Source organism: Gossypium hirsutum, chromosome A02, assembly GCF_007990345.1.
Source record: "Gossypium hirsutum isolate 1008001.06 chromosome A02, Gossypium_hirsutum_v2.1, whole genome shotgun sequence".
In the NCBI taxonomy this organism is placed as follows: domain Eukaryota; kingdom Viridiplantae; phylum Streptophyta; class Magnoliopsida; order Malvales; family Malvaceae; genus Gossypium; species Gossypium hirsutum.
The window spans coordinates 88245861-88317949 of record NC_053425.1 but is presented as its reverse complement, the minus strand read 5'-3'; the positions used below and the strand labels follow the sequence as shown (position 1 = coordinate 88317949).

Genomic DNA, 72089 nt, shown 5'->3' with positions numbered 1-72089 from the left:
TAAAATTTCCAGAATTTTTGGTTTAGCCAATTAGTACATTTTATTCATTAAAATTTCCCCTATTTTGCTGTCCAATAGTTCTGACCTCTCTTCACTAAAGATTCTATTTCTCATAGTACAGAATTCGGATAATGCTTTTGTCTATCTTTATAGAGAATAGATTCACTAAGGATTTTAATAATATAAATTACAAGAAATAATTATTTTTATACAATTTTTAATGATTTTCTCAAATCGGAACAGGGGATCACGAAGTCATTCAGACTCTATCTCACAACAATTTAAATATCTCATAATATAAGTTTGATTGCATATACCGTTTCTTCTATGTGAAACTAAACTCATTGGGCTTTAACCTCTTATTTTATTCAGCCCCTAATTCAATTTCTATAATTTATGGTGAATTTCCAAATTTACACCACTGCAGTAACCCAAAACTGCCAAGGCTAAATTTACTCATTCATTACTCTTATTCCCCAAATCCATACAATATCATTTTATTCATAATGGTAAGAACACATAATTATGCTTCATAAGCATAAATCCATAATCTCAATGTCATCAAGAATCAAGGACTTATTCCAAATCATGTCATTTTCATAATATTCACCAAATACTATATACATCATAGATCATCACATGTCAAGGCATCACACATAAGTTTAGTGTACATACCTGTACAACTTGTAACATAACTCAAAGACATACTCACCAATGGTTTTTCTCATTGGGATCATCAACGAATACTTCGCCAAATTACCCGTTGAACACTCGGAATATAACCAGATACACGGAATGCATGCACATAATTGTCATGCCCACAGCTAGACAAACTCAATAGCCTGCGGAATATATGTGTAGTCAAGCTACCATGTAACCCACCCATAAGTGAACTCGGACTCAACTCAATGAGTTCGGATGCCTAGTTACATCTCACGAACTCAGACTCAACTCAACGAGTTCGAAACTCAAATATCCTAGTGACATGTCACTTGTATCCTAATCTATTCCCAAGGTTCAAACGGGATTTTTCCTCGATCACACATCTTTGTCGTCTTCCACGGAATGTTGGAACCGATACTTGGTAGCATTTCATATTTATCAAGTAGCTCACATAATTTGCATATTACTCAATAATAACCACAAAGCATAATATTTCATGATAATAATCATCATATCAAATAAATATCATTAAATTACTTAAAATGACAATTATGTTACCACATTTACACATGAACTTACATCTCATTTAATATCAAGGCAATAACATTAAATTACACATTGCATTATTAAAAATCATATGAACTTACCTCGTATGCGAAAATGGTCATTTTTACCATTTTGTCCACAACCTGATATTTTTCGATTTTAGCCCGAATTTCGATTTTTTCTTGATCTATCATTTCAAATATAGCCTAATTAGGACTCACATTATTCAAATTAACCCAAAATCATATTTTTTAAAATTTATAATTTTGCCCCTAAACTTTGTCAAAATTACATTTTTGCCCATAGGCTCATAAATTAAAATTCATCCTATTTCCTTATGTTTTATGACCTGCTGATCATTTTTCCCTTCTATAGCAACATCAAATTCACACTCTAACATGTACTTATGAACATTATGTATTTTTACCGATTATGTCGTTTTACTCGTTTTCACGTAAAATCGCTTAGTAAAAGTTGTTTAACACAATTTCAAGCTTCATATTCTACCATAAAACATCAAAATTAACACATTTCACCTATGGTTATTTTTCCAAATATAAACCCTAGGTTAAATTATTGCTAGAATAAGCTTAACCAAGTTACTGGGATTTCAAAAATGTAAAGAACTTTAAAAACAGGGCTAGGGAGCACTTACAATCGAGCTTGGGAGTTTGAACAAACCTTAACCATGGCTGCTACTGGTAGAAATGGTTGAATGAAGAAGATGATAGCTAATTTGGCTTATTTCCCTTTTTAATTCTTTTAATTATTAGTTTACCAAAATACCCCTAACTTAAAAATATTTTATTACACCCATTTCATGTCTATTTTGGTCCAAAAATTAACCAAAAGTCGAATTACCATTTAAGGATCCTCAATTTAAAATTTCATAACAATTGGACACCTCTAGTATGTATAACTCAACTTTTTCACTTTTTACGATTTAGTCCTTTTGACTAAATTAAGTGCCAGAACGTCAAAACTTTCGAACGAAATTTTCACAAAATTATTTCGTGAAATCATAGACCATAAAAATATAATAAAAATAAAATTTTCATCGTCGGATTTGTGGTCTCGAAACCACTATTCCGACTAGGCCCAAAATCAGGGTGTTACAATGACAGTTACACTTCAATTGGCAAACAAATCATTAGCACATCTAGAAGGGAAGATCGAAAATGGACTGGTACGTGTTGATAAATTTATATTTCCAACTAACTTTATTAATTTAGATTTTGATGTAGATAAAGAAGTACCAATCATCCTGGGAATGACTTTCTTGGAAAATGGTAGAACATTAATCGATGTGTAGAAAGGCAAACTCACCATGCGAGTTCAAGACAATCATGCAACCTTTAATGAATTTAAAGCCATGAGATTTCCTGATACTGTTAAAAAAATGTTCCGCAATGTCCATCATGGAATCATTGGTCTCTACAGAATGAATAATTAATGTTTGATCCACCAAGTGTTAATAAAGATGAAGAATATCTAGCTTTGCTGGAAGCCAATTCGAAAGGAATCATTTCCCAATCTTGACTCAAATCATTGGAATTGGCATCCTGTAAGCATATACAATCAAAAGCATCAATTGAGGAGCTACCAAAATCAAAGTTAAAGGTACTTCCATCCTATTTGAAATATGTTTATTTGGGTAATTCTGTAACACCCCTAACACGTATCCGTCGCTGGACTAGGGTTAAAGGCATTACCGGACAAATCGAAACATTACAAAATCATAAATCATACATCATCATATCATAGCAATTCATCACAAATAGTCCCTTTAGAAGGTTTATGAAACCTTAAACATGCTTTTGAGAAGGTTCGGGACCAAACTGAACACATTTAAAATTTTTCAAGACTTAAATAAATTTTCTAAGTTACAGAGGTCACACGCCCGTGTGAACCAGCCGTGTGCCTCACACGGCATTAGACACGCTCATGTGTCTAGACAGTGTCAAATCAGGGCATACATACTAACTTAATCACACGGCCACAAGACATGCCCGTATGCCTTGACCGTGGTCGAAACTGACTAGGGTCACACGGCTAGCCACACGCCCGTGTCCCTTGGCTATGCTCGAGACTGACTTAAAATCATAGGGTACACCAGGGGACACACGGCCGTGCAACATGACCATGTGTCGCACATAGCTGAGACACGCGCCCGTGTCTCTGCTCATGTGGACAATAATAGGCCATTTGAAAAGCCAATTTGCCACCCAATTTAGGTCAAACCTACAAGCACCAAACCAAACACATTTGCACTATAATTTCAGCCAATTTCAATACCAAAACTTACATCATTCATGCTATATTATTATCAACCAAATTCAAGCTTATAATCTATACTCAATCATATCAAATCATAAGCCAAAGTCATATTAAATCATATGTTTCATAACTCCAATTCAACTCATCCATTCACATGCCAAAACCTTACCAAATTGACCATTTCACTAGGCCATTGAAGCACATCAAAACATACCATTTATGAACACAAGCATATACCAAATTCATTTATAATCTCATCCATAACCAAGCCATATCACATGGCTAAATATCCACATCACAAATCATAGCCAAAATCCTCTAGCCTATACATGCCATACTACAATATATACATTTTCAAAAGGTACCAAAATAGAGTTCGATTGTAACACCCCGAACTCATGGCCGTTACCGGAAATCGAACACGAGATGTTACCGGCTTACTTCATTTATTTCCCCTATTTTTTTTTTGTGTTTCCAGGCAAGCTGGCTACTGTATCGTGGTCACTTTAAAAATCATATTTTGAGTTATTAAACTAGAAATCCAATTCCGTAAATTTTCCCTAAAACTAGACTCATATATCTTTATGGGGGAATTTTTTTAGAATTTTTGGTTGGGCCAATTAGTACAGTTTATTTTTTAAAGTCTCCCCTATTTCAAGGTTCGACTACACTGACCTCTGTACCTTACGATTTAAATATCTCCCTGTACAGGGCTTCAATGCCTATTCCGTTTGTCTCTAATGAAACTAGACTCGATAATGAATTTGTACATATAAGGCATGACCTCTAATTATCTCGATAAAATTTACAGTGAATTTTCTAAGTCAAAATAGGGAATCCAGAAATCGCTCTGGCCCTGTTTCACAAGAATTTAATTAACTCCTAACATACAGCTCATATGGTCGTTTTGTTTCTTTCATATGAAAATAGACTCATCAAGCTTCAATTTCATAATTTATTCATTATTTAATTCCATTTCTACTATTTTTAGTGATTTTTCAATCTCACATCACTGCTGCTGTCAGCATCTGTTACTAAAACAAACTATGCCTAATTCATGATTTTTCCTTGATCTAACTAATAATTCATCAAACATGTCACAATTTATGACCATGACTAGCCATGCCAAAGGCTAATCATCACCGAGCATCTCCCTACTACACTATTACCAAATCATGAATTTAACACCGAAAATAATCAGCCATGACCTATGGCATAATAACCGAGTAGGCCTCAACCAATACTCAACCAAAACCGAATTACCAAGACTTGTGTCCAAACATCATAGAACCAAATCCAACCGAACATTTATGCCATTTTCGCATGGCTAAAAGTTTACATACCAAATTTCAACAAAACATAATAGCCTATACTTGCCGAAATGTTCTCCTAGACCAACTAAGAAGAAAATACCAAAAGTTGCTAGCCGGTGTGATGACTTCGATGAACGGTCCCGAGTACGCAAAAAAGTCGAGTCCAAGAAACCTAAAATAGGTGACAAGCAAACACCGAATGAGTATATAACTCAGTAAGTCATAAGCATTACACTACCATCCATTAATAAAATTTTCACAAGAGGAAACAACGAAATGAGGCTAAGTACTCCATCCATACCGAACTATGCCATAGTTTCTTAGACCTTACGATTCAATCTCATTCCAAGTCCTACATTGACATTTCATACGCTATTCAATAGAATAATTGAGGCATTTCCATACATCATTTTATTTTCGTTACAATCATATAACTAAACGAACTTTCACCTATTCCACGATGAACCTTATGTACGTGACTTCAATTATAATCATCACATAGGTTCAAAACTTACCACGCTCAACTCCAAATATAAACATAGCACCTATTAGCCATGAACTCAAGGTACTTACCCTTTCCGCTGTCCGAAATCGACTTGGTAAGGTCGCACCCTTAATATAAATAATTGATAGAAAATATATATAGTGGGTTCGCACACATAGTGCTTAATAATCAACCACGCACACTTAGTGCCATGTACTTTAAACTCGCACACTTAGTGCCATGCATTTCAAGCCCGCACACTTAGTGCCAATCTCACAACCGTGAACACTTATTGCCCGCACACTTAGTGCCGAAAACCAGCCACTCTATACGCTTCACTTCCTTTTTACATTCGACAATTTCATCTCTACATACATATACATTTGTATACATTTCATCTCATTAAACACAATTGCATAGGTATTACGATCATTTAAATCAATACCAACTATATGCTTAATGACTTACCTTGTGTTGGGTAAAATAATTCCAAGTCGGCTACTCGATGACCTTCGATTTCCCCTTGTTGGACGTCTCTCCTTTATGATCTTGAGCTTAAACAAATAAATTAACTCATTCAATCGCTTTGCTACATATATTAGTATTCACATTTTAATGATTTTATGACATACGAAACGGCATGGTAAAATTTTTATCTTGCTACCTTATGTTCTTAGCTATTCGGCTAATAACCTTATGCAATTACCATACTTTCAATAATCCAATCACACATGCATATGCATACTTGGACATTCGGCAATCACCTTTGCTAGTTTTTCCCATTTTTTTGTCGGTTATATATATATACATAGTCCTAAGGTAATATCACGAATGGGCTTACATATATATGTATATATATATAGCCGAATATGCAAAGCTTAAACTCAACATCACATAAGCTCCTAAGTGATGGCCGAATATGTATTTCTATATATATACATCAACTTTGCTATTACCTTTAATTTATCTAATCACAAAATTTCATCTCATGAACACTTGACCCATTTCTCACAAAAATGAAACAACAACTAAAATGAACATCCCATTTTTACCCCATATGGCCGATTGCTTCATTTGTTACCCAACTAACAATTCAACAATTTCAACCTCATTACAACCTCTACCTATCCAATATAACATGAACACAATCCTCCACCCCTAAATTAGATTCGGCAATCACTTAACCCATTTTAACCTCAACTTTCAAGTTAAAAGCAATTAACCACTCACCATATCCTACATTACTATCCATTTTAATGACATTAACACATCTACTAAGAGTTTCAAGCTTCTTGGCCGAATTTCAACCTCAAAATCCTAAGTCTAATCTATAGGATGAGTAGAATTTGAACTAACCATCTCAAACATGCATAGATTTTAAGAATCATTCAATACATACCTCATTCTAGCCATCTTCCAAGCCAAAATCAAATAACCAAATCTCCCTTCCTTCTCCTCACTCACGGCAATAGCCAAAGAAAAAAAAGATGAACACTCCCTCTTCCCTCCTTATTTTATTCATCTTTTCCTTTTTAATTCCTTTCTTTAATTTATTTTAATTTACTTACCAATATTAAATAATAAACAACATAAACTTGGAGGAATGGAACCATGCTTGGCCGGCCACTTAACATGAATTGGGCACTTTGACATGCAAACCCAAACTTTCCTATTTTAATACTATTTGGTCCTTACTTATTTACCTATCATAATTTTCTAAGTCTCTCAACTAGATCCTTTCAAGCAAAATTCACATTCCTAAGATAAAATTAAAACATCAAATTTTTATACAAGTACTATCACACATATAAGATATGCAAATAAAATTTTAACTAAATTTTATGGCTCGGTTTTGTGGTCCCGAAACCATATTCCGACTAGGGTCAAATTAGGGCTGTCACATCGATAGTGTGGTAATGATCCTTGACGATCCCCGAGCTCCTGATAGCTACAATATCTATAAAACAATGCAAGCACATAAGCTTTCAAAAGCTTAGTAAGCCATATACAAATAAACTTAACAAAAAACATCAATTCATTCATATAATTTAAGGCAAAATACATTCACTTAGCCATATATCTCTTATATTTCATTTGAACATAATTCACATATACATATCATAACTCATTCTCATAGCAAATCATACTTATATCATATATTCACCAAGGTGCATATACTTACCTTTCATTCTCAAACGTGGTATACAATTCAAACGTACCTGAGTCGGATACAAGTTCACATAGTCAGCTATTTTGTCAGAATACCCATTGAACCGTTCAAAATCATAAGGATACGTGGATATCTCGGAAAGCTCATACAATTCCAACGTCTCAGACGTGGTCTTACATGTAATCAAATATCGATGCCACTGTCCCAGACAGAGTCTTACACGAAATCAAATACGATGCCAACGTCCCAGACGTGGTCTTATACGTCAATCATAAGTTGATACCAACGTCTCAGACGTGGTCTTACACGTAAATCATAAGTCGATGCCAATGTCCTAGACATGGTCTTACACAATAACATATATCGGATCTTATGTCATGACATATGTATCCTAACTATTCCTAGGGTTCGTACGGGGCTTTTCGGACGTTAAAACTTTATCGATACTTCCTCGGATGTCTCATTTTTCTCAACACATATATTCGATAGTAAATCAATTCAAAACACATTTATTTGTATATAGACTTACCTCGTACGGGTTCGGATAAATGGAATCGGCTACTCGATGACTTTCGACTTTCTCCAATCTAATTTCATTTTCTTTAGTTCTTGATCTATATAAATTCAAATTTAACTTATTCAAACTCACATTCATTCAAAATCCAAAAACACATATTTAGGGTATTTTACAAATTAGCCCTCACATTCCACATTTTAACAATTTAGTCCCTAATTCATAAAATCACAAAATATACAAAATTTCTTTAGACATATGCTTGGCCGAATCTTCCTATAGCTCATAAAAGCCCACATATTTCAATTATTTCACATTTTAGTCCCTCAATCTATAAATTTCACAATTTAGTCAAAATTACTCAAATTTATCAAAAATTCAAATACAAAATATGTTAACCCAAAACATATCTTTCATTTACCAACAACTAACTTCACAAAGATTATAATTTCATCAAAGGATCAACTCAAAATCATCAACAAAATCAGAAATTGAGACATGGGTTTGATTGTATACAAAGCAACGATTCCAAAAACTTAGAAATTATGGAAAACTGATCAAAAACCATACCTTAATCAACAATTTACTTGGCTGAACCTTAAGAAACTTATTTTCTTTCTTTTTCTTGTGATTTTCGGAAATAAGGATGAATGAATCATCCATTAACATGTTTTGTTTTATTTATTTTATGATTAATATGCCAATTGCCAAAATACCCTTTAATAAACCATTATAAATTCACATATATTAAGGCCATTAATGTCCATTAACCATGTAAATGGCATATTAACCACATAATGACCTCTCGTTTACAAATACATAACAAATAAGCACTTAAGCAAATAGAAGGCCACTTTTACCTATTACGCGATTAAGTCCTTTTATCAAATTGAGCACACAAATGATTAAATTTTCATACTAAACTTTCACACATGTCAATTTACATATTATAAGCATAGAAAATAATACTAAAATATTTTTCTGACTTGAATTTGTGGTCTCAAAACCACTATTTTGACTAGGGTCTAAACCGGACTATTACAAATTCTTTGACTTTGGTTATGATCATTTCAGCTGAGTTAATCGAGAGTTAAGAGAAAAAGTTGATTGATGTTCTAAAAAATTTTAAGAAGGTAATCGAGTGGACTATAGCTGATATTCGAGGTATTAGTTCGTCTGTGCATGCATAAAATCTTACTAAAAGATGGTGAGAAGACATTGATTGATGGACACAAAAGACTAAACCGAATCATGAAGGAGGTAGTCAAGAAGAAAATCATCAAATGGTTAGATGCGAGAATTTTTTACCCCATCTATGACAGCTTGTGAATGAGTCTAGTTCAATGCATGCCAAAAAAAGAAGGAATCACGATTGTGGAGAATGAAAATAATGAGTTGATTCCAACAAGGACAATCATGGGTTGGTGAATTTGTGTAGATTGTAGAAAATTGAACAAAACGACTCAGAGAGACCATTTCTTGCTACCGTTCATGGACTAGATATTGGATAGACTTACGGTTCAGGATTATTATTATTTTTTGGACTGTTATTCGGGGTACAATCAGATAGCTGTAGGCTCAAACATCAGCATAAAACGACTTTCAATTGCCCAAACGATACGTTTTCTTTTCGGTGAATGCCTTTGGAGTTATCTAATGTGCCTACAACTTTCCAAAGGTGCATGATGGCAATATTTATTAATACAGTTGAATGATTTTTGTAAGTATTCATGGATGACTTTTCGGTGTTCAGAGATTCATATGATGACTATTTAAATAATTTTGCTAAGGTGCTAAAACGGTGTGAAGAGACGAACTTTATCCTTAACTGGAAGAAATGTCATTTTATGGTTAAGTAGGGTATCATTTTGGGGCACAAAATATCAAGACGACGAATTGAAGTTGGTAAAGCAAAAGTCGATGTAATAGAGAAGCTGCCACCACCTATGTCTATAAAAGGTACAGAGGACACACGGCCAAATCACACACCCATGTGCTAGGCCATATGTCACACATGGCTGAGACACACGCCCATATCTCTGCCCTTGTGGACAAAAATAGGTTATTTTTCAAACCATATTTCTCACCCAATTGGTCTTCCTCTTACACCAATACTCAAACATATTTACAAGCCATTTTTAAAACAATTAATTCAAGTCAAAATCAAGTCTCACGCATGGCATGTCATCACATACAACTAATGTGCTCTTAAACACCTCAAATGACACTTTACCATCATGTAATTAAATATACAAACTTACTTAACTTATCGAATTCACCTATATGCATATTTTATCAAATATGTTAGAATTAATTTTCAATATGCCAACATGATTTCTATCAATCAATCATTTAAGCATGCACCAAACATGTTTTAGCCTCATTTATACATATCAAAACATGTTCATCACAAGCCATTCCAATGGCCAGTTATAACCCAAAAATTTACATGCCAACATTGGCTAATTAACCTATACATGCCATTATAACCATAATTAATTTACCATCTATACCAAGATGGGCCGATGGATTGTGTGAATGATCTTTATCGATGCTTTCAATCCAACGAGCTTCCGAATTACTATAGAACAAGGGAAAATAAAACAGAGTAAGCATGAAATGCTTAGTAAGTTCATATAACATGGTAAATAACTTAGCATATACTTATGTTCAAAATAAACATGCAAGGCACTACCAACCAATTTTATTACAAGCCCTAAACACATATCCTCATCATGTTAGCCAAGTAATCACATATAATAGTCCTTAATAATGGATGAACAAAGTCATCAAGCATGATCCACATTAATGTAACAACCAATTCATGCATCATTATATCAGGTAATGTCATTTCCATGTACTTCATGTACATACGGGTAATAGTTCATTTCTAAGTCATACTATCTCATATAAACATCAAGAAACATGTATGGGTTCAATAACAACCAAATTCCCATATACATATATTTTCCACATCATGAATTCAAATAATATATATAATTCATACCCATGTATTTCAAGTACATTTTCAAAATATTTTATCTCAAGTTCAGATTATTTCATGTCAGGATTTTGCCTGTTGAATTTATTTGAAATATTGATGGATATAAATGTAGTACACTAGAAGTGTACAAATCAGAAACCTTCAATTCATATTCAGGGGTACCTATAAGGGCACATAATCAGGAAGCACACTCTCGAGCCATATATCAGTATGCTCATGTGAGCCATGTAACAGGAAGCTTATCCGGGCTATACCAAGAAACTCATAAGAGTCTATAACAAGAAGTTCACAAATAACTTTTAATCAGGAAACTCACGAAAAGCCTATCAGGAAGCTCACAAAGAGCCATGTAACAGGAGCTCCGGGTAGCATAATAGGAAGTTCAAGCGAGCCATGTCAAGAAGCTCATAAGAGTCTATATCAGGATGCTCACTAAGAGTTGTGTTTGTTTCTGCAATAAATACTGGATCACAACCGATCGAATCATGTAACAGGACGCTCACAAAGAGTTACAGCAGTGCGCAACACATGCAGAATCACTACCGATCAGGATGCTCGCAAGAACTATATAATAAGATGCTTGAGAGGGCTTATAACAGGATTGCTCGTCCGAGCTATATTCTGTCCACAACATATGCAGGACCACATTCAATACGGGAAATCATGTATCCATCGAATTTCATTATTCGAACGGAACTTATCATTTTCTGAACATTAGCTGGCATTTGATTATTTCATACATTTATAACATTTATACAATTCATAGAAACACATACCACAATCAATTCAAGCATAAAAATAAACACAATTTAGTTATACGAACTTACCTCAATAAATGTTTGTGTACGTAAAATCTACTAATTCCACACTTTCTTTTTTCCTCTCTCTAACTCCGAATTTGGTCTATCCGGATCCAATCAAGTCAAGAAAGCTTGTTTTCTCTTTCCTAGGGTTTCCATGTATTTTTGGGGAAGAAGATGATAAAATTGATGATATTTTTATTTTTTTTATCATTTATCATCTTTTATTATTTCACTTTTCAATTTCATCATTTTCTTTATTTTATTTTCTATAGATGAATCATCATCCTTAATAAATAAGCATTTTTAATGGTCTATTTATCATTTAAGGACCTCAAATTTTGAATTCCATAGCTATTTAATCCCTTTAGCTATTAGAACATAACTTTTACACTTTGTGTAATTTGTTCCTTTATCAAATTAAATTTTTATAAAATTTTCATACGACATTATTATCATGCTGTAGATTATAAAATAATATTAAAATAATTTTTTTTTCAAAATTAGATTTATGGTCTCGAAACTGCTATTTTTATTTTACTAAAAACGGACTATTACACCTACCCTACCCTACCCATAAAAAATCCAACCATTTCAAAAAAAAAAACCATATATCTTTGAACTACCTTTTAGTTGAAAATGAATATATATATATAAAGCCTTTTTAATTATCATGGCTTTCCTCTATCAATCCCTATGGACAACAATATTTTCCATTCATCACTACCCTACATTCTCGTTTCAACTACGGAGAACCATCAATAGTCTCAGCTCATACCATGCACTCTACCTTCCAATTTAAGTGGGACCTTCCATGGCTCACTATATATCATATCAAACCATAACTCTTCTCAACACATTTTTTTTTCTAGTTACACGATAGTTTAAAGATAAATAATTTCTTTTTTTGGGATGATTTAGTTTTTTATAGATTGAGTTTTTCTTTCGAAATAGGGCATAGTAATATTTTTTTAATAAATTTTTAGTTAGGATAAATAAAATTCGATTCGATTCAAAAAATTAGATAAATTTTTTAAATTTTGAATTAAATAATTCGAGTTATTTGAGTTAATCAAGTTATTTGGATCAACTCGAATAAAAAATTAAATTTTTTGATTTGACTCGAATATAAATTACACAATTCGAGTTATCCGAAAATCTAAATAAGAAAAGGTAAAACTACACCATTTTGATAAATGTTCACTTTTTAAAGTTAAAAGTCAAAACCATTAAGTTAAAAGGCAAAACTATGTTGTTTTGATAAATGTTTATTTATTAAATTAAAAGCCAAAACCATGATGTAGTTAAATAATTTTTTACTTCGTTTACTAGTTAAATAAACAGTTCATGTAAACGCAACATTGATTATAAATAATATGATTCGTTAACTCAACTTGACTTGACTCGAAATTTTTTGACTCGATTAGATCCGATTCAAAAAAAAATTCAAATAAGTATAATTACTAAAATAGAATTCGTTGATTTGATTAACTTAAAATTTTTTAACTCAATTCGATTCGACTCGATCGAATAGTGACCCGAGTAACATTAATGAAGGGAGCCCGTTACAACCGCCACCAATAAGCCTAAACGGTGCCATAAATAGTCTTTGAAAATTAAAACCATAAACAGAAGCAGCAGAAAAAGAAAAAGCAAACTGGCCTAAAAACTTAACCCCGAAGGAAAAACCTAACCAAAGCAAAAGAAAATGAAACGGCCTCCCCATTCTTCAAAACCCAAGTACCGCCATACCGGAGTAAAACACGAGCTCCGATCCCCATCCACAGGCGATGGCATTTTCCTTCATTGCGCTCAATTTGCTCCTGCATTCCTATTCTTACCAGATTCCAAAAATTATTGATTCCTCCGACACTAGAAATGTTGTCTCAATCCCGCTAATTCATGATCCGTTGGTCCCGATCTGCTTCCGTTTCCACCACCACCAGAGCTTCCTCAATCCAGACCCTATGCCCCTCAAATCTCCAACCCTCTACCGCCAGCGTGTGCGCTGCTCAGTTCCCCTGTCGAGGTATGAAATTATACTCCACTGAATCAAAGTTTTGGGCCCTAACTCTAATCTCCTTAATCAACACACTAATAGCCAATCTATCCTCTACATGGACCCGTAATTTCTTCATAATTGTCAAAGAATCACCCTCCACTACCACCTCCCGAAATCCTAACTCGTTCAACAAAATCACAGCACTGAGGTACGCCCTTGCCTCTGCGACCATTGTGTCAGCCAAATGCTCGAATGGGTAAGTACCAGCCGCCATCACTAGGGCTTCCTTATTTCTAATTAAAACATCCGCTGGAGCCTTAGTGGTTATCTAATTAAAAGCTACATCAAAGTTTGCCTTTGCTGTGAATCCTGCTGGTGGTTCCCATACAACATTCCGAACTTTATGAAAATGTGGTAAAACAAAATCTAAACATTCCAATTCTTGCATGTATGACTTTACAAATGCAACTATACCATTCGTATGTTGGTTGATACCTTCATGGTAAACATAGTTCCGATTAAACCATACCGCCTAGAATGTGACCACCCACAGTTTACATCTATCTAACGTGCAGTTAACAATTTCTTTTGACTAACCAATTTTTTCTCTTGTTTGCATTATTTGTGGAGGAAAATGGCACCATCAAGTCACTCGGTACCTGGACCGTAACCGGGCATTCACGAAATAAGCGCTCGACCGTCTTAGCTCCATGACAAACTCGACAGCAACTCTCCACTGCCACTCTTCTAGCTACTAGATTACTTAAAATAGGGATAAAATTGTTAGCAACTTTCTAGATAGAGGTACTCATGGGATGGACCAGTTCGGGTCAGTTCGGGTTGGGCTCAACTAAAATTTTAGGCCTCTATGCTAGGCCTAAGCTCGACCCAGCCCAAAAAATGGGCTTAAAATTTTGTCGAAATTTGACTGGATAAAAATGTTAAAATCCAGACTCGATTTGGTCGGCCCGTATTACTTATTTTTATATAATTTTTAAATATATATAATACATCAAAAATATTAAAATAAACATTTTCTAACAAACTAAAATAAATTTTTAACAATAAGAATATTTAAATAACACTAAGATAGATACAACTTAAGCCTCTAGAATAATAATAAAATTAATAATAAAACAAGTGTTATGCATTAAAACAATAACAATAAAATAGTAGTAATATATAATTTTTATTTTATTGGCCAATTTAAGATTTTATAATCTTTTGTAAAATGTTCTGAAATTTGTATTCTGCATTGTATGCACAACCATTGTAACACCCTTATTCCTAGAAAAAAGCCATTTGTATCTGCTCTTTACCTAATAGGTCCCTGTAATATCTCGTTGCCGTACAAATTCGTCCACCTGAGCAAATCTCGACATTGGAATGGATAAAACTCTCCTAATCTGGTCACTATCAAACAGCCAATCCACTACGTTAGCCTTCTAGGTATAAGAATTTACATCAATTAGGGCTGAGACATGTATAATTGATATTAATCGTCTGGCCCATCACTCCCCCTTGTCTAGACCCTGGTAACCATAAATCCCACCAAATATTAATTGAAGCACCACTTCTTACTTTCGACCCACCTCCCTCTTCAAGTACCCTACGGGCAGACCAGATACTACATTAGGTATACAAGGGGTAAACACCAAGCTTTGCACTCATAAAATTAGTCATTTGATAATATTTAGCTTTCATAACACGAGTCATCAAACAATTTGGTTTCATCAAAAGCCTTCAGGTTTGTTTTGCTAACAACACTACATTGAAAGAGCCTAAATCTCAAAATCACAAACCACCTATTGCTTTCAGCTTACACAATAACTTCCACTTGCACCAATGAATTCCTCTCTTTGTTTTATTATTACGCCACCAAAACTTACTAATAATGTTTTTTTAACTCATGACACAATGTAATCGGAAGCAAAAAAACAATTCATAGCATAAATTGGGATTGATTGTAAAATGGATTTGACGATAACCTCTTTACCTCCTGTGGCAAGATATCACAAACCCCAGCTATCAATACGGTTTAGGAACCTCTCCTTAAAGCCTAAAAAAGCCTATTTCTTTCTCCTATCCACTATCGTCAGCAACCTTAGATACTTTTTCGGGTTAGTCAAAATTCAGACTTCCAAAATATTCCCAATCCAATCCTTTGTCCTACTATCGACATTGCTACTAAAATAAACCATCGATTTGTCAAATTTTTTCACCTCTCCTGAAACCCCTTCATACTCCAATAGTAAATCTTTCATTGCCCTTGCCTTCTCTTCTTTTGCCTATCCAAATAAGATATTATCATCGGCAAAAAACAAATGTGTCACTGCCAAACCCCTCCTTCCCACTCTTTCTCCTCGAATTTTACCTTCTTGTCTAGCCAAGTGAAGCAAACTTGAAAGCCCTTCAATGCAAATCAAGAATAAGATATGGGCTTAATGGATCACCTGTCTCAATCCCCTAAAAGGCTAAAACTAATCTCCTTGCTTCTCATTTAAAATAACGAAATATGGAACTACTGTTGTAATAGCCTGTTTTCAGTAAAATCAGAACAGTGGTTTCGAGACCACAAATTCGAGGTCGAAAAAAATTTATTTTAATATTATTTTTTAGTTTACAATATGATAAAAATATCGTATGAAAATTTTGTTAAGAAATTTTACCGTTTACATGCCTAACTTGATAAAAAGGACTAAATTGCATAAAGAGTGAAAATTGAATTCTAGTAGTTAAAAGTATTAAATAGCTATGGAATTTAAAATTGAAGGTCATTATATAGCAAATAAACCATTTAGAGGAGTTAGTGGATAAGTATGATTATTCATTATTAGAAATTGAAGAAAATATTAAGGTTAATTTTGAAAATTAAAGATTTAAAGTGATATTAAATAAAAGAAAAAATTTATTTTCATCATCTTTCATCAAGAAAAACATGGAAACCCTAGCCATGGAAGCTTGAGTTTTAGCAAGCTTATTTTGCTAATTTGGGTAAATATTCTTATCCCGTTTTTAATGATTTTTATGTTTCCGAGATCGTAATAGCTTAATCTAGCTATCTCAATGATTAATTTGCAAAACCGGATTATTAGGTTTTTCCATAGATGAGTGTAATTGAATTTTGAAGTTTTATGATAGAAAATGAAAGGTTGTTGTTAGATAAACAACTTTTGTAAAAAGAATTTTTATAAAATTATCAATTAGGGACTAAATTGAAAAGATGAAAAATTTATGGAAAAATTTTGAATTTTATGAAATATATCAACTACTATTGATATGTATAAAAATCAGGTAGGCGTGAATAAGGATTAAATTGTATGAATTTCATTTTTCGAGCCTAGGGACTAAATTATAATTAATTAAAAGTATAAGAGTAAAATAGTAATTTTTCCAAATATGTGTGTTGGATTAAATTAAATATGAATTATATTAAATTGAGTTAAATTCATTCATATAGATCCGGATAGATCTAATACGGAGTTAGATCGAGGCAAAGAAAAATATCAGACTAGTAGCCTTCGTATTTACGAAAACTTATTGAGGTAAGTTTATGTAACTAAATTGTATATTTAAATGTTTTAAATTGAATATTGTTGAGTGTGAGTTGTATAAATTTTCGTGTGTAATTATGATCACATATCCGATAATTATTGAGTCCCATTTGAACTTTAGAAATTCGAAAGATACAAATGACATATCATTAGGGTTCCCGATATAGTTGTAATCCTGCATGTGTTGCGGATACACCACAACTCTCTTGAGCTTCCTGATACTTAGTTCTCATGAGCTTCTCGATAATTTGCACGCAAGAGCTTCCCGATATACAGCTCGCATGAGCTTCCCGTTTACATGCTTGTATAAGCATACAAGTACATGAATTGACGGATTATAAATTTGTACTCTTCGTGTGTACTACCCATGTATCCAACGATACTTTATATGGTTTAACGGGTAAAGTTCTTATATGAAACAATATGAATTCAAAATGAACAATTACGAGTATATACTTGAATTACATGGAAATGATATTACAAGAAATATGAGATGAATGATACATGTATGTGAAACTTACCTAGTGATTATGTACATCAATGTTTATTGGTTATGAAAAGTGTTACATGACCAACTTGTTGAGGACATGTGTTTAGGCTTTTGGCCAAATTGGTTTAGTTATATTAGCATGCTTGTAATACCCCTAACCCGTACCCGTCGCCGAATTAGGGTTATAAGGCATTATCGAACCATACACAGTTTAAAAGATATCATTCGTTGTTATTTCTGCCTAAGATAATACAACTCAATTAAACGAAATATATTTACATATCTGATATAGCATTCGACTAATCAAATCATAACATAGATATTTGCATGACAAATTCCACATATAAATATTAAGACATTCAAACACAAATATTGATTATATACCAATATATTAGTTATCATGACAAATCATTTGTGCAAATTACAAATCAAACAAACTAATACATTAATGCTTGTCTAAACTCATAATTAACTTTAATGTCATGACCATATAGCCGAATATTACTTACCAAACCAATTACACATGATCACATCATTTCGACTAACCCAATCATAAATGCATTATAAAAGTTCATATTACCTATTTGTTTTACCAATACAAATATCACTATTCATTTGGTCATTTATTCCATTGCTTTAACCGAATATGAACATTCTTGATAGATAACCATACCATGTTCTGAGTTACATTTTCCTCATTTTACCCTATCACCTCATATGCATATATCCTATCATGGAAATGAATTAATATACATATATATATACCAACCATAATTTACACCTCAAATCAAATACATTACAAATATATCTTATCATATATATATATATCATACCAATACGTTATATATGCATACACATACAAATGACGAATTCCAATAAGTTCATAACTATCACTTATATTTTATCACCTAACCAAAAACAAATATATTTACTCAACTCAAAACTTACATACCATGAAACAAATATATCAAGTTAATCTCTTACCATGTTTGAACATTACTTTGAACCAAATATATCATAAGCATATACTTTGACATAACGTGTAACACCCCTTACCCGTATCTGCCGCTGAAATAGGGTTTCGGAGCATTACTAAAATTTGCAGGTCACTTAAAAAAATTTCAATTAAATACTTACCGATTCAATGCATCATATAAATAAATATATTACCATTCAATCAATAGCTTTGCACTTGTCTAAGCATCAAACAACAACATTGTTAGTATACTAGTACGTATTTCATATAAATTCAACATTGATATACTTATTTTCTCGACATGTCACACTTGAGTTTAATAATTGTCTCAACTTACATAATTTCCTTGTATCAACATATCAAAGATAATCATATATGTATATGTCATGAAACATATCATTCTCTTATCGTTTCTTCATAAATATATATCATTCATTTCATTATATCAAAATTTTATGCTCCATCATTTCCATATATTTTATGTATATTTATTCTGGTACTAGTTTATATCAAACTTAACATAAATTATATTCCATGTACCTATACTTATATCGTTTATCTAACTTCGTAATTATTTCATACAATTATTTTGTACATATATTTCCATATGACCAGTTCTTGTAAACATTTCACACAACCATTTCATATAACCATTCGTCATCTGATACATATAACCCAAATATCAATTGTTCAACTGATGATTGTTTATCTTTGACATGATGCCATAGTGTTTTTCAACTGTGGTCTTACTCATTTCCTATCATGTTGCTATGGTATCTTTCAACCATGGTCTTATTCATTTCATGTCACGTTGCCATGGTATCTTTCAACCATGGTCTTACAAATTTCATATTATGTTGCCATGGTATCTTTCAACCATGGTCTTACACATTTCATTTCAGAAAGCACACTCCTGCGAACTTCATCCTTACAGCAGGATTACCGGTTCAGGCTAAATCCCCTGTAATATAAACTCATAGAATATTGTCGGGATTACCAGTCTAGGCTAAATCCCCTGCAATGACAATTACTCTAATGAGCTTGGATCTGAATTACCAGTCCAGGCTAAATTCAGACCCTAATTCGGATTACCCGTCCGGGCTAAATCCATTTTACTCGTATTATTCGGGAGGGCTATATCAGGATAGGATCACCTGTCCGGGCTAGATCCTTTTTACCGTCAATTCCTTTTTGCTCAACCGAGATTTCTTCCCCTTTTTATTAAATATATCAATGTTTCATCAATTTTCATACAAGGAATATTTAAATCATATTCACATCAATAACATACATTTCAAGTATTTAAGAATATAATTCAAGTTACACGAACTTACCTAGCGAAATTGCAAAAATATCAAGATTTAGGGGCATTTTGGTAAATTTTTCATTTTCCCTGATTTTCACCCAATCTTGATCCAAATTAATAATTTCATTCACTTTATTAATTTAATCTATAAAACAATTCATTTCCTTCATTTTGGTCATTTTTTACATTTTTGACATTTTTACAAAATTGCCCCTATAGTTCTTCTTTTATTCAATTTAGTCCCTGAGTTTAAAACATACAAATTATCAATTTTAAATGTAAACCTGTTAAAGATGGCAACAAACAGCTGTATGTATGTTACCCAGATGAAATACTTCTCTAAATTTCTCATCCCTTTTGCTTCTTTTCGTTTGGTTGCAACTTTCAAGTCCTTGAATCTCAAACTTACTTCATACTTTATCCGGAATTATTGCTTTGTTGCTCTAGCTTCAACAAGAGCTTCATATTTCATCCGGATAACTTGGTTCTGTTTTTCTTCCCGTGTGAAAAACCCAACAAAACCCTTGCTAGCTGAAAATTCATATATTCATTTTCCTCCTCCTCCTCTCCATTCCACAACCTTGATTTATATAACATGCTACCATTAACATTATCAATAATTTCACTATTTACTAATATGCATATTCAAAACTGTCCATTTGTGTCATAGTCACTAAATTATTTATATATTGATCTACAGAACTCGAAATTAAGATCTGCTAATTTTCCATGAAACTAGACTTACATATCTTCTTACCATAAAATTTTCAGAATTTTTGGTTTATCCAATAAGTACAGTTTATTCTTTAAAGTCACCCTTATTCTGCTATCTGATAGTTTTGACCCTTCTTTACTAAAAATTAATTATCTCATTTTACAGGATTCAGATGATGTTCTCGTTTGTTTCTATTGAAAATAGACTCGTTTAGGATTTTAAATAACTTTAAGAACCTAATTATTTTTCTCCCATTTTTTATGATTTTCCAAAGTCAGAACAGGGGAACCCGAAATCATTCTGACCTTGTCTAGCTAAATTTGTTATATCTCACAATTTTCAATTTAATTGGTTACACCGTTTCTTCTATAAAAAAACTAGACTCAATAAAATTTAATTTAATATTTTATTTAACTTCTAATTCGATTTCCAAAATTTTTGGTGATTTTTAAAATTTAGACCACTGCTACTGTCCAAAATCGTTTTAGTGCAAGATATTAATTACCATGTTTATAACATCCTTATTTTTTTTTTCTACACTATTTCTCATCACTTTCTCTTATTTTCTCTTCACTAACATATCAAGACCATAGGAACATTTGTAAGGAAACTCTACATTAACATCAATCCCATGCTTTTTCAATAATATCAAACTTAAAAATATATTGAAATCATGATGTTCTTACCTTGTTCTATTGATTTCAATCTTCATCTTGATTTTCTCTCTCCTTCAGCTTCCATTTCTTGAATCCAACTTGATATTCTAACTTCCCATAGTCTCCTTAACATTTTTCGCTCTTGGTAGCTATGGAAATTCTTTTGATTTTTGGGTGAAAATAGTGAATTTTTGGTATGACCAAATTATAAAGAAAGCAAAACTTTCTTTCTTTCTCTCTTCCTCTCACATTAGTGCATGGGAAAGATGATGAAAATTCTTCATCTTTTCTTCCCTTTTGTACTAAATAAATAATAATAAAATATCTCATTAAAATAATATTTATCTAATTAAATAATTATAAAATATCATTAACATCATCATTACTTTCTAGATTTCTCTCTCTTCCAATTGAACATTTTGCCCTTTATTATCTTTTAAAATTCCATCCTTGAGTCATTATTTAATTTGGTAAAATTGCAATTTAGTCCTTCATAGTTCTTCACCTATTCAATTTGGTCCTAATTCATCCATTTTCCTTAGTTTCTAGATCATTCCACCCTTAAAATATTTACACTATTGGTCCTTCAACTTTTCATATTTACACTTTAACTCCTCAATTTTTGAGTATTTACTCTTGTGCAACAAAACTTTTCACTTTTATAATTTAGTCCTTTCTTGAATTAATATATCATAATATACTTCCCAATAGTGACATAACTCAAAATTTCCCTTTTTGTCACTTTATTTCCTTATTTTACTATATCAAGGATAATATCTTACTGCAAAAATTTTCAGGGTATTACATAACCTCATCCATTATCATATATATACATACCCTAAGTGAACATCGAATATACCCCATGCAAATAGAATAATTATTACCTAACTAATACATGATATACTTTAGCTCATTTATCACCCATTATTTGTCTTATGACTGAAACACATAAACACTCTCCACAACATCATATACCTTAGGTACACTTTCAACATAAGTTCAAACCAAGTCCAAATGTACATACAACCATTAGCATTATAATCAACCATAATTCACATGAAGACATATAATGGCCGAAACACCCAAAATCACAACCAAGCATAACCATCATCAAAACGAAGCATTAAATCTAAACATAACAAAGTATTAAGCCATTTTCGCATGGCTCAAGATTACATTAACCAAAATCAAACATTTCAAAATATAATCCAGCCTATACATGCCATAGATTCGAAAATTCACTTATAAAAATACCGAAGACAGTTGATAGTTTAATAGACTTTGTTGACAATCCCCGAGCTCATAACTTGAATCCAAAATCTATAAAACAGAGGTAAGCAAGAACACACATAGTAAGCTATTGTAGCTTAGTAAGTCAAAAGAAAATAAATCATTAAATGAACATTAGTATTGAATCAACTAGACCGAATTAAGTAATCTATAATCAAATACACATTTTTTTCATGCTTAAAACTCATATACCATTACATGAACGATATGTAATTATATTAACTTGGCCGAATACACATAATTTCATAAACATATATAATTCTCACTTTCATAATGCATTTTTCACTTGTTCATATCAAATATATACTTGCCTTGTCTTTTAAATCATTTAACTTAACACATACCTGACATTTTAGCTCAATTTCACATTCGATTTTGTCTTGATATTGCCCGTTGAACCATTAGGGATCGAATAAGATACTCGGATAATCACATATATCGAACAATGCAAACATCCTGGATGTGGTCTTACATGCTATCTCATATCAATGTCACTGTCCCAGACAGGGTCTTACACAAATCAAATACAATACCGATGTCCCAGACATGGTCTTACTCGTAACCATATATATCGATACCAACGTCCCAGACGTGGTCTTAAACGAAAACACATATATCGACACCAACGTCCCAGACGTGGTCTTACACGAAAACACATAGCATAGTCCTATGATTCGTGCGGGGCTTCTGGACGTCGTAACTCGATCGAATCAAACTCGAAAACTTAGTTCTCATGCATATATATACATTCGGCTTTCACTTATATAAATTCACATATTTCAATTTCAGCATATAAACTCGTATATATAAATATTAGCAATATATATTCGCTTATGAACTTACCTCGGACGATGAAAAACGGAATGGGACGACTAGTCAACAACTTTGGTTATCCCTCGATCCAAATCCGATTTCCTTGGTTCTTGATCTAAACATATTCAAATTAAACTCATTCAACATATTTTTACTCATTTTAGTCCAAAAACACATAAATGGGCAAATTATCATTTTACCCCTGACATTTTACACTTTTTACAATTTAGTCCAAATTCCACAAAATACAAAAAATGCAAAATTTGCACACAACATGCTTAGGCCGAATATTCCTAGTGTTTATAAAATCCATAAATTTTATTTTTTTTCACATTTTAGTCCATTAGTTTATTATTTTTGCAATTTAGTTCTATTTACTCAAAATCATCAAAAATTCCAATACAAAACATATCAATCCAAAACATAACTTTCATATTTTATCAACTAACATCACAAAAATCAAATATTCATCAATGGCATAACTCAAAATATTCATCAAAATAAAAAATTCAAGCATGGGCTTTATAGATAACTTAGCAACGATCTCAAAAACGTAAAAATTATCAAAAACCGAGCTAGTTACTTACCTTGATTAAGCTATCAACAATGACCAAATCTATGGAAGCTTTCTTTCTTTTTCTTTTCTTTATATTTTTTTCAAAGAAATTATATGTGCTAATAGCTTTTTAATTATGTTATAATGTAACATATATTAACATTATTATTATTTTACTTAAATAACCTTTATCATAAAATATAAAACCATTATATATTAAGGTTATGACCGTCCATATCATTATATCATGGGAAAATTGCAACTTAAATGCCTCCACTTAAATAGGCAACAACAATTCAGCCCTTGCACATTAAACTACCAAGTTTTCATTTTACGCGATTAAGCCATTTTTATTAAATCGACACTCAAATGACAAAATTAAATCACAAAAATTTCAAAAATATAAATTCACACATAATAAACATATAAAAATTTAAAATATTTTTCTGACTAAGATTCATGGTCCCGAAACCACCGTTTCGATTAGGGTTTAAATTGGGCTATTACAATGCTTACCTTAAATGTGATTAAATGGTAAGTTAATTTTCTTGTTATACGAACTTACTAAGCTTAAATGCTTACTCTGTATTATTTTACATGTTTTATAGTAATTCGAAAACTCAATTTGGTTGGAAGCTAGTCGGAGTAACTTCACACTATCCATCAACCTTTTTGGTATTAATTAATAAATTAATTTTGATTATAATGGCATATATAGGTTAATTTGGCCAATAATCACTACAGCAAAATTGGTTTTTAGCAGCGTTTTTAGCGGCGTTTGAATGAAAAACGCCACTAAGGAACGAGCATTAGCGGCGCTTCCCAAAAACGCCGCTAAAGATTGAGTTTTAGCGACGCTTTGTAGAAAGCGCTGCAAAAAAATTAACACAACGTCGTGTTGAGCCTTTGGTGGCTTTAGCGGCGTTTTCTAAAAACACCGCTAAAGATCGAGTATTAGCGGCGCTTTTCTAAAAACGCCGCTATATGTACACCATTAGCGGCGCTTTTTAGAAAACGCCGTTAAAGATCAAGCATTAGCGGCGTTTTCTAAAAAGCGCCGCTAAAGAATTTTGTAATGGCTTTAGCGGCGCTTTTTTAAGAAACGCCGCTATAAGTACACCTTTAGCGGCGCTTTTTAAAAAACGCCGCTAGTGCTCGATCTTTAGCGGCGTTTTTTGAAAAACGCCGCAAAAATAGAAAAAATTAAAATAATATTATTTAATATAATTTTAAAGATTTTTGGTATATGACTAATTGTTTTTTAATTTATATGTTAATTATTTTCTTATATAATTGTAAATGAGATAGTATTAATTTTAAAATATTGAATTAATTATCATTATATTTTAGGGTTTACGGTATATGGTTAAGGGTTTAATGTTTATGAGATACTATTATAAGGTTTATGTATTATGGGTTTAGGGATTATGGTTTATGGTTTATGGGTTAAAGGTTAGGGTTTAAGTTTGAGGGTATTGGGGTTTAAGGTTTAGGGGTTAAGGGTTAAGGGTTTATGTTTTATTGTTTAAGGTTTAGGGGTTAGGAGCTAAGAATTTAGGGTTTAGATTAATTAGTGTTTTTTAATTTATATATTAAATAATTTCTTATATAATTGTAAAAAAGATAATATTAATTTTAATATATTAAAATTATGATTATAGTTTAAATTATTTAAGAGATAATAGATAAACTTTATATATATTAAATGGTTTAGGATTTAAAGTTTACTTAAGATTTGTTAAATGATGAAATTTTTTACAATCAATTAATACTTTTATATTTAAAAATATTTATCTAAACCATTTGATATATTTAAATATTAGATTTAAAAAAACATTGATAAATAAATAAAAAAAGTAACAGATCATTGATATGGATAGGTATGGATAGGACCAGATTATAACAAATAAAAATGAAATACAAAAACTAAAATCATTCCACATCGAATCCTAAGAAAATAGTTATATTTTAGTTAGGAAGAAATATCCCTGATGAAATGGAGATTAGATCGGAAAGAATAATATAAAATCATGATTAATGTCTCAATCTTTAATAGAAATTTGATATGTGAGAAATTGATTTCTTACATTGGATAATTTTAACTTAATAATTAATGACAGCCATTTATTATTTATTTTCTTATTAAAATACACGATATTTATTTTCAGAGTACTTAATTTTTTATTTATAAAAACTAATTTATAAAAAATAGTAATAATAAATATTTTATAAAATTATTTAACTAATAATTTTTAACATAGAAAATGAAAAACTTTTTTTTGAAGTAAAATAAAATTAAAAAAAATTAACAGAGCAAAAATGTAATAATTTTTTACCGGCGTTTTTATGAAAAACGCTACAAAAAATTAACAATAACGACGTTTTTATAAAAAACGCCATAAAAAATTAACAATAACGGCGTTTTTATAAAAAACGCCACAAATAAATCTCAAAAGGGCGCGATTTTATTCCTAAATTTTCACCCTCTGAAACCCCTAATTTTCCCCCTAAAATCATATTCTCAAAACACCCCCATCTCACCCCTCCGTTGTTGTTTTCAATTAAGAAACTCTCCAACAGCAGTCTTGATTTGGTTCTCCGTTGTGTCTATTGGCATTTCATGGAAGGATTAGTAGCCTTCAGCCACACTTCCAACACTTGCCCACCTTGCCTTTGCGATTGCTCTTCTCAGCCTCTTCTCACAATCCCTGAAGGTATTCCCAGATCTGGCTCGATCTCTTCTCCTCCTTTCTTGTTTCTGTTAATTGATTCTTTTTGGTGTTAAAAGTTAGGTCAAACATAAACAATATTCATATATAGGACCCATAAACTGCTTTTGGGACTTTGGTCGGTCGAATGGGATAACCACATCGAACAAACACTGTTGAATTTTTTGTTCTCAATACCTTTTGTGTTATTTACTCTTATAACAAATTTCAAAGCACACTGTTGATTTCTCAACATCATATATTTGGCTCAAGTCATTTGCAATTTTTTTTATTAGAGTTGTCAAAGAATGAAAATCTGTGTGTTAGCATATTTAAATGGCTTTACCTTTTGTTCTTTGGATCATATCTTTGAATCTTTCACCTGAATACTGTTACCAATTTTCGCTTCATTGGACCAGGCTTGATGTACCTGATAGTGGCTTGGCAGCACTAGTACGGCTTAGCAATGGTGACATGAGAAAGGCTTTGAACATTTTGCAGGTGTTTAAACTACTTATTCCTATACTATTTCTGCGTAAATTGTTGTACAATGATAGTTACTTATTTAAGAAGCGTAAGTCAGAGAAACAATAGGTTGGCTTCGATCTGTTATTTGCTTTGTGGCAGAAGTGGTGTTACATTACCATATTATCTCATTGCTCTTCAGAGGGGTGGTGTAGCCTTGTCTAATTTATGTGTTTAGGTGATGTGAACGCTAGTTTTAATTGGATAGGATGGATTTCTTTTTTCCACTTGGGGAAGGGGGATTTAAAGCAGGCTCCTATGAGGATGTCTCTGAACCAAGTGCTCAAGTGCATGAATAGACATTATTTTCCTTATTGACGGTGGGATTTGGGCCAGTAAGATGCCTATTTTTATGAAGTGGTCGGTGTTATTCATGAATGTGCAAGAGTGGCATTGTCAATGACTTTTTTACTGCATGCAGTCAACACACATGGCTTCTCAGAAGATTACAGAAGAAGCCGTGTATCTCTGTACTGGAAATCCATTGCCTAAAGACATCGAGCAAATATCTTACTGGCTTCTGAATGAGTCATTTGCTGAGAGTTTCAAATGTATTTCTCTCAATCTCTCTGTTGTGCAATTAGTAAAATTCTTGTCTGTAGATCTACTGTTTATTCTCTTTAAAACTGTTTCTTTATTCTTTGGTTAACTCTTTGTAGGAGTATCTGAAACAAAGACCAGGAAAGGATTGGCCCTGATCGATATTGTAAGGGAATTGACAATGTAAGTGCCATGTCTGTTTTGACTTATAAATGGCTACTCTTTAATTTTTTTTGGGTAATTATTCATGCATTACACTTTTTAACAGGTTTGTTTTTAAGATTAAAATGCCCTCAGATGTTCGAGTTCAGTTAATCAATGACTTGGCAGACATAGAGTAAGTACTTATTTCTGCTGCTACTGCTCTCTCTCTCTCTCTCAGGTAACACATAAATAATTGATAAATATTTGATGCTCTGAACAATGAATGTATCATAAAACTGGTTATAATTATAAAAGAACCAAAAAGAAAGAGAAGTACGCCCAAGACAATTTGGTAAATAAGCATAATTTATTTAATGTATAGCTTAAGACTTTTATTGCAAGTATTATGTAAGTGCCTGATTTGGAGTTTCATTTAGAGCATTCTTAGCCAAATGATGTTTTAGCTCCATTAGTTGATTTTATTTATTATTGCTAGCTGCCACATTTGAGATCTAGTATTTCCTTTACTAAGGCTTTTTGTTAGCTGTTGGAAGTTTTCCTTTTTCCTTTTTGGCCAAGGTTTTTTTTTTTGATAAGCTTTTTGGCCAAGTTGTCGAATGTTCTAATTGGGGCCTGAATGTGGAACTTTGCTTCATCAACATAAATACACTTAGATAGGAGATTGAAGAACAATTGACTAGTAGATGGTATTTAAAAATGCTATTGGCATTGTTTTAGAATCATGAAAGAAGTGACGATTAAATATCTCTTTGTTTTCATATGTTCAAAGAGATGTTAATTTGATAATCATATTTCATTCTGTTCCTGATATTGTATAATAGGTGTTGATTGTGGAAAGTATATAAGATAGTAGTAGCTAATGGCTTCAATTGATATGTCTTACCATTTGCAGGTATCGATTGAGTTTTGGGTGCAATGATAAGTTGCAACTGGGATCTCTCATTGCTATTTTCACAAAAGCTAGATCTGCCCTAGTTGCGGTAGTGAAATAGCTGTTTCAAGCTTGGCCTTGTTTCTTCTCCCAATCTTATAATGTTCTTTCTGTATGATTTAAGCCTCTGACAAATAGAAAGTGTTTTTCTTATGTAGTCCATGAGTCGTGGATACCTAAAGAATGTAGTTTTCAGGCCCTAAAGATGTTTATTTATTTATTTTTTTGCAGTGATTTTTGCTTCTTATGAGCTCTCGGATCCTTCATGTTTTGCTTCTTAAACAATGCTTAGCTTATGGTAAAGTGATTTATTTTGTGGGAACAAATGAGGCTCAAGTTTTAGAGGCATTGCATCTTCATTGTAGTTCCACATGGTTCTTTTTCAGTGCACCTTTCTGATGTAGTAAGTAGGACAAGAGGCCAAGGTTAGAAAGTAAATATAGTTGCCCTACTCAATCAAAAGTTGTCCTCGTTTTTCTTCCCTGTTTCATCTGGGTTATAATTGGTTGTAACTCTGTTTTCGTGTTATCTTGTTTAGGTCAGAGCATTTTGCGACAAGGCATAAAATATGCATCTCAAAGACTAGATACATTTGCATGTGTTAGGTATAGAAAAAGGTGTTTCCATTTTGGTGTTAAGATTTTATGCAGTGTAGTTGCTTACTGTCTTACACTATGTTGTCCTTTTAGGCAAAATGGTTGAACAAGCAATTGAGCAAATTATGGCCTTTTGTTGCAGAGGTAAGATACTTGTTCTTATATATATTTTTGCTATAAGATTCATAGTAGTTACTGGTTATTTATTTCAAAAAGGCCGAGAGAGGCTTTTGTGTAACTAAGGTTTTCCACCTTAACAGATGAAATTTAGGCAGGGTATTCAACTCTTTTGGTGCTTTCTGAAGTGAAAATAATTGAAATTGTTCTCTATGTAACTTACAATTTAGTATTTTTTTCATAGTAGATAAACCAGAATTAGACTATTGTATTGGTTGTCCACAATATTAAGCATTCTGAGCATCAATATATTTAGATATTTTGAGGTTTAAAATTGAACTCAGGGAAGAAATAAATATAAAAACAACTAACATAGTGGATCAGGAAAATGCTTTGACATGAGCTGCTTTCTGTTTGACTTGTTTACATATCTAAATAATAGATTGTTTGAGGATAGGCCATGGATTTGGTGATATTTATTATTTAAGCTATGTAGGTTTTAGATGCAACGCATGTACATGCAAAGGCACATGATTAATAACATGAACAATGACTTTTGTCGAAACAAATTCTAATTCTTGCATTATGGTGGCATTATTAAAAATTTATTTTTCCATATCATAATTCAAAGAGATCAGATAATGTGCTTTGACATATGTGGCTTTGAGGGTCGTATAAGTGATTTCCTTATTGGCCTGACTCTGGCTTACAGGTGCATACTTTGGCTTTCTGTTCCAATGTTTTGGATTCTCTGGCGGTTGAATTGAAAGCATCAAAGGACTTCTCTAAGTTATATGCAGGCATTGCAATACTTTGGCTTCATATAAGCTTGAACCAGCCTTCTGTTGTATATTGTTTCTTCTTTTTTTTTTATCTTTTTCCTTTGATTAATGAGAGGTGATGATGAATTGGCATTCTTTTCTCATAAGGATGAATTTTGTTTTAGAAATTATAATACTTTGTGTGTTTGTGTGTGTTATTTTTTATGTATTAAATTACATATTAAATCAATATTTATGTATTAAATTTAAATTCATTAATTTTTATATTTAGTTTTGAAATTTAAATTTTAATAGAAATTTTCATTTAATTAATATTTTTTATTTATCCTTAAAGTATATAGTTTAGATTTCAAATTTCAAAAATTAAACATAATATAATATTTTAACATAGAAATAAATATTAATTAATTAAAATGAAATAATTTTTTAAAAGGTCATATTTTTAGCGGCGTTTGCAATAAAAGCGCCGCTAAAGGTCCTGGTCTTTAGCGGCGTTTTTAAAAAAAGCGCCGCGAAAGGTCCTGGTTTTTAGCAGCGTTTTTATAAAAGCGCCGCGAAAGGTCCTGGTCTTTAGCAGTGTTTTATTCTAAAAAACGCCACTAATTTTTGCGGCGGTGTATATAGCGACGTTTTTTGTGGCGCTTGGGAAAGCGCCGCTAAAGGCAAAAAAAACGCCGCTAAAAGTCTGTTTTCCTGTAGTGAATGGCATATAAATGTTTTGTTTGAACTAGCCATTTGAATGGCTTGCGATGGATAAAAGTGGCCTTATCATGTTTGGTGTGTGTTTGAAATGGTTGAATGATGAAAATCTTATACGTATATTGATGGTTGGGTTGAATTGGCATATTTGGTAAATTATGCATTTATGCATTAGGTTATGTAGGTGAAATTGGTTATTTGGTTGATATGTGATAGTATTACATGTTTAAGTATTGATTTTGGCTTGATTTGAATACTTTGTTATGCTTTGTTGATGTCCAAAAATGTTGATTTAGGTTGATGACAAATTGGGTGAGAAATATGGTTAGGAAAATGACCTATTTTTGTCCACACGGGCAGAGACATGGGCGTGTGTCTCAGTCGTGTGTCCCTTGTAACTTAAATTTGCACAAAACTGAATATTCACATGGCCTAATATACAGGCATGTGGGTTGACTGTGTGACCCAAGTTAGAGAGCTCACAAGTTTAGACATGGGCTAAGACACAGCCGTGTGCCCTTATTTTGAATGCCCACGCGGCCTGAGACACAGGCATGTCTTTTGATCATGTGAGCCACACGGCCTGACTACACAGGTGTGTGTCCCCTGCACTTTTGAAAAATTTTGATGTTTTAAAAAAAAAATTCTTTGAGTACCCGATTTAGTCCCGACTTATTTCCAATGTGTGTGTTGAGCCTCGAGGACTTGCATAAGGGACAATATAATTGATTTTGATTGGTTTTTGATATGTATGCTAGATGATATGAAATGTCTGCTAATTAATCTGTAAATTTTGGTAATGCTCAGTAACCTTGTTCCTGCAATGGATATGGGTTAAATGTGTTACAATTGTCACACACCTCATTATTATATCAATCCTGTTTCTATTAGAACCCATACATTCCATTAACTTGGCCACGAAACCCCACTCCACCTTATCATATACCTTGCTCATATCCAACTTCAGCGCAAAAGATCTTGTGGCTGCAAAGTGTCTCTTTTTTAACGCATGCAATAATTCATAAGCAATAAGAACATTATCAGATATTTGTCTCCTCGGGATAAAAGCCCCTTAAGCTTCATCAATGCATACATCCAAGACTTGAACATATTCGCAATTGTCTTCACAATAATTTTGTAGAAAACGTTATAGAGGCTAATAGGATGAAATTGTGACATCGATTTTGGATTTGCAACCTTCGAAATAAGCACTATACTTGTTTTATTGATATCTTTTATCTCCCTTTCATTTTTTAACACCTGAATACAAAACTGGGATATCTTCTTGCCCACAATGTGCCAGTAATTTTGAAAAAACAACACTAGGAAACTATTCATACCTAATGCTTTTAGGAGTGTCATTCCTTTAACCGCTTCCCATACCTTTTCTTCTGTAAAAGCCACAGACAACTCATCATTCATACTTTCCGAGATACTAGAAGTTATACCTGATAACAAATGTCCACTATTTATAACTGAGGAGGTTGTGAACAACTCTTTAAAATACTCGAAAACAACCTCAGCCATACCACTATCTTCTGACACACACCTTATCTTTGTTTAGTAATCCTTTTAACCTTATTCTTATTCATGCGGTTAATGGAAAATTTGTGGAAAAAAGCTATGTTACGATCACAAAATTTCAACCAATTGACCCTCGCCCTGTGCTCCCGAAAAAACTCTTCTTTATCAACCTCTATATTTAATACAAGCTTTACCTCTATCAACTCCATCAGATTCTCCTCATCAAGGTTAACTCTCCTCATCAAGGTCAACTGAGGTCTGCTCTTCCACTCTATGTTTCCTACACCTTTGTTCTTCCTTTGCCCATCTGCTCAACTCCCTCCCTAACTCCTCCAACTTCGCTGGTACACCCAGCCTAGATGATTCCCACATATCCTTAATGCACTTCACATGATTCTTCGAAAACCCAAATCACATTGAATCTAAATTGGAAATTGCTTATTTCCCTCTATAAACGCCTTTTACCTACAATATCTACCAATAGTAGGTAATGATCAGAAAAAGCATGTGACAGGTGCTTCATAGAATAATCTGAAAAGAGCTCCTACCAAGTCAAATTTGCCACCCCCTATCTAATTTCTCATGCACATTATTATCTGGCATCTTTCCTCTTTTCCAAGTAAGCCACTGACTGAAAAACCTCAAATAACTCAGATCACATTCTTTCAATACTTCTTGAAAATTATGCTTCCTCTGATCATCCTGCAACCAACCTCCTCGTTTCTTAAACGAGTACATTATTTTATTGAAATCACCCATCACCAACCACGGCAAAGAATTATTATTTCTTAAATGTTTCATAATTCTCCAAGAATTCTCCCTTCCTCTTTCATCTGGCGACCGATAAAACCCCATAACTCTCGACCTTGGTAACCCCTCACCCTCGATTTCAACACCGATATGCAAGGAAGAAAAGCTTCTTAATTGGACTAAACAATCACCAACCCACTCCACCGATAACCTTCCTCTAGAACCATATATGTCAATTTCAATTCTACTAGAAAAACTACACCTTTCACGAACCCTTCTCATACGTCTTGCACTTAACTTTGTTTTATAAGAAACAATTGAGGCCTCATTTTGTCTCAACTTACTCTTGAGATGTCTCACTGCTCGTCATTTCCCCAACCCACAGATGTTTTAGCCGTAAGCTCTTATAATACTTTCGTCCAAAATAGAATATTCTTCCTTTAAACTTGATTATAAAGATGATATACATTTTTAAGTTTTTAATATTCAACAAATAGCGACTTTTGAATTCTCTAGTGGTGTAGACGGCGACACAAAAGAACCTGAGCAAGAAAACTAAAAAACCTTCTAGCAAGCCTTCCAAAGACAAGACTATAAGCAGGTTGCTTTATATCATATGATGAAGTAGGTTTAATTTAGACAATAGCATTAAACACAAAATATCACCCTTATGGTTACAGTTTTAAAAATATAAATCATATTTGAAGACGAGTATACAACACTAATCATCGTTTCAATCAATATGATTGTTTTAATCAATTAAATTTAATTAAAAATTGAATGTTAGAACCATTAACAAATAAGTAATCAATGAACCAATGCTATTCAACTCCATAGCAAAATTTTCCATATGACAACTAATTAAAACCATGAAAAAGTACAAGACGCTCCAACCATTACCTCAAAACCCCACCTTTCCAGAAGCAATGCTCAAAAATCTATTATTGTGCCTCAACCAAGGAGCCAGCAGGATCTCAATGAAACAGTGAAATATGTATTTTCAACCCTAAAATCATTAATGTCAATAATAAATTATACACAAATGCTTTCACGATCAAGATAGGCCAAGAAAATTTAGATCCCAAAAGAAGCAGAAGAAAGAATTGCTTGACTTCGCAGAATCTCAAGATAATCCAATTTTTTACGGGACGCAAAGACCTCTTCTTGTAGGGTAACATACAATCTTAATCCCAATCCATTGTTCAAATGTCAGTTGGTACCATATACCATCTCTTCAAATGGCAAGGTTTTTAAATGCCTCGAGCTTTCCGTTTGATATGATTGGAATTGTGCTTTGACTGATTTCGGGATCACTTGTACCACCATTTACTGGAGTTTTGCCCTCCTGATTGTTGAACAGATTGTTCACGGCAGAGCTACGACTACCTTCAAAATAGGTAGAGTAGGGGAAGTACTCCGCACATCTTACTTTCCATCCTGTAGAATACGATATTTACCAATTCAGATGTAATCAATAAAGGTCTAATCAATCAACAGATATTAATTTCAGAAGAAGTTGATGTAGTCGAAAGTCAATTTTCTAGTCAGCAGCAATTTATAAGAATAAATCTATGTTCCTCCGACCCATCATTATCTTATAGTTCCCCTGTCAGACATATCCAGACATGTATATCGATATGATCCTTTCAGAAAATTAAATACTTTGAAACAGAAAAAAATGGAACATACCCATGCCAAACACATTCCAATATACAACACTAAAAGAATTTTGGTAACATAGAAGTGTACTTACTCAAAGCAGCATCTTGATCAACAAGAACCTTTTCCAAGAGTTGGTGGACTCCAATACAGTCCTTGAGCTTCCATGCCATGATTGGTCCAAGTGTTGCATTCCTGGACAAGCAAAAAAGGAACAAACAACTAAATCTCAAGATTTAGTTGCAGCGTATGGAAACAATATCAAACAGCAGAAAATTTAATACACCAAAGCATTACGTTGGCTCAACTATATTGGATGAATCTTCAATTAACTTAACAGCCTCAAGTTTCTTGGTCGGATCCAAGATATATAACATTTCTGCAACTACCACTCTATGCATCAAAGAATCTGCAAAACAGAATTGAACATGGCATGATTAACAGCCCACCTCAAGGAGCCTAAAATGTACACGCTAAGTAAGCTCAATAATACCTTGATGTTTACGAAGGAAAATTTCATTTGCCTCAGTAAGAGTTTTCTCCTGAAATTGACTGCAGAGAGAGAAGATAAAGGGATTCAATGCATCAGAGGTTAAAACAACAATGATAACAGTAATGCAACAAAATTGGGGCATGGAAATAACTATCATAAAGCCATTTCAAAGAGAACCAGATGGATGGTCGCTCAGCTTCTAAGACACTCCAAACAAGTTTTTCTGCATCAGTCGCTGGAGCAGGCATTGAGCCCACTTTATGGAAAAATTTAATCTGCATTGCATTAAATTCAAATAAAGTAGTGTAAAGACTAGATGATCGTTGCATAAAAGTACCAAAAGAATGTACCTGTGCACGACAGTGCGCAATATGGTAAGACAGATGTTACATACCAAGCAGCGATGTGAATCCGGATACTCAGCATCCAACCTTAGCAATTGCTTTACAGCCTTCAGGACAAAGAAAATAAAAAGAGAACAAACATATGAAGATGAGTTCACAAAATAATTAAGTACAACTGAACACTGATAAATTACAAAAACTATCAAATTCACGCATATTTCATTGACACCATGTTTGGAAAGAACTTAACTAGTGGATCTGGATTTAGTTTGCCATAAAAACAATGAGTAAAATGCATGTACTATGAACAAATTATTTAAATTTCAACATAAGAGGATCAACTTCAAATTCAAAAGTACCTAAAGATTCACTATTAAATAGGTACCCAACAAGTCATATAAACTTGAAAGTAGTCATGGACGTCATATGTACATGCGTTTTACCATGATTATATCAATTTTCAAATCCAAATCACCTATTCTAAATTCAAGTTACCAAATAAAACTTGAATGAATAGAGACGTTTGGTTTACAGGTAGAGTTTCTTACTCCAAGATGATATCAAGGCAGAAGTGAAAAGGAGTGCAGAAAACAATAGACAAGGGAGCTTCTTCACAAATTATGCTGATCCAAATTCTTATCACTTTGTCACATTTAAATTTAGCTCAAGTTGATCAAACACGACATGGAGAGGAATCACGTCTTTTGTTCAATTAATGGAAAAAAAAATACCTGAAAGGCAAGCAAAATCTTTTGCTTTCTCATATTGACTTCAAATGAAAGCAAGTGCGTCTCTAAAGAATCAGGTGAATTCTTCTGAAGCAACTTCAAATACTTAGTTGCTTCTGACAAAGGATCCTCAGTCTGTAAATAAAAGGGGAAAAAACCATCAAACAAATTCCAAGTTTAACAGGGGCAGTAGAGACACATTGACCAATTTAATCAGGAACCTAGAGCGCATACGAAAGGCAATATAGATAACCTTCAATAATCTTTCTCCATAAGGATCTGGGTCTACAGGTTTAACATGTCGTTTTCCAGACTTAGAAGTGCCACTAGCACTTGATTCTCCATTTTTCTCCTCTGCCTCCTAAAATTGTGAGCAGCATCACAATGAAATCATCAAAGATATATTACCAAAGAATAATCAAAACAAGCTGATATACTTTCTTAGCTCGTTCTGTTTTTCTCTGCTTCTTCATTTTCTTTTTCTGAAGAGTCTTTAATGTATGGTCCTCTTCTTCAGCCGGAGAGTTCAAAGGAGAATCATACAACTTTAGATAGCATCTGCATTTCAAAACCCAATGCTTATCACAAAGAAAGCAGAACAATGTAATCACCAATTTCAAGCAAAGAGATTCTGCAAAAGAAACACCCACACAGAAACCAGACACTATGGATAGCAAAAATTACCAAAGTTAATTGTTGATTAACTTATCAGTGTATCATCCTTTCCATTCCACCATCCCATTAATAAGAATCAATACAAACAGTTATAACTGACAAATAATTTCTGGTACAGAAAGTCAGAAACAAGCAACTCTCCATATTTAACCCAACAGAAACCCCAGAAACAACCTTCCACTAATTTAACCAGCCAAAATCACAACAAACAATATGCCCAAAAGAATATTTAATACTTTAGGGAAAAAATATCATGAAAATAAGAATTTGCAAATAGAAAAAAGTAAATTGAGACTACAAACAATTTTTTTCATCCTGTTTCATATGTACGACAAGATGTCATCATGTGAATCCTCTGAAGACAACATAAAATAGCATGTGAAGTATGACACAAGCAGCTAGATTCATAAAATCAGACACTAGTCCTATGGTAGTTCTTAAATTAAAGTTGACTCTAGAAGCAGATCCAAATATCTGCACCTTTAGCTAATAGTTAACTTGAGGGAGAAGCATTTGAACTTGAGGGCTCCACCATGGACAACAGGAGTTATTGCAACTAAGGTATGTGTCAAACCACAAAAATATTTGCTTTCTAAATAATGTAATAAAGTAATTAACAAAAATTGCCTTCAGGAAAATTTTCACACTTTACAGCTACCATGACAACAGGAGTTATTGCAACTAAAGTATGTGTCAAAACCAAAATAATATTTGCTTTCTAAACAATGTAATAAAGTAACTAACAAAAATTGCATTCAAGAAATTTTCACACTTTGACAGCAAGGTTCAGATAATACATCATTTCAACTTTCAACTAACACATGATGAATGCAACTGAAATCCATACAATCAAGCAAAAAGAGGGAGGCAGGATGAACCCCACCCAAAATGAAGCACCAAAAGCATGAATTATTCAACAATATGTGACAGACGCAAAAAGCACCCTGACAGGGAGACCACAGATTACATTGTATTTTACATCCACAGTCAAACGAAATAAATCTAAGTTGAAGCATAGAAAAGCTTGCAGGTCCTAACAAAAAAGCTTCACCTGATGGCGCCAGCTGCAGCTTTGTGAAAATAAGAATGTGAATGCAACCGATCTTGAAACTTTAGCATTTCAACATATGCACGCAGCGTCATTTTCCGTAAACAATAAGAATGAAAATCAAACTGATCTTCAGTAATGTCAGCATAGTGCTTCTCCACAGCTAAAAATTTCTTCAGGGCCCGTCCAAGATAACCTTGTCGAGTGTAACTTTCACCAGACGCAAGTTCATACCTTCAAAAGATGAAAAGCACTCAGTAGGTGTATCCAAATAATAATCAGAGATAACAAGATGGCCAAGGCAATTAATCAACAAAACCAGACCACATGCACTGCATGTCATGAAGGTTGTTGTGCTGGTCCCCTTCTTTTGTGAACAATGCAGCAGTTTTTTCTGCCAAGGCCACCTTCAAGAGTGGAAAAAGTTGGCAAAGCATACAGTAACAGTGAAATAAATTTCAAAAGTAACAAATATAAAATATGAAAGGAAAAAACAGTCAAAAGATAGGAAACAGCTATAGAACCTGATCAGCCTGCAACATACGCTTGACGGATTCACTGTTTATATAGCGATCTGCAAGATCCATACACCTAGCTTCATCGGCCAATGAAGCTGCAGCTACCAAATCACCAGCATGTTTCAATATCCGACTCTGTCACCAAAGAAGAAGCAACCGGTATTACAGGTAGACCCATCTTCAAGAACATTCCAATAAATTCTCCAAAAGATAGAATAAAGAGATTCATAAATAAGCAAAAGCTACCTAGCCAAAACACTAAATCTAAGAAAAGTGGTCATCTACCTGCCTCATGCCCATCAAGATTTTTGTTCATGAAAAGAAAAACTTCTATCCATTTTAAATGAATATGTATAGCAACTTCATAACTTAGTGCACAACAAAATAATCAATCAAGGCCAGTATCAAAGTAAGAAATAAGTCTTGCAAGTGAGCAAAAAGTCCAAGGAAATATCTTGAACAGTTTTCAGGAATTGCTGTCTCGTGAGATGCGAGACAAACCAGGCAAAGCAAATTCAAAATAAATGAAGACTACTGGGCAGATGAAGCCAATGCAAAATGTTTAAGATTGACAACATGAACAAACCTTGACAGAGTATAAATCAATTACAGTTGGTGTATGCTGTATAGCCTCATCAATTTTTGAAAGAGCCATATCATATTGTCCTCTTCTGTCATAATGCTGCATTAATAAATACAAACTTACTCAGAGAAAATTGCAAAAAAAAAAAAAAAAGCACCAAACATGTATTCCCAGGAAAAAAAGAAGAAAGGACCATGAACAGCTGGGTGAGGAAAACTGATCTTTACCTACCTGAGCCAAAAAGAACAGAGTCCATAAAAGTGTTGAAGGGGGCTCCTCCTCTGTCCTGCCCTCAATATGAAACACAAGAAAACAAATGACTCAGCATAACACTAAAAATGTGCTTGTGTATTAGAGGCAAACAAATACAAAGGTACTTTACACGCAACACAACCATATGGAATAACCATTACGTACTCACAGATAACACATAAATGATTGAGAGCTTAACTAAACAAAAACTTACTATACTATTACTGCTTCTTATTTAGTTAAGCTCTAAACAAAACTATATCACCTCTAAGAGGAGCATATATAATAATTTATCTGCAGTTAAGATTTACTATACTATTACACAAAGGTTGAAAGCACATGCTACCTATCAGGGAATCTCCCAGTCGTCCTAATTGAATGCTCCAACTCAAGCATAAGTTGTTCCAATATGTCTGTCTGTTTAAGTGTCAACAGAGGAGGAAAATCAGTCGTAATGAAATCATGCTCCCAACAAGTTGACAAGCAGCATAGGATAATTAATATTTATGAACTTAATTCTAATTTTAAATAATAGTAAGAGCAATCTTACCTTGCCATAGTGGTTGTACAAAGGAGAAAGATCTGAAAATAAAGATGGAACCCCCTGAAGGCACAAGAGAACATAGTATCATTATTTCACTCAACATACTAGTAACACCAGTCAAACTAGCACAAAAACCATCTCATTTGCTTAATACCTTTATCAGAAGAGGCTGAATGTAACTAACTGCTGCTTCACGAAATTTGTCTCCTTGCAGAAAATCAAGTGGTATCCTCTAATAATTGAGAAAACAAAGTTCAATATCAGTCCAGGAATATTTTTGATACATCATAAAGAAAATATGCATTTATTGGCAAAGAGAATGCACATTGTGTCACAGTGGTTTACCGGAAGAAAACTAATTAATTACATCCACACTGTGAAACTCGAATTATAAGAGCAGTTGGGTATTTGCAGTAACCTGGCCATGTCAATTCATGGTCATGTACCCACCCTTAAAAGGTATTTGTACAGGAAAATTGCAGCTTAACTTAAAGAACAAATACTCATCAATAAGAAATAGCTCTCAAATTTGTGATGCTACCACCACATCAGCTCCAAAATTTGAAGGATATAAAAGAAGAATTTTAACCACAAATAGTTCCTAGTATCATAACATCAAGACATCTATTAGGTATTTCAGGATACCATAACCATCTTTGTCTAGATAATTTAAGAATGTCGTGATATTAGATGGCTTTTATCTTTGGAAGAAGCTCATCAGATTCTTCTCATCACATCATTTCTTATTCAGGCCATCAATAAAAATAAAACTGACCACTCCCCCCCCCCCCAAATCTCTCTATAAGAAAAGGGTGAAAACTTCAGTGCTCTGAAGAAACCCAAGGTTTTCATTGGAATTCCTTCATGTCAATGTATAAATACATCCGATAGATAGATAGGTAGAGAGAGAGAGAGAGAGAGAGATCATAAAATGCACATACAAAGCTACCGTTTGGAACATGTAAAACAAAAAAGATACAAACAGAAAATCAAATCAATATGACTAACAGCTAGCACATAATAAAACAGTTTATACTAGCATATTCCACAAATAAAAAGTTCTTGCAAAAAGAACATGTCCTTAACATCCATCATAATCAAAAATAGAAGCACAAGACAAGTACATCACCCTAACTGCAGATGACCAAGTGTACTGCTGTGCAAGAGATTTGTATAGTGCATCCAACCGATCAATTTCATCAGATGAATACTTGCCATTTTCAGAATAAAGATCAAAACATTTCTGCAAGCCTTCATAATACCTGGAACATATAGATACACAAACATAAAAGTACACACCAGTAAGAAGCAAGAGCCAAAAGCAATTCAAAAGAAATGCCAGATGCATAACTTTCATGACTGCAATAAAAAAAGGACTTCAAGAGGTGCTCGATAAAATAAATGGTTGGTTGATATCATCAGTAGGGTCAAATTATGGTTTTGGTCCCTCTACTATGCTCAAATGTGGGATTTAGTCTATGTACTTTAATTTGACATAATTTCGGTCCTTTTACTTTTATAATGTCATTATTTAATCCTAATAGTAAACACAGTTAAGTGTTAACTATCCCGGTTAAAATGTTGACATGGATTTTTCTTGAAAACACCTCTTCCAACTCATCATATTGACATAGAATTTTTTATTGGAATGTGTGTTTTTAAGAAGAATTCACCTCATGATTTTAACCGGAATAGTTAATGGTGTTAACTATTTGGATTAACTAATGAAACTATAGAAGTAGAGGGACCAAATTAAGTCAAATTAGAGCATAGGGACTAAATCTAAAATCTGAGCATAGTACAGGAACCAAAACCATAATTTGACCATATAATTAGCCATGAAAGATTCGTTGCTAACTAGGTCTTCCAAAAGAAAAGCCATATGCATTCACCTGTAATTATCAGGATTCAAGGTGAGTAAAGCCTTATAAATGTTGGCACCTTCTTCTAGGCGCCCAAGCTTCACCAGGAGAGAAACCTCTTGTTCTTTGTAAGTCAATCTATCAACCTAGAAGAACAGAAGTTGTTAGATCTTAAGATCCAAGATTTCCTAACTTGAAAAAAATTTCAAATTTTTAACCATAAAAATATCCTGGCATTATATACATTTAACACTTACTATTTTTGGTTCTTTTTTGTGCAATTCCTCAAGTGCTCTCTCATGAAATCCGCATTCCTCTAGCAAAGAGATCTAAAAAAAAAAAGCATACCCACATAGACATTAAAAAGAGCTCCAATATACAACTAGTCTAGTGGTAATATATGACAACCATCATGCATAATATATGTAGATATATGTGCATTATATAGCAGAAACTTATAAAAGAAATAAATGCTACTGCACTGTGTTTTAGGTAGTTGTCCAACTCGTCAAGCTATTTCCACATCTTGTTACTGGTGTTAAAAAACCAAAAAAAGAGTATGTTAAAAGAAAAAGGTAGACCATTTATTAAATAAAGAGAAAAGTTGAGACACAAAAGCTGTTATGGACTACAACTTAGAGCTAGTTTAGCATTGCTACTACAGTTGAAAAATGCTTTTGAAAAGCTGGGTTTGGAAAGGTTGCTTTTGAAAAGTTCTATGAAAAAGTGTGGTGTAAGGTTTCAAGCGTTTAGCATGAAAAAGTTACAATGTCTATGTTAGACATGAAGTTTGAAAGGAAAAAATAAGTTAATTTAAATGATATTCAAATTTGTTAATATTATAATATATAAAATATAAATTTTAAAGACTCTTTAGGCAACTCATATAAATTGTTAGTAAGATTTAATTTAAATATATAGACCATATTTTAGATATTTGATAGAATAATTGACTAAAATGCAAAGTAATTATCTTTTCCTATGTCTTAATTATTATTTGTTTCTTAATACAAAATTTTGAAGTACAAGCTAAGGGATCCCATGATGCAATGCTAGTTTCTTTTGATATTAACAAATATTCAACTTATATTATAATTAAATATTAATTTATGGTAACTCATTATTAATATTATGATATATAAAATATAAATTTTAAATACATTTTAAGCAATTAATATAAATTATTTATAAAATTTAATTTGAATATACATTATAAATGAGGAGAGGGCAATTTTATAATTTCCCACTCAAACAGGCTTTTTCAAAAGCCAAAAACTGGATTTAGCTTTTTGGTTTGGCTTGAAAAGCCAATTTGAAGGTAGAAGCTAGTTATTTAGCATTGCTTATGTGTAAAAAAGTTGCTTTGGCTTGAAAAGCTAGTTTGAAAAACAATGCTAAACAAGGCCTTAGTCCTCCACCTCAGATTAAAATAAACATGGACATCATTTAATTTATCAGCAATATATATAAATCATGAAAAAACATACTTCTAAAATAAGTAGGTTTTTTTTAACGATATCAGGTGTAACATTTACACAAAAGTAAACAAGATCTTGGCAGACATACTTGTGGAAGGAAAAAGTAGGGAAGAAATGATAGGTCTTTTATAATTTCATATGCAAAAATAGAATTAATACAAAAATAGGATACCGTTTATAAAGAACATAAAAAGAATTTTATATCTTAAATACTTTTGCAAATTAATTATTACTCTATTGGATTTATGGATAATCTCATGAACCACATGGTCTCCAAGTAACTAGTGACACCAATTTGATAATTCCATTATAGATTAGTATAAAATCTAAATTTTTTGAACGTCTGTATAAGGAATTCTAGTTACATCCAGATGCAGGCAAAATATATAAAATCACTACAAGAGCAATACCTTATATAAAAGCATTTCACCATGCTCGCAACGCTCATTATCTGGTGGATAATCATCTTCTAATGTCCCTTCATATGCTTCCAATATTTCAGCTGCTTTTGCACCACTAATATCAACCAAAAAAAGGCATTCAGCGTACATACGTAGAGAATGAAAGGAAATAAGGGCAACTTCATTAACTTAGAACTACTTGGCTGATGCATGGATAGAAAATGATATATGCCAATACAATAACTTAAATTTATTCTAACAAATATGCAACATAGAATCATTTGACATCATCATGTAGAAGCAGAAGCAAATAGGACATCATCTTTGTTTCGAGATAATATAGCAAAAACCAAAAGTCGGCAACGCAAGCATTGCTTGTAACATGCAAATTTGCAACAAAAAATTCATATATGCACGTCTCACCAGCTTCCAAGTAGAGTAGTAGGGCACCTGTCTATCCATCTACCCACCTGCCTATATATATTATAAGCATCTTCAATGCAGTCTAAACCCTATGAACCACATTTTTAAAATCATCAGTAATTTCATCCATGTTGGCACCCATTTGATCATGTAATTAGAAAATAGAGTTAAGATTCTCAGGCATTTAATTTAAAGGAAGGCTTTAATTATATCAACAAATACTTTGACCTTCCATACTAACAGGCCTTTCAATCCCAAGCTTCCAATATAGCATTACAAGAACAACATTCTAAATCACATTTCACAAAATACAATCGAGATTGGAAAAGGTGATATAGGAATGGAACAAAGTCTTTATCTGGGAAAAAAAAGGAAATAAATAAGGAACAATAAATACTTTGAGTTTAAATGGTGGGCTACAGCAAAGCCAATCCAGTTCATACGCTGATTTGGTTTCAAAGTCAAAAGCTGCTGCCTTGCCTCCACAAATCCAGCCAAATCTCGCATTTGTGCCTGCAAGAGAAGACAACAAATATAACAATAATAATTTCTTAAACAACCTAAACAATACAAATGAGAAAATTTAAAACCGTTATCAAATCTGAAAAACTTCTCTCAAATGTTATTAGCAGAAAGACAAGTATTCATGATCTTCATGCTTTTTTTCCTTCAACTGATTAAGGTATATACACCATACAACCTAAGCCCAAAAAAGCTACCGCTGACTCTGACTGAAATCATCAAAATATCAATAACTAAGAGCCCATAGTTATGGTAAGCACCAGACAATGGGCAAAAGAATAACAGAAATGAAAGCCAGAAAATCAAGAATCAAAGCATCACTGATCTCCATTTAAAATTCAACAATTTCAGTATCAAAGATGTTGGAATTCCTTAAATTAAGCAGATTTTCTACATTAGTGCTAGGAATTTCCTTGTACTATTAGACATAATCAAATTACTAATTTTTAGGGATAGGCTAATTTCTAGAGATTATTTCCTTTTTTATTTTTCCTGCTATTCTTTAAAAGGCTGTATTCAGATTAGAAGTAATAAGAGAGAATCATTCTTCTTCCTAAAACTTGTTCATGGTATCAAGAGCATCAGGAATCCATTTGATCTTGCTCTTTCTTCTCTTCTCTTGTTCTGTTTTTCTCTGTTAGAAACCCTACTCCCATGGGTGACACCGAAAATTTCTCTGAGATTGGGATCTCACAAATAACTCAAAATCACAATCAAGGAATCCCACAAGGTGACCTTAACTCTTCTCTTATAATCACAAATCATCGATTAGATGGAAAAAATTTCCTGCAATGGTCACAATATGTCCTTATGGTTCTTCGTGGCCGAGGAAAAATTGGGTACATTAATGGACAAATTCCTCGACCAGCATCAACAGACTCTGGTTATGCAACTTGGGAGCTTAACAACTCAATGGTTATGGCTTGGCTTATAAATTCGATGGAAGGTCATATAAGCCGAACGTATCTTTTTTTCAAAACTGCCAAAGAAATGTGGGATGCAATCAAGGAGAATTACTCGGATCTTGGAAATACTTCCCAAGTATTCGAGATCAAATTAAAGTTGAAAGATATTCGACAAGGAACACTTGAAGTCACTCAATATTACAACCACCTAAAGATCTTATGGCAGGAGTTAGACATGTATTATGAAGTTGATTGGGGCGAGGGCTTGGCACACACCAAGTTCATGGATCATCTTAACAAAGAACGTTTCTATGAGTTCCTAGCAGGACTAAATCGTGATCTTGATGAGGTCCGAGGACGAATACTAGGCAGAACCACACTGCCAACCATAGGAGAAGCATTTGCTGAAGTAAGGAGGGAAGAGAAACGACGTCTTATTATGTTGGGAGACGCAACAGAATTAAAACCATTGACCGTAGCTGGTCATCATCCTTCCGAGAACTCTGCTCTTATTTCAAGAGGCCCTCAATCTCAAAGGTTCAAAGATGGAATTGATTCTGGTTCAAAAAGGCCATGGTGTAGCCACTGTAATCGGGTTGGGCATACCAAGAAGAAATGCTTCAAACTCCATGGCTATCCTGAAGAAAAAAAACAGAAAGAAAACAAGGCAGCAATGATATCTACTACTGAAGAAGAGGCTCAGAATGTTAGGCTAACCAAAACTCAACTTGAGGCTCTTCATAAACTACTCGAGACTCCAACAGCCAGTGGGTCACTAGCTATTCAAGGTACTACTTTAAATACTACACACAAACCTATAAAAACTTCCTGGATATTAGACTCGGGTGCATCCGACCACATGACAGGTAATCTAAGTTTGTTTCACACCTATTTACCTTGTCATGATCACTCTCGGATTCGCATAGCTGATGGATCTTACTCGCCGGTGGCTGGAATGGGGACAGTGAGACTTACTGAAAATTTTTCCCTTGATAAAGTTTTACACGTTCCAAATCTTTCCTGTAATTTACTCTCAATTAGCAAGCTTACCAAGGATGAAAAAGTACTTGCTGAATTTTCTGCTTTCGGTTGTGTGGCTCAAGAACAAGAATCGTGGAAGATGATTGGCACTGCTAAAATTAATGATGGCTTATATGTTTGGAACAAAAACAGTTCACAAGAAGGAATGGCCTTATCTACATCAAAAGACGATTCTATCATGCTATGGCATCGTAGACTAGGACACCCGAATTTCATGTACTTGAAGAAACTGTTTCCTCTACTATTTCTAAATAAGAAAATTAGTTCATTGAACTGTGAAGTTTGCCAACTGTCTAAACACACTCGTGTCTCTTATCCTTTGAAACCTTATGTTCAATCTCAACCTTTCTCTTTAATCCACAACGATCTATGGGGAGCCAGTCAAGTAAAAAACATCATAGGGGCTAGGTGGTTCATAACTTTCATTGATGACCACACTAGAGTTTGTTAGGTCTATCTCCTTAAAGAAAAATCCGAAGTCTCTAGAGTCTTCAAAAATTTTCATTCAATGATTCGAACTCAGTTCAATTCAAATATTCACACCCTTAGAATTGATAATGGGAGAGAGTACTTTAATTCTATCCTAAGTCCTTATCTTTCTGAGCAAGGAATCATACATCAAAGTTCTTATCCTAACACCCCTCAACAAAACGGGGTTTCTGAGAGGAAAAACAGACACATTGTAGCCGTGACTCGTGCCCTTATGTTTACTATGGGTGTACCAAAGTATTTATGGGGAGAAGTTGTCCTCACTGCTTGTTATCTTATAAACCGACTCCCATCAAAGGTATTAAACTTTCAAACACCTTTACATACTTTTCAAAAAAATTTTCCCTTGTTTCGTGTTTCTAATCTCCCAACCAAAACATTTGGTTGCAAAGCATTTGTCCACAACCATCAACCTAACCGATCTAAACTTGATCCTAGAGCTCACACTTGTGTCTTTATTGGTTACTCACCTGCACAAAAAGGGTACAAGTGCTACTCTCCAACCTTACACCGGATGTTTGTGTCCCTTGATGTTACTTTCTTCGAAAACGAGCCATATTTTTAAGCCTCTCATCTTCAGGGGGAGATACTTAGTGAAGATGAGACCTTGAGCAATCTTCTCATTATACCTCAAGACTCTATCAACCCTACCACCACTAGAAAACCTGCTGAAAATCCTACAGCCACTGTTATTCCTGTTTTGGAACCTGTCAGCCCTACCACAACTACAAAACCTGCTAAAAATCCTACAGCCACTGTTATTCCTGTTTTGGAACCTATTTTTCCTATCTCCACTGTTCAGCATCAAGAAACAAGGGTGATTAATCATAGTAATGAAGAAAAACAGCCTACTCATTCTGAAAAACAACAAGGAAAAACTCAGGGACTTCGTGTATACTCTCGGAGACATCAGCTGCCTAAGACCGAAACAGCAGTGCCTATGCCATCTTTACCCGAGGACTGTCCTGAGGAAGAAGTTTCACCTCCTTCATCTTCCATCCATCTTCCAATTGCAGTAAGAAAAGGCACTAGGAGCTGCACTCAACATCCCATTTCTCGATTTGTATCCTATGGAAACTTGTCTAAATCCTACAATGCCTTTGTTTCTAATGTTGACTCTGTAGAAACTCCAAAGAACATAGACAAGACTCCTATGGAACCCAACCTTAAATTAGGAACTGATAAGGATGGAGAAGAAGTAGACAGGGGGAGATATCAACGGGAGAAACATTTGGAAGCTGCCTACAGGATATTGAGATACTTAAAAGGGATTCCTGGTAAGGGGTTGCATTTCAAGAAAAATGTTCGAAGAATTATGGGCAAGCTGGGTTTGATTCACATCTACACTCCAACTTGAGGGGGAGTGTTGGAATTCCTTAAATTAAGCAGATTTCCTACATTAGTGCTAGGAATTTCCTTGCACTATTAGCCATAATCAAATTACTAATTTTTAGGGATAGGCTAATTTCTAGAGATTACTTCCTTTTTTATTTTTCCTGCTATTCTTTAAAAGGTTGTATTCAGATTAGAAGTAATAAGAGAGAATCATTCTTCTTCCTAAAACTTGTTCAAAAGACACTGAATTTTTCACTACCCTGAAGCAGTAAGACACAAATGCATATGAAGTTAAGCACCGGATCAGATCTGATCCGAGCAAAATTCGGTCTACAAGCACTTTCAACCATCAGGGAACTAGTAGAATAAGAGAGAAGATCTGCTGCAGATCTGGATAGACCAGAACATATCAATTCAATGAGGTTAATTCTTCTGAAATAACGAGAATGAACGGATCAAATCAAATGGTTGCTTCTGACTCTATCACTTTTTATTTGTTTGTGCAACAAAACAAAACCTTTGTTTAAGATGCTACAGCTGAAGCAATTCTAATATAAAAAGTGCAGCCAGATTATCACACAAAGCGCGCTATAGCATTTTCCTTGACCAAAGGCCATCGATTGCAACAAAAAACTATGATCTAAATTTGCAGAGTTACAAAAAAGAAAAAACAGCTGCCTTGTATGCTTTATAAGTCTACTTCTAGGATTTAACACATCCTGTATCTACCATTCCCCCGTTTTAAGCCACATATCTTCATTTTTGTTGTTTCTATTTCAATATAGCTTAGTCCATTCTATCCATATACTAGCAGATTCCCTCAAGCAATAAAAAATGCTTAAATTCTTTCACAACTACCTTTAGCCCAATCTTGGGATTTTCATCCACTTATACCAAGTTACCACAATGAACCAGCCTTGGCCATGAACTTAGCATAAATGCGGGCATCAAACTGTTTTAGTAGCAACCTTGCCAATTAAAACCCCCAATACTTTAAGATTATCAAACTCCAAAATGAAATCTGAAAAACCTTCAAGGAAAACCACAAAGCTTACAAGAGAAACTCCTTTAACCATTCAAGAATGCCAAGCATCAATGTCAAGAATTTGAGTGAGCATGTGATCAAGCATACTACTGATGAACATCTTAGATTAAATACTGAGTCTAAAAAGAGGAATTACAGATAAGGTAAAGAAGGTATACCTGCAAGAGTGACAAGTCCCGTAGTATCTCAATGTTGTCTGGATCTATTCTCAAAGCATTGCGATAGCATTTGATAGCCTCCCTGTATTCTCTATCTGATCGATAGAGGAGACCATACACGTGCCAGCAGACATGACTTTTCAAATCATTCTACGTAAAGACACAAACATAAAAACACTGTTAGAAAAAAGTGACATTGCTTTGAAATTAAACAGGCTGAAAGAAAAACAAGGCAACCTTTAAACCTAACCGAACGAGCTCATATGCTTCAATTTTACGATCCATGCAATTTAAGGTCAACCCCTTCATTGACAATGTTTCTGAGAGCAAGGAACAAAAGCCCATAAAACAATAGAGAAACACAATATAAAGAACAAAGTAAAAACAACATATTTATAAGTATGGAACAAAAGCCCATAAAACAACAGAGAACTACAGATACTATACCAATACTAACCACGTTTGAAGACACAAAACCAACCAATATGAAGAGATTAATAAAATATTGCATACTTGAAACCTTATGGATAACAAAATGAGTTATATATCCCAAAGCAATGCAATATGTTCAATTGGTAAAGAGCATCCCCACATACATTGTTCCACTTATCTATAAAAGCATTACATTATTGACAAAAAACTAGACAGCCAATGATTTCAAAAATACAATTCACATAAATCATATAGAACACAAGAAAGCAGTACATGGAAACAATCATGTCAATGTCAGAGGCATTTTTGTAAAGATTGTGTAAATAAGTTACATGGATATCAACACAAACTATCTACGATGGCCCCTTTTTCCTGTAAAGTATAATGTTCATTTGCTTCAAAGTTTTTCCATCTTTATACAGGCACGCTTAAAAAGACCATGCAAACTATATACACTAAAAAATTAAGAGACTCTCAAGCAATAACAAAAAAAAAAGGGGAGAAATAGGTGCATGAAATTAAACTACCTCCATGATCAGGAAACTTTTTAAGTATAGCATCTGCAGCCTTCAGTCCTTTCTTGTACTGTTTAGTTTCATATGATTTCTGCAGTGATGAAAATATAAAGAGCTTTAGCAATAGCACATAGAGATCCAAGTCAATAATATAAAAATTCAGTCATGAGAACTGGCGAGAGTATATGAACAGATAATAAGTACAGAAGGAGGAAAAAAACTATGTCAACAGTTAATTACAATTAAATTGAAATGGAGTTCACCGGTCAAAACTCTAGCTTTGACCGTAAATAATTTTTTAGGGAAAAAAAGGGTGGGGCAGTGGACTCTCAATTAAGTGTAGAAAACGTTCTTAAAATATATAAATATTCAAAGAACTTATTATGTATGATGCATCATTCTACAGTAAACCACATGATGCTGCCTATTAAAAGATGTAACTATTATATTTATTTTTAAGAATCTTAAAAATTGCTGTTTGCTCTTTAATTACATGTCATAATAAGGTTCACTCTCAGTGTACAAGGCATCAAATACAAACCCATATTCAAAATTAAAACTTCCAGTCTACATTTACAATAAGGACCAGCTCGGTCAATTCCAAATTGTTACATGGATTGATTCACAAACGGCACCATAGAGTCTTGAATGCTTATGTGTGTAAAGCCAAAATGCCCTAATTGCTAGCCATTAGGAGCCAACAAAACTTGAATTTATAAATGTAAACATGAAAGAGAAATAGCTAAAATGGCAAGACAACGAAACACGCTTATTACATTAATTTTATCCATGATGATACAAATGAATTGTCACTAAAGGAAAGCGCAAAGTGCATCCTTACTTTAAAAAGACGATAAAAAAAAAGTTCAAAGAAAAATTCCATTTTTTTTACAGTAGCTTCTCAACAAAATCGAACTCATTGATCTATTAAATTAAGCAAAATGACTAAGCTTAATTAAGCTTCATTAACTAAACAGAAAAAAAAATTTATAACATAAAAAATTGCCAAAAAAGTGTAAGTGGCAAACAAGCATATCTAATCCAATTTTCTGTTTCTCATTTCATATCCACCAATTTTCTCAGCAACCAAGCAGATCGGTATCAAACAGGTGTTTTACAAGCAAAGAACAAAGGGAGTAAAGAAGTACGCTCATATAAACACAAAGTAAATAGAACAGAAATAGGAGTAATTAACAAGTAGAAATGCGAATTGAAATACAAGAGATAAAAAATAAATCGAATCCTTACAACGATGAGTTTGAAGAGGTTAGCTTCTTTCGGAGGCAATGAAGCTCCCATTGTTTCCTACGTGAAAGAAAATTAGAAACTACTAGAAGAACAATATAATCGTAAGAGAGAACAAAAAGGGTTTTGAAGAGAAGAATGGAGAGTTAGGGTTTTGCGAGAGAGAGACACGGTGGCGTCTATCTGCTTCTTCAACCCTACTCTGAACTGGAAGCTAACAAAAAAAAGTACTAAACTAAAATAAATAAATATATAGTTTTTTGAATAATAGAACACAGTCTGTTAAATTAAAAAGAAAACAAAAAGAAATAGCAAAGGTCATACTCATTTGTCATTTTCCATCTATTTTTTCATATATGCTTCCATTATGTTTTTTAATCCTTAATTTAACATATGGTAAGAAAAAGTTTGGACTATTTTAGCTAAGGAAAAATGCCACGTGCCATTCCTTTATAAAAATATATTTTTTCTTTTATCAATTTATATACCTTAAAAAATTATTAAAAATGAAAATAAATATCCAAAAAACTCAAAAAAAAAGCATATGGTCTTATAAAAATTATAAAATTGAAAGAAAATATAATATATAAACTCTAAAATAAATATGAAATATATAAATACAAGTTTCTTTCTTGTAAGATGCACAAATTAATTATATATATTAATTAAAAGAGAGTTTATATTTTAATAATCGAAAAATTAAAAATTTTTATGATACATAGAAAAAATTTCAAATGAAATACTATTATTTTAGTACATATCTTTTACTTTATTTATTGAAGAGATAATTTTTTAAATTTATAAATTTACTTTATATATTAAAGAGATAATTTTTTAATTTATAAATTACTCTTTATATATTAATTATATACATATACAACCAATTATGATTATTTTTATGTTATTTTGTACAAAGATTTAATTATTACATTCCTTATGTATTATACAAAATCAAGTCCTTTTGGAGACGTTTTCCTGCTCCTAAAAGAGCCTTTGATATTAATAAGGGTATAATAGGGAGTTCTATCTTAATATTTTAATGGAATGATTTTGTGGCTAAATAATTCATGATCAATAAGTGAAGAGTTGGAATTTATTTGCAAATCGTTTAAGTCCTAATTATAAATATTCAATTGATCCTGTTATTAGCTTAACATAATTCTTTAACAGATTCCATTTAATATAAACTCTTGTATAGAAGTGTAAACAATTCACCTAGGAGAAATGATTCATTGAATTTACTTATTGGAGTAATAGGTGTTTTCTCAATTTAATGATTAGATTGATATGGGTTTATTTAGTCACTTCATATATGTATTTAATTGGATTAAATAATGAATCCAAAGTGGATTTAAATTAATAGACCATGTTATCAAATTATTTGGAATGGAATAAAATTAATTAGATAAAATTATGCAAACAATTTAATACGGTAGAGTTGTTATGACTTTAACAAGATTAAAACAAGGCATGTGTAAACAAATAAAATAATCATTATGCTACAGAAGAACCATTGCCTGAGAAGCAAATACGCCCTGATAGGTATAATCGTGTGCTGGATGTCGCTCCCCAAGGTTAACACAAAACTTCAATATTCGTACACCGAATAAAGAAGGTGGAACACAGTTAGTATTACTCTTCTCGAAATGAATCGAAAAAGAAAGCAAAAATTTAGCCAAAAAAATTTACTAGAAAAATTGCTAAAAGAAATAGACGAGAGAAAAAAGAGAATTGATGTTTGCTTGTGTTGTATAAAATGAGAAGAATGACCTGTTATTTATATTGTTTTCTGTATGAGCAAAATGGCGAAATAACAGTGTCAATTTTCAAAAATAGAAGAGGATTTTACTCAACCGAAAATATTTTCTATAATAGTCAAAGGATTTTCTGTAACTGAAAATATTCTAAAAATATTTTTTGTGTTACCAACATTCCTCTATTAATGCAAAAGAATTGGAATATTTTATAAACATGAGAAAAGGTAAAACATGAGAAGAACAACATCGAAATAAGCCACTTAAGTACTAGTATCTTGTGGATTTGAACTAGTACGTAGTGAAATGAGTGATTCTTATCTTTAACAAGTGAATGAATCTTAGCTTGTTAAGATAAGGGCTAACTCATGACACACAACTAATCTCATATCCAATTAATGTTCCACGATAAATCAACAAGTTTTAGCCAATACACTTTGGGATGTTGGTAAGTACTCTAGAAAGACGACCTAGTGTCTTTCATAGAAGATTGCTAGTTCTTCACACTTATGTAAATGATTTCATTAAGTCTATCTTAATATAGACTACCAGAATCATGACTATGAAATCATTAAAAGCATTTATTAAGCTCATCCTCTCAATTTTAAATTCGGTGAATTCATCAAGTCCGTCCCAATAGGACCACCCAAACTCTAGGATATGAACTCATTAAGAGTAAGAAATTCAACATCACATGTCAGTAAATTCATCAAGTTCGTCTCAATAGGATCGCCCAAACCCTGGGATATGAATTCATTAAGAGTAAAAACTCAACCTTATGCATGTACATCATTTGCCATAAGGATATGTACACTATGAGTCTTTCTATGGTTTCGTTTGACCATATTGAACTTAGAAAGCTAAATTAGGTATCCACCATGAATTCCTCAACCACTAGGCTTAAAACTCATCCCCCTCGACAAATCAAGAACTATTTTTCTACTTAACCCTTTGGTTAGTGGATCAGCTAGATTCCTTTCAGACCTCACGTACTCCAAAGCAAATACTTCATTCTTTATTAAATGTCTCACAAATTCATGTCTTATCTGAATATGCCTCTTCTTACCATTGTAAGCTTGGCTTTTAGAAACACAAATTGCAACTTGTGAGTCACATAATAAATATATAAGAGGTGTCGATTTTTCCCATAAAGGAATCTTTCAAGTAGATTCCTAAGCCACTCGGCCTCTTGCTCAACTAAGTCCAAAGCTATAAACTCTAATTCCATCGTGGAGCGAGCAATACACATTTGTTTAGCAGACTTCTAAGAAATAGTTGCTCCATCCAAAGTAAAGACATACCCATTTATAGAGTTAACTTCATCATTATCAGCTACCCAGTTTGTATCACAAAATCATTTTAGAACTGCAGGGTATGCGAAAAATTCTAACTTCCAAGTTATAACACCTTTAAGGTATTTAAGTAAACACTTTAGAGCATTCCAATGCTCATTGTTAGGATTGTGGGCATATCTACTTAGTCTACTGATTGCATAAACAATAAAAGGTCGAGTGTAGCTTATTAAGAACATAAGGTTTCCAATAATTTTAGCATACTCTAATTAAGAAACATTATTTCTTTTATTCTTTATTAGTTATATGTTAGAATCAAAAGGAGTTTTCACAAAAATTACATCAAAGCTATTAAACTTGTAACACTCCAGTCCTGATAGGTTTAAGGTTTTGGTGCATAGCAATAAGAAGTTTGTCTAACGTAATGTAATTTGCCCAAATGATTATTTAGTGTATACGTGGAGATGTATAGTAACCACCACAAGAGTAAGAATTTGATTTCTTGATCTTTTGCCATATATTAAGGAAAAGTTTGTGTTAAGTGGTTAAGAGTATGTAACAGCTCATCTGACAAAGTCCTAGTATCTAGTTACTGTTTAATGAGATAACAGTATGGTGGAGAGATGATTTAGAAATAAAATGCATAGTACCCCATGTTATTAGAGTAACAATGCTAGTTGAATTGTGAATATAATAATTAGAACTCCCATTGGTTAGTGTAACTAGGTATTGTTCATATTGGATTCTTATTTATATTTGCATTTACAATTGTAGACCATTAACGAAGATATTTTGAAAGGGTGTGACACATGTCAAGTTTCTACGGGAACATGGGTCCTATCTATATATAAATATTAGTTAAATGGACTGAAGAGAGTGAGACGTTTTATCTTTTTCTTTCCTTTAAAAATACGGCTGTAGCTTTCTTTGGAAGCCATCTATGGTTTGCTGTCATTGGGCTAAAACTAAATATTAGATCTAAAGTAGAATATTACTTCGTATTCTAGTCAGTATTTCGGTTATGCGGGTGGAATTTTGAAGAGTAAGTTGTTAATTTTGGTTGAACATTAAGATTAAAGAAAAATGGGCTTTGTACGGGGTTGTCCATGTTTGAGAAATGGGTAGAGGTATGTGAATGGGTTTCGACGATATTTCCATATTTATTAAGTAGTGATTTCTAGTTAGATGGTTGAATCTGGAGTTTTGAACGGCAATAGGTGAGGATCAGATGAACTTCTACACTGACCGTTGTATATATATTTTGTTCATACTGAAATAAATCTATATGAAATTATTAAACTATAGATTTATAATTATTAATAGTATGGAATTCATACTTATACGAATAATGGGATGAAGGTATGTGTGTGGGATATGAATTTTGGCGATTTCAAATTTGTAAAGGAATGGGGATTGAGTTAAGATTAAGTTAAGGAATAAGTAGCCTGGTCGAATGTGAGTTCTCTCATGAGGACTCTTATAAATCTTTTAGATAAGTCCTTTATAATCTAAGTTCCGAAATAAATGAATGAGTGCATGAATAACCGTTTAGGATAGCATGAACATTTGATAAAAATCTGTGGAGTCTAAGTATATGATGAATTGTGCAAGAGTGTTGTGATATTTAATCATGACTATGTATGTATTCGTTTGGAATATATACTATGAAATGTTGTAATGCCCCAAAATTCTTGTTTCGACTCTTGTGAAAATTTGACAAAAATGTGTATCTGCTTCAGTGGTTAAGTGTTTTGGGTATGTGTGTGAGGTCCCAAGTTCAAGCCCTAGCTATAGCAAATTTTAGTATTTTTCTAACTTAACCCCTATTTCTGGCTAGTAGGCTTTTAATTAAAAGTTTGTAAACCATATCAGAATGGGCATGCTGGTCTGGTGGTTAAGATGTGTGTTGGTGTGTTGGAGGTCTGGTGTTTGAATCTTTGCGTGAGCGTGGGAGTTTATTTTACTTGTTTGACCGAGAGAGTTTCGGTCAAAAAAATTCTGTGGAAGTTGTTGAGTAGTGGGTTTGAGGGAGAGAATTAAGGGATGTGTATTACATCTTCTTTTTCCCTTTTTCCCAAAATTTTAGTTTTCTCTCTTTTTCCTTACAAAATTCTGACATTTATTTTTTTCCCTCTTCTTCGTATTTTGTCGTTACTATTGATACTATCGACTTGGATTTCATCTTGTGGTAAGTGTTATTTATCGAGTAGAGAGTAGGTTCCATTTAGCTCTATTCTAGTGTTAATGGTTTATTTTCATTAGTCTAATTGTGGGGTTTTGGCAGCAACCAATCGACAAGAAAAGGGCTTTTCTTCTGTGGAAGTATAGCCGAAATTGTTCGGAGTTCGAGGTAAGTGATGAATAGTAAATTAGATTTTTTTCGGTTTGTGGTTTCAATTTAATCGTGTTTTAAGCATGTTTTTGAACGATTAGTATGTCAATTTTTAGGTTCTGGAGTGTTTGTAGTTGTTGTAGCATCAAAATTGTACCAAGTGTGTACCCGAAAACGCAGAAAACGGGATTTGGCGAAAGCCAAAAAAGTAAACTGTTGATGCCATACGTGTGTGTGGTCACCTGTGTGGTAGGCCGTATGCCATAACATGGGCGTGTGATCGATGAGGCCAGGCTGTGTGCATAAAACACGGCCATGTGGTGGCCAGGTAGGTTGTGTGCAACACATAGGCTAAACTAATTTGGTCTGTATGGGCCACAAGGGCCTGTGGGTCTACACGGGTAGTCCACATGGGTATTCGACTTTGGGCCAGACTGTATGATCCACACGACCAAGGCCAAATTAGACCGTATGGGCTACACGGGCGTGTAGGCCCACACGGGTAGGCCATATGGGCGTGTGAGCCCATTTAACTGAAATGTGTTCTAAGGTTGCACGGGTTTCCCAAGTCGACTGTGAACCTACTGTAGATTCAGTAAGCATTATTTAGACCTTTAAATGCATGAACTGTTTGTTTGCTGTATGTATTAAACATGATGATTACATGAATGAATACTGAATTGTATGTATAACTGATATTCATGTATTAGCATGTCATATACTGTATGTTGCATTGTATTTGGAGGAAGTGTACTGAAAGGCTCTTAAGCCTATTATTTGGCAGCTCAGTTGCAATTTACTGATTATGTGCTGCATTCAGTACTACTTAGAGTGTAGGGATGGGTGGGTATTTTAAACCCCACATGGTGTGTAGGGATGGACAGAGATGGTGTGTAGAGGCTGGTTGGGTAAGACTCTGTTTACTAATTAATGTATATCTAATACTGTTACTGTGACGGGCTTAGGCCCTAATACATATCTGAGATTAAAACTGAAATGGGCTAAGTCCCAAACTGCTACTGAAACTAAAATGGGCTTATGCCCAGACTGTATTTGACTATTTATTGTAATTGACTGTATGCATGTTATTTGTGGGGATTACACACTGGGTTTACGTAAACTCATCCTTTTCCATTTTATCTTTATAGAAAATCCCCAGACTTAGAGGGTTTGGTGTGGCGGAGGACTCAGCGGTGACTACTAGTTTATTGAATGTTTTTAATTTTTATTATTCTAGAGTATTTTTTATGTAATTTTGATTGTTTGTTTTTATTTTGGATTTTTTTACTATTTTTATAAACTTTTGAACTGCCACGAAAACTCAGTTTTATAATACACTACGCTTTCTTAAACACGAACGATTTTCTTTAAATAACACGTTTTTAAAAGCTTCCGCTATAGAATATTGTTTTAATCGAATCAAATTTAAGAGAGAATGATTTTGAAATTGACGAGAGATAAATAGAAGATAATAAATGGAATCGGTTTTAACTTCATAAGTTCGATTTCAAATTCCATTCCATATGACATCGCTAGATTCGGTGATAATGTCTAGGCCGGGTTTGGGGTGTTACATTTAGTGGTATCAGAGTCAAGTTTCAAATTTTTGTTGCGGATTTTGGGTTTCAAAAATTAGTTTTAAAAGAATAAATCTCGAAATTATTTGAAATGATTTGACTTAGTATATGGTACACCGAGTCTCCGATGCCGATCCTGTAAGTATTTTGAAACTGTGATAAGTTGAAACAGAAAATACTGTAGATAGTACATCTTGAAACTACTATAGGTAGTATACTGTGAAAACATTCTAGATGGTGTATACTGAAACTGTAGTAAAACTGAGATTGTAACAAAACTGATAGAGAATGCGATTTATGAAATCACTCTGAATTATCGAAATTGTTTACATAAAATATCTGCTAATAAATACTAAAACCGTAACTGATTCATAAAATTCGTAATACAGATAAATTTGACTAGACATTAGCACACGGGGTATCCGTGGACGAACTATTAGAGGCTGAGGTAGAGGCCGTAGAGGGGCTCGACTGAGTCCTCTTCACTAGGCAATATGTCAAATCTGGACACGAGTGAGACGCCAGTGTCGCCTGCTACTGAGTCTGGGTCTCAAGATCTCATGGCTAGGGACGACGCATTGTCCCAAGATATGTTAAGGATATTTGATAGGATCGCTGGGCCTAATGCTGGATCTGGGGGCTGTGGGTTAATTACAGAAAGACTCCGTTCCAATAGAACTGAACTTTTTAGGGGTGTCACTATAGTCACCCCTAATGTGGCCAAGTACTAGATTGAGGCCACAGAGCAGATCATGGATGACCTGGATTGCACCTCTGAGTAGAAACTGAAGGGTGCGGTCTTTCTATTACGGGATGAGGCTTATCAATGGTGGCTAACCGTTAGGAAGGGCACTCAGCCTGAACGTCTATCATGGGAGTTCTTTAAGACTATCTTCTAGGGGAAATATGTGGGAGCTAGTTATGTGGACGCTCGCAAGAGAGAGTTTCTGAATCTTACTCAGCGGGATCGATCAATGGCCTAGTATGGGGCAGAGTTCCTAAGATTGAGCCGCCATGCGCAAGGTATAGTGGCATCGGAGTATGAAAGGTGTGTTGACTTTGAGGATGGCCTTAGAGATAATTTGAGAGTTCTGATAGCTCTGCAGAGGGAGCGAGATTTTTATATTCTGGTCGAGAAGGCGAAGATCGCCGAGGATGTTGAGCGCCAAAACAGAGATAGAGAAAGGGGTAAGAACAAGAGGGATTCGAAGCCTTCGAGTTCTGTACTGAGGCCTAAGAAAAAGGCTAGATCTGATGGGTCAGTTAGAGCTAGGCCCCTTGTTATTGCTATTAGGCTGCAGCTATGTGTAGGTTGTGTTAGACGCCACCAGAGTGAATGCTGGAGGAGGACTGGAGCTTGTCTAAGGTGTGGATCATTGGATCACCATATTAGGGAGTATCCGTTAGGGCCGATCTAATGCAACCTCAGGGTATTGGTACTACACAGCCACAAAGGGTAGCACAGCAGCCACCGAGAGGCCGTAGTCAGGCTAGGGGTGGTAGTGGTATAGGTCGTGGACAAAGAGCCCAGGGCAGAGGTGCTAGAGAAACTGAGGTGAGGTAGCCTACTTTAGTTTATGCTACTCGTTGCTGAGAGGACAAAGATGCTCCAAACGTTTACCAGTACATTCTTGATCTGTGATACTCTAAACGTCATTACCGCTTCTATGGACTCTACTATAAAGGATATCCTCACTGTAAGTGATTTTTTAGACGTCTTCCCTGAGGAGCTACCGGGTTTACCTCCGAATCATGAAGTAGAGTTTGGGATTGAGCTTTTCCCTTGTACGCTCCCTATCGAATAACACCAAAAGTGCTTATAGAGCTTAAGGTTCAGATTCAGGAGTTGTTGGATCGTGGGTTCACCCGCCCTAGTTTATCTCTATGGGGAGAAATGATATTGTTTGTTAAGAAGAATGATAGATCCATGAGGATGTGTATTGACTACCGGCAACTGAATAAGCTGACCATCAAGAGCAAGTATACGTTACTGAGGATCTGTTTGACCAGTTTCAAGGAGCTTCGGTATTTTCTAAGATTTATCTTCGGTCTAGGTACCATTAGTTGAAAGTTAAGGAGGCTGATGTACATAAGACGATGTTTAGGACTCGTTATGGTTACTACGAGTTCCTAGCGATGCCATTTGGACTGACTAATGCACCGACAGCTTTCATGGATCTGATGAACCAAGTATTTCAATCCTATCTGGATTGGTTTGTGGTGGTGTTCATTGACGATATATTGGTTTATTTGAGAACTAAGGATGAACATGATGAGCACATTAGGATTGTTCTTCAGATTTTGAGGGAAAATCAACTCTATGCTAAGTTCAACAAGTGCAAGTTCTGGTTATGTGAAGTAACTTTTCTGGGTCATGTGGTTTCTGTCGAGGGAATTTGAGTCGATCCTCGAAAGATTGAGGCTATATTGGATTAGAAGCAGCCTAAAAATGTGTCTGAGATCTCTAGCTTTTTAGGGTTGGCAGGGTATTACCGATGGTTTGTGGAAGGTTTCTCACTGATTGCAGCACCCTTAACTAAGCTAATACGTAAGGGTGTACTGTTTGACTAGACTGATGTGCAGTAAGACAGCTTCGAGAAGCTCAAGACTGTACTAACTGAGGCTCCTGTTCTGATACAGCCTGAACCTGGGAAGGAGTTCACGGTTTATAGTGATGCATCACATGTCGGTTTGGGATGTGTGTTGATGCAGGATGGTAAGGTGGTAGCATATGCGTCACGTCAACTTAAGACGCATGAGGCAAACTACCCTACGCATAATTTGGAATTGGCCGCCGTAGTTTTTGCTCTGAAAATCTAGAGGCACTATCTATATAGTGAGAAGTGCGTTATCTACACTGATCACAAGAGCCTTAAGTACCTTATTACTCAGAAAGAACTGAATCTTACGTAGCGTAGATGGGTTAAGTTACTTAAGGATTATGACTGTACCATTGAGTACCATTCTGGCAAGGTCAATGTGATGGCCGATACATTGATATGTAGGGCTATTACAGATTTGAGAGCGATGTTCACTCGACTTAGCTTGTTCGACGATGGGAGTTTATTGGCTGAGCTATAAGTCAAACCAACTTGGATCGAGTAGATTAAGGGTAAACAGTTGGAGGATGAGTATTTGGGTCTTCAGTTCTGACAAATTGAGAGTGGTAACACTACGGACTTTGGTTAAACTCTGAGGGTGTGTTGTGTTTCTGAGGTCAGATATGTGTGCCGAATGATTTTGATTTGAGATAGTCTATACTGAAATAAGCGCATAGTAGCCCTTCGAGTGTTGTATTGGTGGCCAGGATTGAAGCGAGAGGTTACTAATTTTGTGGCTAGATGTCTGACATGCCAGCAGGTTAAGGCTGAGCAAAAGTTGCCTTCGGGTTTCCTACAACCGGTTAAGATTCCGTTATGAAAATGGGAGAGAGTGACTATGGACTTCGTTAGTGGGTTACCCTTGACACCCACTAAGAAGGATTCTGTCTGGGTTATCGTAGATCATCTGACCAAGTTGGCATACTTCATTCCAGTTCGAACTAATTATTCACTACAGAAGTTGGTCAAGCTCTATATTTTTAAGATAGTGAGATTGCATGGGGTACCGATCTCAATCATTTCTGATAGGGATCATCGCTTCACGTTTCAGTTCTAGAAAAAGTTACAAAAGCTCTGGGTTCGAGATTGGGCTTCAGTACCATGTTCCATCCTCAGACTGATGGTCAATTTGAGAGGGTGATTCAGACACTGAAGGATATGTTGAGGAGCTGTGTTATCAAATTTCGAGGCAGTTGAGAGGATTATTTACCATTAGTAGAGTTCACCTATAATAACAGCATTCAGTCTAGCATTCAAATGGCACCTTACGAGGCACTGTATAGTTATAAGTGCCGTACTCATTTGTGTTGGACTGAGTTGGGTAAACACCGAGTGTTGGGTCCTGAGTTGGTTTTCAAGACTAAAGATAAGGTTCAACTGATTAGAGATCGTCTGAAGGCGCCTTCTGACAGATAGAAGTCTTATGTTGATTTAAAAAGATGTGAGATTGAGTATTTTGTACGAGACTTCGTGTTTCTTCAGGTCTCGCCATGAAAGAAAGTTCTGAGGTTCGGTCGCAAGGGCAAGTTGAACCTTAGGTTTATTAGGCCTTACCGAATTCTAAAGTAAGTAGGACTGGTCACTTATCAGTTAGAGTTACCTCCAGTGCTAGACCGCATTCATAACATGTTCCATGTCTCGATGTTAAGGCGTTACCGCTCTGATCCTACTTATATTGTCCCTGTTGAGGAAATAGATGTTAGGCTTGATTTGACCTTCGAGAATAAGCCGGTTCAAATTCTGGATCGTGATGCAGAGGTTCTTCTTAGGAAGTCTATTCCATTGGTGAATGTGTTGTGGCAAAATCATAGCACTGAGGAGATCACGTGGGAGCCTGAAGATGCGATGCGTCAGCAGTATCCTCATCTATTCTAATCAAGTGAATTTCGAGGCTGAAATTTTCTTTAAGGGGGTGGAGTTGTAACGCCCCAAAATTCTTGTTTCGGGTTTTGTAAAAATTTGACAAAAATGTGTATTTGCCTAAATGGTTAAGTGTTCTGGGTATGTGTGTGAGGTTCTAAGTTCAAGCCATAGCTTTGGCAAATTTTAGTATTTTTCTAATTTAATCCTTATTTCTAGCTAGTAGGCTTTTAATTAAAAGTTTGTAAACTATATCAAAATGGGCCTACTGGTATGGTGGTTAAGATGTGTGTTGGAGTGTTGGAGGTCTGCTGTTCAAATCCCTGCGTGAGCGTGAGAGTTTATTTTGCTTGTTTGACCGAGAGAGTTTCGGTCAAACCAAAATTCTGTGGAATTTGTTGAGTAGTGGGTTTGAGGGAGAGAATTACGGGATGTGTATCACATCTTCTTTTTCCCTTTTTTTCCCAAAATTTTAGTTATCTCCCTTTTTCCTCACAAAATTCTAACGTTCATCTTTTTCCCTCTTCTTCATTTTCTTTTTTTTCCTGTTAATATTGATACTTTCGACTTGGATTTCATCTTGTGGTAAGTGTTATTCATCGAGTGGAGAGTAGGTTTCGTTTAGCGCCGTTCTAGTGTTAATGGTTTATTTTCGTTAGTCTAATTGTAGGGTTTTGGTAGCAACCAATCTGTAAGAAAGGGGCATTTCTTCTGCAGAAATATAGCCGAAACTATTTGGAGTTCGAGGTATGTGATGAACAGCGAATTGGATCTTTTTCAGTTGTGGTTTTGATTTAATTGTGTTTTAAGCATGTTTTTGAACAATTGGTATGTTAATTTTTAGGTTTTGGAGTGTTCGTAGTTATAGTAGTATCGAAATAATACCAGGTGTGTACCAAAAACATAGAAACCGGGATTCAGTGAAAGCCGAAAAAGTAAACTGTCGCTGCTACACTAGTGTGTGGTCGCCCGTGTGGTAGGCCATGTGCCATAACACGGGCGAGTGATCGACGAGGTCAGGCCTTGTGAGCAAGACACGACCGTGTGGTGGCCAAGTAGGCCGTGTTACACACAGGCTAGACTGATTTGGGCTGTGTGGGCCATACGGGTGTATGGGATTTTAGGCCAGGCCACGTGATCCACACAGCCATGGCGAAATTGGACCGTATAGGCCACACAGATGTGTGCGCCAACACGAGCAGGCCACATGGGCTTGTAAGGCCATTTAACTAAAATTTGTTCTATGGTTGCACGAGTCGCCCAAGTCGACTGTGAATCTACTGTAGGGTCGATAAGCACTATTTAGACCCTTAAATACTTTAACTGTTTGTATGATGTATGTACTGAGCATGATGATTATATGAATGAATATTGAACTGTATGTATAACTGATATTCATGTATTAGCATGTCATATACTGTATGTTGCATTGCATTGGGATGGGATATTGATATTTGAAGGAAGTGTACTGAAAGGCTCTTAAGCCTATTATCTGGCAGCTCAGCTACAATTTATTGATTATGTGCCGCATTCGGTACTACTTGGAGTGTAGGGATGTGTGGGTGTTTTAAGCCCCACATTGAGTATAGGGATGGATGGAGATAGTGTGTAGAGGCTGGTTGGGTAGGACTCTGTTTATTGATTAATGTATATCTGATACTGTTACTATAACGGGCTTAGGCCCTAATGCATATCTGAGACTAAAACTGAAATGGGCTAAGCCCCGAACTGCTATTAAAATTAAGATGGGCTTAGGCCCAGACTGTATTTGACTGTTTGTTGTGATTGACTGTATGCATGTTATCTGTGGGGATTAAACACTGAGTTTACGTAAACTCATCCCTTTCCGTTTTATCTGTATAGGTAATCCCCAGACTTAGAGGGTTCGGTGTGGCGGACGACTCAGCAGTGACCACTAGTTTATTGAACGTTTTTAATTCCATTTAGGGTTTTTAATTTTTATTATTCTGGAGTATTTTTTATGTAATTTGGATTGTTTGCTTTCGTTTAGGATTTTTCACTATTTTCATGAACTTTTGAACTGCCACGAAAACTTAGTTTTATAATACACTATGCTTTCTTAAACACGAACAATTTTCTTTAAATAACATGTTTTTAAAAGCTTCCATTACAGAATATGTTTTTAAATGAATAAAATTAAAGAGAGAATGATTTTGAAATTGACGACAGATAAATAGAAGTTAATAAATGGAAACGATTTTAACTTCATAAGTTCAATTTCAAATTCCATTCCATGTGACATCACCAGATTCAGCCATAACATCTAGGCCAGGTTTGGGGTGTTACAAATGTGATCTTGTTGATATGGTTGAAATGTGTATTGAAGTATAGTTTGATTAAAGAATTGAGTTAGTCAACTTGAACGTGAGTCTCTACTCTGACTTTTACATGTAATTTGTGGGTATAGACGATTAAATAATGACAAAACTTGAGTATCAACTAGACGAGTAAAACATAAGAGGATTGTGCAAAGTAAGGTTATTATGTGCAAAATTACATGAATGAAAAGTAGAATTATGTGTATATAGGTAAGGTCTGATCAAGAAAAGCGTATAAATTAAACTTGTAATTTGATGAAAAGTTAGACGAGCCTAAGTGCATGGGTAATTGTGATGATGAATTATATCTATGAATGAATGTTTGTTGTGTATAATATGTGTTTCTGACAGTAAATCTAATAAGTTAGGTATACATCATTTGTTGTTTTAGTATTAAAACATTAAAGTATAGTTGTAACAATGTGTTCGGAAAGTATAATGTGAGATGTGTGTTGATTGGTTGTTGGTAACCTAAGATGATTGTGCTAATTTGTTTCAGTGCATGATGCGATTCTAATTAGAAACTAAGGTCCAACATTTGCTGTAAACTCAAAGATATATGTGACTTAGATTTAGCCTGGATTGGTAATTTGTTGTTATTTTAAAGGTTTAGCCTAAACTGGTAACCTTACATGTATAGTACCCTCTGAACAGGAACTATGAGTGATGATTACCTAAAGGGTTTATCTACGTGTCCTAGGATGATGATGAGCAAACCTTATGAAATGTGAGTCTAGGCAAATCCACATCATAAACACGCTAGGAAAGGAATGCTTTTGTGGCAATACATGAAAGGAATGCCTTTGTGGCAATACATGAAAGGAGTGCCTTCATGGAAATACATGAAAGGAAAGCCTCCGTGACAAACTCCAAAAGGAATGCCTTAAAGGTATACTCTATATGATGGCTCATATGGCGGGTTCTGTGTGACCCTTGTAGGTGTTCTGCTAAGGCTTTCTAGTAAAATATACTTATCCGCTCTTATGGTAAGCTTTAAATAAATTCTGATAGTTCTGTAATAGTTACTAATAATAGAAGGTTATGATATGTCCAAGGTCAGGGGTTGAATAAGATCCATGATATAATTGAATAAGCCTTAAAAGGGGATTTCTTAAAAAGAAATGCGTATTTGTATGTTAAGAAGGGTATCTACCATGACAATCTGCTAGTGTTGAAAATGAACGTGTTCGTAACTATGTGTGACCTAAGAAGCAGGCAATGCGAGTTCGTCTGTGTTATGTAATGGTTGAATTAGATTTACCTAGAACTTGCCATTTCTGGTTGTATAATGATTTATATTGAAGTCATATTGAATTTGAGTTTTGGTTATCCTCAGTATCTGAGGTCTTGAAATAAAGAGATGTAAAATTTATCTGAAGGATCTATGAAGCACAATATTAGTATGGGTTTGTGTGGTATTGAACCAATGTATGAATTGATCAATTGTTAATGGTATTATTTCTATATAAGTATTCACAAACATGTATAAGTATCTACCTATGATATCTGTCAATGAACAACTGTTTGAAATAGGAATATGAGTTAAGACATTGATAGTTGGAAGGGTTTTCTGAGGGAATTTTCTGTTAAGAGAGTATTATGGGATGAAAGATTTGTGAAACGATGGAAGGGATTTCCTCAATTTACTAAATATGAAAAATTAAGTATAACAATGCTTGGATGACTGACATACATGAGAGTGATAAAACTGTAATGGTATCAACTAAAGTAAATGATGCAAAGTAAAGGTCGACTCATAGAAATTTATGAAAGAATTGTAAAGTATCATTCAAATGTATGGTTATAAAGCTCATTAAGTACTCTTATGCCTACAAAGTTTTTTATTTCATTTCAGGTAATTGAAAAAAGTTTGCGCCTAGAGGGAAAATGCTAGGAGTTTGCCAAGATAGTGCCAAAGTGAGCTATTATGCATACAATGGAAATTTTGACGTAGTCTAGGAATACACCCTTTTAGTCTATTTTGTTAAACTTCTTTTCATAAATTTTTGTATCTAGATTCTAATGGTAAGCTATTGTAGGGCATTTTCTTTTCCCCTGTATATTAAGCATTTCAATTGGAATGCCATAGGAAATGTTTTAAAGAAGTAAGAAATTATAAATCGATTTTGTTGAAGGGTTAAGTTTTCTGTAGTAACACTCGAAATCCAGATCAAGTGAATTGGGTCAAGTTAAGGGAGTTACAAAACTTCTTTAACACTTTCTCTGTATAGTGAAATTGATTTAAAGCAAATCCCTTTTCTGATTTAGTAACCTTAACCCCTAAGATTACATCTACCTCTCCCAAATCAGTCATATCAAACGTGGTAGACAAAAAAAAATGTTGGTTTTGTTAATGGCTTCTATATTAGTGTTGAAAATTAAAATGTCATCCATATATAGACTTATAATGACATAATCAGAACCAAACATCTTAGAATACACACTTGCATGTGCACCATTAATTATAAAACCAAAACTAAGAATTGTCTTATGAAATTTCTCATACCATTGGTTTAAAGCTCGCTTAATACCATACAAAGATTTTTTTGAGTTTGCAAGCTTTATCTTCCATACCAGGTGCCATAAATACTGGATGTTGCTCTATGTAGATCTCATCGCCCAAATCACCATTCAAGAAAGTTGTCTTCACATCCATCTGATGTACTGACAAATTGTGAATGGAAGTTAAAGCAAACAAAACATTATTGGTTGAGATCTTAGTCACATGAGAGTATGTATCAAAATAATCTACTCCAAATTTCTAAGTTAACCTTTATACAACTAGTCTTGCCTTGTACCTTTGTATTGATCCATATGGTCTAAGTTTCTTTTTAAAGACACATTTATTTCTAATAGGTCTTAAACCTCTAGGTTGGTCTACTAGTTCCCAAGTGTGATTAGACATAATAGACTCTAGCTCATTATTAATGATATCTCTCCAATAACTAGCATCTATTGATTTCATGACTTCATTATAGGTTTTTGGATCTTCATCTATAAAGAATGCATGAGCAATAAAATCACTTATCAAGTCTAAATCACTAATCTCAGTAACAAAGAAAGTAAGGAAATCAAGTCCGAAACTAGTGGCAACCCTTTGTCTTTTACTCCTCCTAGGTTGAACATCATTATTATGAACATCTCTATTATGTGTATTAGAGGAAGAAATATGCTCATCTACCTATATATCAGCACTTATGCTAGATTTCTTTAAAGGAAACACATTCTCAAAGAAAACAACATCTTTAGACTTACATATGGAATGATTATGCAAAGACACGAATCTATATGTAGCACTATTTATAGCATACCCAACAAATACAACACAAATAATTTTAGATCAAACAATGCTCTTTTTAAAAGTAGGCAAGCCTACTTTTGCTAAGCACCCCTACACTTTCAAGCATTGCAGATTAGGGGCATAACCTTTCCACAATTCATGTGAGGTACAATCTAATTTTTTATGAGGCACTCTATTAAGAATATAGTTTGTAGAAAGTATGACCTCCCCCCACATACTATTAGGTAATCTATAACTTAGTAGTAACGCATTCATCATTGCTTTTAGAGTTTTATTTTTCATTTCAGCTATGTCATTCTATTGTGGGAAATAAGGAGCTGAAAACTCATGTACAGTGTCATCTTTTTCACAAACCTCTTTAAGGAAATTAGTGCCATATTCACCACCTTTATTGGATCTAAGACGTTTTATTCTCCAATCAAACTAGTTTTCTACTTCTAATTTATAAAGAAGAAAAGTTTTATCAGCTTTATCTTTTGGTCTTAAAAGATAAACCTTTTTATGTATAGAGTAGTCATCTACAAAGGTGATATAGTAGCATTTTCCACTTTTACTCTCTGTGTTTTTAAAGTCTTCTAGATTAGTATGAACTAACTTTGGAAGTTCAATCTTCTTATCAGTAAGAGTTTTTAAGAAAGATATAGCATGCTTGACTTTAACACAAAATTTACATTTATTAAAGATACTATTATCTAGATTAATGAGTAGATTCATTTTTATGAGCTTTTTAGAGAATGAATATTCATATGACCTAATCTAGCATGCTGTAACACCCAGCCTGGTCGCCAAGCCCAGGTACGGGATGCCACACCACCATCTCGTCTCATGTATAATGAATAGGAAGCTAGATTCAAGTAACACGATCGTCTTTTGTAAAACCGAATAAGTTATAAGTCGTCCAAATAGTTAATTAACATTATTACATGCAAATCTTTCGTTAATCGATTATACATATAACCCGAATCATGCATAAGGGCTAATTAGCAAAATTTGATAAAAGTGTCCGTGGGTATCGATACAGACATCTAGGTATCGATATTTTCCTTGATTGGTATCGATACTGTTAGATGCCAAAAGAGCATAATGTTTCTCGGCAAAAATCCCATTTGTTGAAAATTATCGGTACTAGCTAAAATTTATAGATACTTTAGTCCTAAGTATCGATACTCGATATAAGGTATCGATACCAAATCTCTATTCTGTTTTCCTGCACGTTTTAAAACACAAAGGTATCGATTTTAAATCCCAATTATCAACACCTCTGCAACTAGACATCAAAATGCAGCATACATATGCAATGAACTCATTCCAAATCAGATTCTAATATCATGCATCACTTACTTCGATAAATAATCATCCTGCAGCTAAATTTATCATTCCAAATAACCTTGACTCGTGTTTATGAGTAGCAATTCCATACACTTACCATTTTATGCTTTAGTCGAAAAACTGAAAGCTCAACTAATGCTTCCCTAGCTCATAGTAAGCTTTAACGAATCTGGAGCTTTACGAACATAATGCATACAATAACCATAGTCAAATATGAACCAAGAATCCACTCAAACCAACCAAAACACAAGCTTAAGCTAAGTTCCCATGTAACTCAAACTATTAACATAACAAACTTTAAATACTAATATCTCGATCTATACCCAACCTTTTTGCCTGAAATTAGTTTTGTTCATCTACTTATTCATCTACGCCTAGTTCGTAGCCCTCAAACTAGATAAATCTACTCAATTCATGGTATCGACATTTTTCGATATCTTTTAGGCAATTTTCAAAAAATTCATTTAAACATGAGAAATCATTAATGAAACCTCAAGGTAAGTTTAAAAACCTTTTAATCATGCTAAAACAAGTTGAAAAACATTTTAAAACCAAGTTTTGACTCAAAATCCTGAAATCCACCATTAATGGCTCGATTTTTAGCTTTTATTTAAAGCATGCAATTTGAGGGTTAATAACTCAGTTTTAAAGACTAGATATCATAAGAAACTCATAGGAATAAAAAGCATTAACTTTGATAGAAAATTTGACGAGGTTTGACACAACTTCAAAAAACTCAAATTTGGAGAAGATGGTGAAATCTAAGGAGTTTTGGGTGTTTTTCTTGAAGATTTATAATGGTAAATGACTTGGGAATGATAGGAAATCAATGTATTGTGGTTTGGGAATAAAAAATCAATGGAATGTTGAGGAAAAGAACAAGGGGCGACATAAAGAAGAGGAGAGGAAGGTTTAACGTGAAAACTGTAGGTGGAAGGTGACTTTTAGGTTCAATTTTAAAAACTGGTTTAGTTGCCACATAAATTCCCACTTTTGACTCTGTTACATTCTAAAATTTAAGTTTTTTAAAACACTTTTTCAAAAATTGATTTGACAACTAAGATGTCATAGTCGAAAACATTATTGAGAACCAACCTTACAAAATTTTGAGCTCATATAGGCGAAAATTCCTAAAATACTCCTAAAATTCCTCGGCCCTATTTTGGGGTGTTACACATGCCACTTATAAAGGGATTCAACAATATAAGCAGAAGTGGTGGCTTTATTATTATCATTAAACATAGTCTTAATCACAAATAAACCTCCACTTAGATAACCTTTCTCAACATAATACCCATTATGGAAAAATACAAGTTTATCGAATTCAAAGATTAATTTAATGCTTGCCTTATTTAGTAGTCCACCATTGATCAAATTTCTATGCATTGTAGGTACATAAAGAACATTATTCTATGTTAATGTTTTGTTAGAAATAAGTTTAAGTAAGATCTTTCCTTTATAGAGTACTTTTGAACTACTAGAATTACCCATGCAGTGTTATTTACCTTCAATTACACTTTCAAACTCGGTGAACATTTCTCTGT

General features: G+C 33.9%; 1 protein-coding gene and 2 long non-coding RNA genes across 12 annotated transcripts; 2 read left to right on the top strand and 1 right to left on the bottom strand.

Moving 5' to 3' along the window:
* Positions 1-13253: 13253 nt before the first annotated feature.
* Positions 13254-14737, top strand: LOC107951904 (uncharacterized). Its single transcript, XR_001698667.2, has 2 exons — positions 13254-13800; positions 13921-14737. It is a non-coding gene; the product is annotated as an uncharacterized lncRNA (long non-coding RNA).
* An 11886-nt stretch (positions 14738-26623) lies between these two features.
* Positions 26624-30627, top strand: LOC107951902 (uncharacterized). 6 transcript variants are annotated; one of them, XR_005908992.1, is made up of 9 exons: positions 26624-26843; positions 27257-27338; positions 27784-27913; positions 28022-28085; positions 28171-28239; positions 28960-29423; positions 29537-29603; positions 29688-29738; positions 30424-30627. It is a non-coding gene; the product is annotated as an uncharacterized lncRNA (long non-coding RNA). The 6 variants fall into 6 exon arrangements; XR_001698666.2 differs by having other exon boundaries at positions 28960-29431; XR_005908991.1 differs by having other exon boundaries at positions 28960-29047; positions 29230-29738.
* A 3643-nt stretch (positions 30628-34270) lies between these two features.
* LOC107951901 (N-terminal acetyltransferase A complex auxiliary subunit NAA15) lies at positions 34271-52436 on the bottom strand. Of its 5 annotated transcripts, XM_016887083.2 has the most exons (26): positions 52165-52436; positions 50929-51007; positions 50207-50289; positions 49970-50119; positions 44872-44987; positions 44061-44166; positions 42430-42501; positions 42203-42318; positions 41440-41572; positions 40465-40542; positions 40317-40370; positions 40113-40183; positions 39746-39800; positions 39518-39613; positions 38938-39066; positions 38738-38820; positions 38417-38647; positions 37128-37248; positions 36944-37051; positions 36694-36825; positions 36013-36069; positions 35796-35893; positions 35619-35677; positions 35423-35534; positions 35220-35320; positions 34271-34903 (listed from the first exon to the last, which is right to left on the bottom strand). In XM_016887083.2, the coding sequence occupies exons 1-26, from the start codon at positions 52213-52215 to the stop codon at positions 34701-34703; spliced, it is 2694 nt and encodes an 897-aa protein (XP_016742572.1). In that variant the 5' UTR covers positions 52216-52436; the 3' UTR covers positions 34271-34700. The 5 variants fall into 5 exon arrangements, 2 of the variants coding, with proteins under 2 accessions (XP_016742572.1, XP_016742573.1); XR_001698662.2 differs by lacking the exon at positions 34271-34903 and having other exon boundaries at positions 35219-35320; positions 35770-35893; XR_001698663.2 differs by lacking the exon at positions 34271-34903 and having other exon boundaries at positions 35230-35320; positions 35969-36069.
* Between the last annotated feature and the right edge of the window lie 19653 nt (positions 52437-72089).

Excerpts from the sequence above, each read along its gene's own strand:
- LOC107951901 (XM_016887083.2), bottom strand. The coding sequence starts at position 52,215 with ATGGGAGCTTCATTGCCTCCGAAAGAAGCTAACCTCTTCAAACTCATC. Across the intron at positions 38,648-38,737 it reads CATGACATGCAGTGCATGTG|GTATGAACTTGCGTCTGGTG; the intron begins GTCTGGTTTTGT and ends CATCTTTTGAAG. Across the intron at positions 36,826-36,943 it reads ATGGAGAAAGATTATTGAAG|ACTGAGGATCCTTTGTCAGA; the intron begins GTTATCTATATT and ends TTTTATTTACAG.